Below are 51,159 nucleotides of genomic sequence, written 5' to 3' on the forward strand. Positions count from 1 at the left end.
GGATGTAGCTCCAAAGCAATACATGCCACCATGCTCCTTGCCATGGTGACAGTGTAAGCAAGTAAGTGGTTTCCTTTCTGAGTTGTGTTGGTCACAGTATCTTTCCACAGCAGTAAAACAATAACTAAGACACTATGTAGCCCTGGCTGGCCTGAAACTCAATATGAAGACCAGGCTGACCTTCACCTCAGAGCTCCACTTTCCTCTGCTCTTCAAATGCTGGGATTTAAAGTGTGTTAAAGCCACCACAGCCAGCAGAGGCAGGTGGGAGAAGGCCTGGTCCCTTTCAAGGGACCAGCAAAGAACACACTAACAATTGCATAATTATCTATTATCAGGGGTTTCTAGCTCTCTTTTTGTTTGTTTGTTTATAATTTTTGTTTATTTCATGTATTATTTTTATCCAGGATAAAACCCAGGATATAACTCTGGCTTATTTGAAACTCAATAGATAGACCAAGTTGGCCTCAAACTTGCAGATACTGAACTACGTCTGCGTACTGAATACTAGAATTAAAGGCATTTGCTGCCAAACCCAGGCACCTTGGTTATTTTCAGGGGATGAAATGAGGTTCACTTTCATGGTTTTAGGGAAAAAAATGTCCCTTGAAAAGCTAGAGGATGGCTTCCACAGTGAAGTCACATAGTACTTGTGCAGAGCCCCCAGGTTCAGCTCCCAGCTCCCATGTAAGGCTGCTTATATTTCCTATAACCCCGGCTCCTGGGAATCCAGTGCCTCTGGCTGCGGAGGGCATCTGCATCCATGTGCACACACTAGCACATAATCTAACTGATGATAACAATCCTTCAAATGTTTACATTTTATTTCATGTTTATGAATGAAGGTTCTTCCTCCGTGTATCTCTATGTACCACATGTGTACTTGCTGCCTGCAGAGGCCAGAAGATGGCACTGACCCCCTGGAACTGGAGGTAGATGGCATGAGCTGCCTTGTGGGTGCTGAGAATCGAACCCAGGTCCTCTGGAAGAGAAGTCTGTGTACTTATCTGCTGAGCCATCTCAGCCATATGTGTGTGTATATATGTGTGTGTGTATGTATGTGTATGTATGTATGTGTGTGTGTATATATATATATGTATAGATACATGTGTGTATCTATACATATACATACATATATATATACATATATACATATATATATATATATATATATATATATATGAATAACAGGATCTGTCTTTCTCTCTCTCTCTCTCTCTCTCTCTCTCTGTAGCCCCAGGTATCCTGAAATACTCTGTGTAGACCAGGCTAGCCTCCAATTTACAGAGATATCCCTGTCTTCTCTGTGCCCTGAATGTTGAGATTAAAGGTATAGTTTTGGTTTTGGTTTTGGTTTTTGGTTTTTCAAGACAGGGTTTCTCTGTAGCCCTGGCTATCCTGTAACTCACTCTCTAGACCAGGCTGGCCTCAAACTCAGAAATCTCCCTGCCTCTGCCTCCTGAGTGCTGGGATTAAAGGTGTGCACCACCACTGCCCAGCAAAGGTGTAATTTATGCCCAGCAACAAATCTTTTTTTTTAATGCCCTCCTTAGAGGCTCAAAAGCATCAGCTACTAATTCAGAAGACCTGAATTGGATTCTCAGCACCCACATGGTGGCTCACAGCCATTGATAAACTCCAGCTCAGGAGACCCGATGCCTTCTTCTGACCTGATGAAGCACACATGTGGTACACATATGTACGTGCAGGCAGAACACCTATATACATGAGATTATAATACAAAGGCTCCCCAAAGCCTGCCCACTGGGGTTCCTATTTCACTTTCTCCCTTACTAGCTGTGTGACCTCAGGAAAATTACCCAACCTCTCTCTGCCTCATTTTCCTATCTTTAAAAGTGGAGATAACTCTTGACTCATAGGATGTCTGTAAGGATGAGAGATGGTGTCTTAGTTAGGGTTTCTATTGCTGTGAAGAGACACCAAGACCCTAGCAACTCTTATAAAGGAAAGCATTTAATTGGGCTGGCTTACAGGTTCAGAGGTTCAATCCATTGTCATCATGGCAAGGATCATGGTGGCATGCAGGCAGACATGGTGCTAGAAAGGTAGCTGAGAGTTAAAAGAGAGTAACACTGGCCCTGGCTTGAGCACTGGAAATCTTACAGCCCGTCCCCAGTGACACACTTCCTTCAACAAGGCTACCCCTACTCTAACAAGGCCATGCCTCCTAACTATGCTACTCAGCCTATGGGGAGCCATTTTCATTCAAACCACCACAGAGAGCTATACTTTGATGAGCCCCCCCCCCAACAGTGTATGACAGAGGAGAATTAAATACATTTAATACGGTCACTGCTCTATGCCATCAATCCTATGGTGTGCCTTATTTCCTTATTGTAATGTTCCTTACAATTGTGGCATTGAGATGGCAGCCGAGAATAGCTGTCATTCATTCCTTACCCGTGCAAGCGCAAACTTGACCTGGTAAGTTTCCAAGAGCCTTTTCTCTGCTACGTAGGTTGTCACTTGAATGTCTTTACATTGAGTGAGCAACACATGCTTATAATCCCAGCACTCCGAGGCTGAGGCAGGAGGATCACAAGTGTGGTGTCAGCCTGAGCTCCATAGTGAAACTCTTTCTTGAATGATAAAAATAAATCTTCAAAATGTTATATGATGGACTGAGTTCTGATTAGATCTGAGCTTGTTCCACAGGGCAGAATCCATGCCCGGTGCTGTACACCTATATAGCCCATGGCTGCTGAGATCATAGGCTCTGGTTGGGGATGCAGAGACTTACTCCTACAGCTCTTTTGCTAAATGGACATGGTGTGTTAAACTGCATTCTAAATACTTCTGTTTATAGCTCTAGATCCTTGATCAAAGGCGTTTCTTTATGCAGTGGTCAGTGGATAATACCGAGACTCGCTATTCATCAAAGTGTGGGAAAGAAGTAACTGTGGTGTGCTCGGCCCCAAGTGGATCCTAAGTGGATCATCTGATTGATGTCCTTCCCTCTAAGGCTCAGGTAACATCCAGAGGATGGGAAGGGATTCTGTGGAATAGCATCTCCTGGGCCACTGCACCCGGTAACTCACAGCAGGCGAGATCACCTGCGTGCAGCCTGTACAAGATGGGGCTCATTAACATTCCATCGAGAATGAGGGTGGAGCTCCTGAGGCCCCACCCCTAGGAGCCATGGGTAGTTAATGGTTGCTGGGAAAGAGGAAGTCATTCCTTAGCGGCCCATGTTCAAGTGAACCGATCTGATGCCTGTGCTCATGAACCTTAAATGTAATGGGCCACAAAACTCATTAAACCTGTAGATGAGCTTGGGAAGGAAGAATTGGGCAGGCGAGGAAGGGGAGAAATCAGGACAAATGAACTGTGATTGAATAAACACATCAATTTACACAGTTCAGCATTAGGCAAAGTTACTAAGCACTCCGGGAGATGCAGGAATGGATGAGCAAGAGCCCAGTCTTACTGATCCAAGAGTGAGCACAATTCCCTGTCTTCTTGCCAAGCAATACCGAAATGTTCGGGGCTACAGCCAGAAGAGCCCACCAGGAGACAAAGCTGTGTTGCTTTGTGCGGTTTACTTACTATCAAGGAAAGAACAAAGTCATCGCTGCTCACACGCTCATCAGTCAACACCTGCAACTGCGTTTGCAACATGGTATCTGAGGGTTTAAAGGAGTTCTGAAAGAAACAGCGGTTGTCAGTCTTGAAGAGACCATACCTCAGGCCAGCAAGAGGGCTCAGAGAATAAAGGTGCTTATGGTCTAGCCTGAAGACAAATTTGATTCCTGTGACCCACATGGTGGTAGAGGAGAACCGTGTCCTACAGGTTGTCCTCCAATGTCCATACGCATGCCATAGTAGATGTGCAACTCCCAACACACTAAATAAACATGGTCTAAATTCTTTCAAAGAAAATGGTATGACTCGTCATGGCTCCTGTGGCACAGAATGGTGAAGAAGCTTCTGTGAAGGGGTGGAAGTGGGGGTACTTAGGCAGGAGGACCGGACTCTGAAACCAACCTTGGATACTGTCAAAAACAAGAAGCAGGAGGTGGGGAGGGTATGAAGGAAGAAAAGAGAACATCTCCTCCCAGCCGTTACGCTTGAGCGGGAGGAGATCTCGTGGCCTATCTGCTATGCAGGGTGATTCAGGCTTGAAGACTGGATTTCTGAAGAGAGAGGGATTCTTTCAGTAGCTGAGAACGATGCTGGCTGGTGAGGAAGCATTTTTTGTTCTCTGAATTTAAGAAATTCTAATTGTTGTGTTACAGGAAACTCAACCATCAGATGTCCTTCCCAAGCACACTTTAGGGCTGTGGGGTGCATTCCCACTCATCCAAGACAGCACGCTGCTGCCCAGAGTCCATTGAGCAATGGATCACAGATGCAGAGCTGGCTCCCTAAATCTCCTATGGCTCAATGGATGACTAGGCAGACAAGCCATGGCTTGAGTATCTCCCATTCACAACCCTTTGCGCCCGAGAAAGTTTTCTGCAGCCCCAGGAATGAAGGAGTATGAAATAGCCACACATCCCAAACACTAATAAGAAGCCATAAAGAAATTTACTTTTTAAAAAACATTCTTTGATAGACATATGATGTTACCATCTATTAAAGACGAAAGAAAATTCACACACTGAAAAGGATCTCTCCATTTGTTTTACGAACAGACTTATTAAGTTTTTGGCTAAATATTTGATACTACAAGATGTACATCTTCAATGTTTTCTATATTTAGATTTCATGGTGGTCAATATGAAACACTGGTTCATATAAATATGTACTTCAAAACAAGTAGCTTTAGAGTCAGTCCATAAATTGTCGGAAATTCTATCCTCATCACAGGACAAAATCCATTGAGCAACTTTTTTTTTTTTTTATGGAAGTCAACAACTCCAACAGAGACTTTTATTGTTTTTTAATTCATTAATTTATTTGTGCATGTGTGGTTTTGGAACAGAGTCTCACATAGCCTGGGCTAGCTTTGAACTTGTTCATTAGTCCAGGCTGGTCTTGAACTTTTACTTCAGCTTTCCAAGTGCAGGGATTGCAGATACGAGCCACACTTTCAGGCTGTGCTCAGGGTGCTGGGAATCCGTGCATGTGTGGCAAGCACTTAACCACTGAGCCACCTCCGCAGCCCCCAAATAGCAATATTTTTAAAATCAAACATTCTAACATGATATAATCTACAGGTATTCAAGCATGATACACGCTGAGAACTAACGGTGGGAAAATATTAAGGTCTATTTTCATAATTAAACCAACACATTTCTATAAGCACAAAAAGCTGACTACATACAGTAAAACACACACACACACACACACTGCAAGTCACAACACAACAATGTCAGATCTCACCAAGGAGCTTCAGGCTGGGTTTGCTGGCCTTGGGGAGTGTGTACCCCATGTGCCTACAAAGTGCATGAGCTGTGTCCAGAACCAAGGCTGAGCAGTCAAGTCTCACAATGGAGCACAGCTGACCCCACCAAGAACGCTTGGAATCCATCAGACGTTTGATTTTGATTATTGTTGTGCATTCAGAAACCTTTTACTGTGGCCAAGGTTGGCATGAGCCCCTCATTCAGTTCTGTGACCTACAATTTGCGAAGCTGGAAGGGGAAGGATAAACAAAAGCAAAAGCAAACTCGGGAGCAAGCGACGGCCTCCGGCCTCCGGGAGCATGTGAACCCACAGCCTTGGCTGGGCCTCCGGTAGGGATGCTGCTGCTGCTTCCCTGGCATGAAGGAAGGCTGAGTGCACAGCCGGGGCATGGACCATGCAGTTATGGCTGAGCTCCCCTCCCCGCTGGCTTGGGATCAGACCAGAATATTCTCACCGCTCCTGGAAGTCAGTCTCCGGGCATCATGTTCTAGTCTGTGAAATGAGACCCATGGCTATCATGGTCTGGCTGATCCCCCATCCTTGCTTTTTTGTTTTACTTGTTGTTGTTGTTGTTGTTGTTGTTGTTGCTGTTGCTGCTGCTGCTGCTGTTTTCAGCACCAGGAATGGAACCCAGGATTTACTACCATGTCCTGGGCAAGTGTTCTTCCACAGAACCACACCTCCCGCACCGTGGAAATGTGGATATGTGGCAAAACCACACAAATTGGTGTGTGATTTCCTGGGCTGTACAGAGGCAGCAACACCTATTATGGGTCCACCATGACACCAGGTTGGATAGAGGCGGTGCTGTTTAGGGTCAGAACCAGTGACTGCTGTTCTCATGATCACACGCAGTGTATAGATCAGAAAGGGTGTGTGGCTCACCAAAGGTCACACAGGAACTCGATAGTCAACAGTGGGTTTGGAACCACTGTCACAGTTCAGCTCAATACTGCCTGGGGGTTTTCCAGGCGCCCCTGAGCCAGGTAGGAACTGGCCACATAGAGGGTGGAAGACACTACATACAAGATAGTATGTATCATCAAGATAAAACATGATACATTCCCTGGGTATGGTAGACAGTACTTACAAGATAGTATGTATCATCAAGGCGCAATCATGATACCCTCCACCCTTTCTGGGTGTGCTATGGTTGAAGAAGAAAACAGAGTCACAAGTACCCTTCTCAAGGCAAGAGTCTTCCACCCTCCCTCTGAGTCTTTCTGGAGACAATGGATTGCAGGGGTGGGGGGTGGAAGTGGGGAGGAGGACCCTGAACAGGGAGCACTACCTGAGCCCACGTCCTCAGAGGCTCCTCTGAGCTGGCCTCTGTTGGGGTCATGTATTGTTTCTTCCTTCTCATTCTTGTCTTTCCCCCTAATGGCAAGAGTTGCCAGTCATGTGGGGGTCGGGGTAAGTGTGCATGGACCCGTGTTGTGTATGTGGGGTTTTTTTGTGCATCTTACTACATTCTGAAAACAAATGTATGGGAGGGACATCACTGCCATTGCTGTCCGGGCAAGGAGACCAGGGCTCAGAGCATGCCTGGGGTGTGAGGGTGTGAGGAAAGCACTCCTCGTTAGGTTCTAGACTGAGCTCAGCCACCACTCTTCGGGGGCACCTTGGGTGAGTAGCGGGCCCTCCCTTGGCTTCAGTCACCCCTTAGTGTAAGTATCCTCACCCCATGATCATCAGTTTCTCCCACATTCCTGTTCCTTGGACTGTGGCTGGCCAGGAGAACTAGAAGCCCGCCATCTGGATGCACTGTAGGCCCTCCTGCCTTTGGATCCTCAAAGAAAGAAGAGGTGTAGGGTAGGTCTGTCTTCTGAGCCTCAACAGTCACCAGAGCTGTGACAGCAGTGGCCTTGCAGAACACTGACCAAGCTTAGTGGCACCAAGACTAGAGAGTTACTAGCAGGCACCATGGCCTCCTTGAGCCTGGAGAGCTAGCTGCAACTCCAGAAACATCTTCCTTCTGTGGTAAGGGTGGCTCTGAGCTCGAAGATGGTATCTAGAGTCTGTTGTAGCCTTGGAGACTCTGAGTTTGGGGGAGACCTGTTTGCCTCAAGATGCAAATAGCACTGAGCAATAGCCGACAAAACCTGAGTTCTTCCTGAGAACCAGGAGCCATATTAATGCAAATCTCTGTCCTATGAGATAGTTTTATTATCTCATGTACACAGGCAGAGCAGAAATGTCACATCTCAACGACATAAGTGTGTGCTGCAGAACAGAAACCCTCATGTTCCTCAGTTGACCTTGGTGACTCTATCACGCAGGGCTAGGGTCCCAGGGCCACTGAAGCCACCTTTGGCTCCAGGCAATGGGAGTTCCTCTCTGGCTGAGATTCCTGGGTGAAGGTGAAACATAATGACTTATGGGTGATTAACTGCAAGAAAGCAAGCCCAAGACCTTTTGCCTTGGAAATTTGTCCCAGGCCAGCCAGTTGTTTTCCATCCTCTTCCAGAAGAAAGACCATCCAGTCAGCGGAAAGGCAGCTCGCACATTTCCTCACAGTTTGGAGTGAGGCATTGCCCCTTCCTTGGCCAGCCTTTTAGTCAAAGAGAAGGTCACTGGACACAGCCTCCTCTGCAGGAACTGGTGCTGGTGGTCATTGTGGGGGCTGGGGCAGCCCTGAGGCAGCTCCATGGGGTAACTGAGGAAAAAACGAGGAAAACAGAGACGTCAATCCTTATCTGGAGTTCATTAATGAGGAGAACATTAGTCAGCTGTGAAAGCTAAGATGGGGTGATAGGCCTTCGGGTGGGCAGGAGCAGGGGTGGGGGCAAGGCCGCCATGGGAGAGCACAGGGTTGGCAGGAACGCCTCCTCCACCCCACGTGCCCAGGTCTACGATAGGAAGGCCCTATAAGTGCCCACAGTCTAGCCTCCCCGGAGGCCCAGAGGAAGAGAGAAGAGAAAGAGAGAGGGAGGGAGGAAGAGCCACCCCCGTGGCCCAGACCACTGGCCAGCGCTCAGAAGGCCGAGCAGCATGTGGGAACTCCGGTCCATAGCGTTCTCCCGAGCGGTGCTGGCCGAGTTCCTGGCCACGCTCCTTTTCGTCTTCTTCGGCCTTGGCTCAGCCCTCCAGTGGGCCAGCTCCCCACCCTCTGTGCTCCAGATCGCCGTGGCCTTTGGTCTGGGCATTGGCACCCTGGTTCAGGCTCTAGGCCATGTCAGCGGGGCCCACATCAACCCTGCTGTGACTGTGGCATGCCTGGTGGGTTGCCATGTCTCCTTCCTTCGAGCTGCCTTCTATGTGGCTGCCCAGCTGCTGGGGGCCGTGGCCGGGGCCGCCATCCTCCATGAGATTACCCCTGTAGAAATCCGCGGGGACCTGGCTGTCAATGCTGTGAGTAGCCCAAGTTTCGTCCCTTCTGGGAGGGGCAGACACTGAAAACCCTTGTGAGGGGTGAGGTGGGTGGGACAGACTCTGAGTGGGGGAACAGGCCAGAAACACAGCTACCCAAGGAGAGCAACAGAATCACCCGGAGCACCGGGTGTGGGGCCTTCCACCCAGCACCGCCAAGGAAAAGCAGCCTCAGTTTCTGTTACACTCCATAGGAGGACTAAGCTAGACTCTAGCAGGACACAGCAACCTAGCACAGACAGGCCTTTGGGCCCTCGGGGACTCCAGGGTGCATCGGCAAGGATCTAGAGAGGAAGGGATGAGACATCCCAGCAGCACTGAGCATGGGAGGACTGGATAGGGCCCCTCACAAGGCAACTGCCGACAGCTCTGTGTCTGGGGGCAGGTTCCAAGCAGGGAGCGCAGCTAACCCCCCAGACCCTGATTCAACCACAAAACCCATAATCTCTGCCTCAACCAACTATCTGAAGTGCCATATGGGCTTTGTCTCACCAACCAAGAAACAGACTTGGGAAGGGAGACGGGAGATCAGATGTGCTCATGTGTTAATATTGGAAGTTCCAGAACCTAGCAGAAGCCTGCTGGAAAAGGCACTCGGAGTCTGCCTTCCTGTTATAATGGTGAACAGCACCTGGGACACTTTGAGAGTTGAAGGTGAAGCCCTGGTCCCTCTGCTCTCCACGCTGTGCAGATCTAGAAATCTGGGGACCCCTTCAGCACAGCACGCACTCTGTACCCCAAACCAGGAAAGCAGGCGCCTCTCAGACCTCCTCCTTGTCCTTCATTTCTCCCCTGCCTCAATCCCTTGGCCCTGCACACACACACACCTCCACACGTGGTTTTGCTCATGAGAGGGACGGAGGCCCTCGGGTGAGTGAGCACCCTTTTCAAAAAACAGAAAGCATGGTGAGGCTGGACACCTAGAGCCAAAGAGGAACAAGGGGCCTGCTGAGGGGTGGAATGTTAGCCATGTCTATTAGAAAATAAATGAGCTTGTTTTACTACAGGGAGACACGCAGCTAGTCAAAGAACCCCCTGAAAACATACCGTAGGCTTTCTCTAGCAGTGAGGTGCTGGGCGCACTAAAGCCCTGGAGAACAGCCACCCCTGGCTCCCCCACCATATCCCAGCCTACCCAACCCTCAGCACCAAAGGCCAAAGTTTCTCTGCATTGACCCACCTTAACTGGTAGAGGGACCCCTGCCTGTCTGGAATAAGGCATCAGAGGGCCCATTTGCCCTGAGGCTAGTCAGAGAGCAGTCAGGTGTTCTCTGAGGATGATATCAAGAGTCAGTTTGGACCCCAGGAAGCTGCCACCAATGGATAGCGTCCCTGTGCCAAGCCACATACTATCTTATCCTTGGTAGACCACTGTAAGTTCAGTTCTGAGGTCTCCCCCTCCCTATATGGTTTTAATCCAGCATTCAGTGGATGCAAATCATGGAAGCAATAAACAATATCATCCAGGGACAGCCTGGGGTTGTGTGACACCAGACTCACACCTACACCATCAGTCTCTGAACAGCATTGCCAGCAAGAGTGGGGCTAGAGGCTTGTCCTTGTCACCCTCGGTCTTCCAGGATTGGTTTTATTGTCCACATTTGTGCAGAATGAGACACCGAGACCACAGCAGATAGACTCCTCGCTCTAAGAGGCTTGTAGCAGAGTAGAGGCCGAGGCTCCCCAGAAAGACCTTGAAGCACCATGCAAGGTGCTCAGGACCTAGAGGAGTGTGGGAGTTGAAAGTTGTCATCGATCCACCCCGTGCAGTGCTCAGCCCCAGAGGGCAGGGTGTGGGGCGCAGGATGACAAAACCCGGAGAGAAATGCAGCGCTGGGTGTGGCCAGGTTATGAAATGGCCTCTGAGCTCAGCCCCAAATTCTCTTCTTTTCTGGGGTAGGGGCTAGAAGGACGGTAGATACCCTGTGTGGGGATGGAAGCTCTCTGCCTTCAGCATCCTCAGCCTCCACAGGATATTCAGGGAGCAACCATGGGGACAGAAGCAAGGCCTGAATGCAAGGGGTGGAGGGGAGGCAGAGAGAGCTGAGGGGAACAGACTGTAAGTTCCTTGACCACCGGACCATTGACAACCCCCACCCCACCCCCAGCATCCTGTTGTATCAGTATGACCTAGAGATCACACTAGACTTTCTAGTACCAGGTTTAAAGCTTCCAGCTGCATTAGGAACCTCTTCCCAAAATCTGAAACATAATATCTCTTTCCTCTCACAAACCTCTACATCCTCATCTATCAGGTTCTGGGATCTACCTCCCAGCCTTGGGCTGTCCCTCGTCTATCCGCTGCCTTGGGGCCAGGATTCAGAAGGGGCTGTGGTTATGATTAGGGTGGAGGGGGCGGTATTCTGGCTCTCAGCCTCCTCGAGGTCTCCATGGAGCCAGAAGCAGGTGAGCAGATAGAGGGGGCAGTGGGACCAGCCTCCCTGGACTCAGGCCTCCATCTCTCTCTCCAGCTCCACAACAATGCAACAGCCGGCCAGGCGGTGACTGTGGAGCTCTTCCTGACCATGCAGCTGGTGCTGTGCATCTTTGCCTCCACCGATGAGCGCCGCAGTGACAACCTGGGTAGCCCTGCTCTCTCCATTGGTTTCTCTGTTACCCTGGGCCACCTCCTTGGGGTAAGTCACAGCCACAGGTTTCAGCTACCCTACAAGAACTAAAACATACATGTCCCCGAAAGAAACAGCCACATATCACTGTAGAGATCGACACACACGACTCCCTAGAGAGACTGTTTCACAGAACACCCAAGGAAGACATATAACCTGTGTCCCCTAAAAGCTGTGACCCCCTAAAAGACAGATTCTGGTCTCAAGTGAATGAAAGCCCAGGAATTAACCACCCACAGTCCCCATCTCCTTCTCTTTTTTTTGGGGGGGGGGTGTTGAGACAGGGTTTCTCTGTGTAGCCCTGACTGTCCTGGAACTCACTTTGTAGACCAGGCTGGCCTTGAACTCAGAAATCTGCCTGCCTCTGCCTCCCAAGTACTGGGATTAAAGGCCTGCCCCACCACTGCCCTGCCTTTTTTTTTAAGATGTATGTATGTATGTATGTATTTATTTATTATATATAAGTACACTGTAGTTATCTTCAGACACACCAGAAGATGGCATCAGATCTCATTACAGATGGTTGTGAGCCACCATGTGGTTGCTGAGATTTGAACTCAGGACCTCTGGGAGAGCAGTCAGTGCTCAACCCCCATGTCCCTTTTTTTCTTTTTCTTTTTCTCTTTCTTTCTTTCTTTCTTTTTTCTTTTTTTTTTTTCTTTTTTTTTTTTTTTTGAGTCTGGGTCTTACTAGGTAGTCTCAGCTGTCCTGAAACTCACTGAGTAGACCAGGGTGTCCTTGAACTCACAGAGATCTTGCCTCCCAAGTGCTGGGATGAAAGGTGTGGATTGCTAGTCCCAACCTTCATGGGTTCACTCTAAGCTGTGGCCAAGCTTCCCCAGCTCTGGGAAGGAAGATGCTGTGCCCATCCTCACCCCCTTCTCTCCTCCACCCCTCCCACTACAGATATATTTCACCGGCTGCTCCATGAATCCAGCCCGCTCCCTGGCTCCAGCAGTTGTCACTGGCAAGTTTGATGATCACTGGGTAATGGCCAAATCCCTGCCTTCCCCATTCCTAGAAATCACCCCAGAGAGACACTATGGTCCATATCACACGGGAGGGCTGGGTTCTCCATTTGTCCTGGGGTCCAGGGAAACCTTGGTTCCACTCTACAGAGCTGTGCCAAAGATTCTTCCCCTGTCCCTTCCTATAAATGAAAATAACAGTCAGTATTTTATTGGCTTTCTTGGGAGAAATTAAGCAAGCTTATTTCCATAACACAGTGCCTGGCATTCAGAACCCAGTAAATGATATTCATACTTAACAGTTAGCCGCGTTTGGTGTGTGCTGGGCGGTTTTCTCAGAGCTTTGCAAACCTTAGCCCGTTTAATTACCTCATCTCCCGAAGTGAGCATTCTTGTGGGGGAAAAGATACAGGCTCAGAGGCAGTGACTGTCCAAGTTCACACAAGTGGTGGAATCAGGACTCACAGCCAGGCAGCCGGCTTCAGAACTTGCCCACTAGCTCCACACACTAACAAGTCGCCCTTGGCAGCTCGTGTGACCTTTATTGCATAAGTTTTGACAATATCAGAGGCACAGGAGGGCCAGTTCCTACACTAACCGGGATAGTAGCGTGACCAGGCGGTGCTGCGGGCTTGGCGAGCGGGTGCCAGTGCCTTCTCCCCCCTCCCCCAGGTCTTCTGGATCGGACCCCTGGTGGGCGCCATCATCGGTTCCCTCCTCTACAACTACCTGCTGTTCCCCTCGACCAAGAGCCTGCAGGAGCGCCTGGCGGTGCTCAAGGGCCTGGAGCCGGACACTGACTGGGAGGAACGCGAAGTGCGGCGGCGGCAGTCGGTGGAGCTGCACTCTCCGCAGAGCCTGCCGCGCGGTAGCAAGGCCTGAGCGCCCCGGCAGCGCAGTGCAGCGCAGCCGGCCGACGGCTCGCCCCTCCCTCCCCCTGGCCTGCCGCCGGTTCCCAGTGCAGGGTAGCTAGCTGCTCCAGCGCCTGCGAGCGCGGTGAGCCTCAAGAAGGGGCTCGCCCGGGAACCTGGCAGTACCTCGGCCCCGAAGCCCTGGCCCCAACTACCCTCGAGCTCGCCCCTTGCAGGGAACCAGACATTTGGGGACCGTGGCAGTGGGGAGACGGAGAGCTCTGGAGAGCCCGCTCTGGTGCCTGGGGAGAGGTGCATAGAGACCACCCTGGGGAGGAGGGGTCTGTGGTTAGTGCATCTAATTTTATTAGGGTGTAAAAGTGCTCGTCCATCTCTGCGTGTTTCTTTCCTCACGTGCAGAGACTGCATGTTCCTGAGCGTGACCCCGAGAGTGCCCGTGGTGATACGGGGCGGGGGACTTTCATTCTTGCTTTGGCCTTCCCCTCCTGTACCTGCAATAAACCCACTTCCTCTGCTACAGATGAGTCCTCCCTTGCAGCCAGCCCCAGAAAGGGGGGTAGGGGTGGGAAGCTGGTTTCCAACCTCTTCTAACGACCCCCTGGGAAGACTCCCCAAGATTCACCAGTCCTCAGCCCAAAGACTTGCCAGGGCTCCTTGCTGGAAGAAACGTGTTAACTAGAGAACAAGTCCCCCAGACTTGACCTCTAGGGAAGGAAGGACTGGGTATCCAAGGACTTTTTGCCGGGAGGGAGGGCTCTACAAGGGGGAGAGGAGAGCCAGGACTACGGGTGTGCGTGTGACTCCCATCCCCAGGGAGCCCACACACACCTAAAGATTAGCCTTCCACTTGGGCAACGAAAACAAAAGCCCTCTGTGGGGCCCCAGCTTTTGTCTCAGGAGAGGGGGAGATTTGCAACTAGACACTGCTTGAAAGGAGACACTCGGGTTTCGCAAGGGAGTCCTGGAGCCCGGCACACAGCGCATGCCTACGGCTGGCAGGGTAAGGTGCTCAGGCATGCAACCACAGGCACCGGGCAACACCCCTCCCTCCATCCCTTATTGTCTTTCCTCGCCAGGAATCTCTGCTGCCTTTTTCCTTCCTCCCTGCCCTATGCTCCACCCTCTTCCGGTTCCCACTGCCCACGGACAGTTAATTGCATGTGGACCCTGCAGCCTGCAGAGGAAGGAAGCCACTTGACCAGGCAGAGGCAGGTCTGAATCTAGAACCCAGGCTTCTAAGTTCCCAGGTCAGGGCAACGTTTCTGCAATGAGATTAAGCTGGGATTAAAGATGCTGTGTTCGCTGTGATTCATAATGCCCTTATCACACCGTGTTAGGATCATTTCGTTATTGCTGCCTTCTTGGGCAGGTGAAGGCAGAAGAGGCCAGACCTCTAACCTCCTCTGCTTCTTCTTGTAACTGGTGGCTAAAGCAAAGGGGAGAGAGCCCTGGTAACCCAGGGTCCAGACAGGAGATGGCTTTACTCTTGGTCCCATCCAGGTCTCCCAGCCTTTCCTTATTGCCTTACAGCCTTCTTCCTTCCTTCCTTCCTTCCTTCCTTCCTTCCTTCCTCACCCACACATCCTCTCTCCAGCTACTGCCTAACTAATCTAAAGGTCACAATCTTGAGCCCCTTCTCCATGCCCTGTGTCACCCTCACACTCTCATGGCTTCTGTCTCCATCTGTCCCCATCCTGAGCCTCATGCCCCAACACCCCACTCATGTGACCATGTGTGTATAGGGGAAATCTCTGTAACTGACCTTTCTGTCTCCTTGAATGAATTTCTCACTGGAGGCAAGAAGGTGTGGTGGGGGTACATGCTGTGGAAAGGACCTTCCCGAACTCCAGCAGCTGGTGACAGTGGCTTGACCTCATGGCTGCCAGAAGAGTGGGTATCGGTGACCTCTGGGGCTGCCTCTCAGTCACTGCCCTGAAAGTTCAAAGGCACTTCACCCCCAACACACCCCTCTTGAAGGTCAAGAATGCATCTGAACCACTTCCTGAGCCACATCCTCCCGAGACTGGGGCCAGAGGCCACAGCAAGATTCCGAATAATGGGAGTATAGGGGAATAAGGGCGATTAAGCTTCTCTGCGTCCCAGCAACTTTTATCTGTGCTAACTTTTATCTAATGAAAACCTTTCATCAGAATAATAGCCCCTGTCTTGGTGGCGCACGCTTTAATCCCAGCACTCGGGAGGCAGAGGCAGGCGGATTTCTGAGTTCGAGGCCAGCCTGGTCTACAAAGTGAGTTCCAGGACAGCCAGAGCTATACAGACAAACCCTGTCTCGAAAAAACAAAACAAAACAAAAAACAAAAACAAACAAACAAAAAGAATAATAGCCCCTGCCGTGTAAGCCTTTGCTATTTCCAGATAATTCCCATAGCACCCCAGCCTTGTGAGACAGGCAGAACAAATGCTTCCTTTCCCATTTGATTCTGAAACTGAGGCCCTAAAGTCTGCCCCCAAAGACACACAGCTAACACAAGACAGCAGAGCCAGGACTCAAATCCAGGACATCTTACTTAAAACCTGGTATCTTTCCATGGAGGCAAACTATATGTTCTTCCTGCCATCCCCTGGCAGAAACCAGAACACTCATCAGGGCTGGTCCAGTCCAGTCCAGACCCCAGTCATATAGTGGACAAAGAGCCTTGAAGAGGGTGGTGACTAGGTCAGGAGGAAATGACACAAGGACTCATGGATGGTTCCAGCCCTTGAAGCGCACCCAGCCAAGAAGGTGGAGGTCAGGCACACCCAAACTAGACAGAGACAGGACAGCATGAAGGCAGGGGGACAGGCCTCCAGGTCCCCAAGCTGGGGGATGCAAGGCTCTGGGCTGACAAGAGGAAGAGGCTGAATCTGTCCCAGTAGCATCCTTTCCTACTCTGTGCCCAAGGGCTTCATACCCGCAAAAGTTGCTTCGATATCTGTATCTCCAAGCTGTGGTCCTGTCCATATATCATCCTCTCAGGCAGTGTAAGCTCTCCAAGGCAGGACATCCTCTTACCTACTTTCCCTCTTGGTCTTGTCTAACTCAATGTTCTGCATAGAGTAAACACTTAGTAAGAACTCGTTTGTTCTGCATATAGCAAGCATTCAGTAAATGCTCAATTGTCAATAAATGCTTTCTCCCACAACTCAGAAGTGGTCAGTACAGCCCAGGTGCCAGACACAGTCCCAGGTCCCCAGCATTTCCACCCAGGGAATCCAGAGGTTCCCTAATTAGGAGAGATGGGACAAAGGCCTTTCTCTGAAAGATTCTAGTCCCTCTACCACAAGTGGGAAGCCATCCTCCCCAGCCCAAAAGTTCCCAGGGGGGCTTCCTTTGAGCAGGAAGGCCAGGACCTTGAGTGCACAGGGCAAAGACATTATTGCCATTATTACGTTTATCCTATGTGTTGTGAACATTTCCCTGCATATATGTCTGTGCGCCATGTGAGTGTTTGGTGCCCACAGAAGCCAGAAGAGGACATCCCTCAGACATAGTTACAGACTATTGTGAGCTGCCATGTGGGCACTGGGAATCAAACCCAGGTCTTCTGGAAGAGCAACCAGTGCTTTTAACCACAGAGCCATCTCTCCAGCGCCCAGGTCTAAAGAATAGTACCTATGACAGCAGAGGAAGGGACAGAATCACAGCCCCATTGTTACCCAAAAGTGTCTGATTCCCTTAATCTTTAGTTCAAATTGGATCCTTGGCTTCAAGGACAGAAAAGAACTCCAGGAGAAGCCAGCATGAATCAGAGTTGGAGTCCATTAAGAGAAAGAAAAAACGAGACCCCTGAGTGGGTGGGTATGGACTGCTCCATAAAGAGTCCCAATGACATGTCTAAGTAGTCACCATACATAACATTTTGGTGACTCTCAGAGGGATGCTAAGAAACTGTTTTTCTTCAATAAATGAGATTTCAAGGTGGCTCTGGAGGTGGCACTGGAGAGATAGGATTACAATCTGATAAAATAAAACCAGAAACCACTAGGGCGGTGGGGTTGGGGAATAGAATGCATTGTTTTACTGTAAAGGGTGTTTCTGGTGAGATTCCTAGAAAATTACAGGTTTACAACAGGGCAGGAAGAAGCCTTAAGCAAATGTTAATTGCCTTGGAGTTAGTGACTCTGAGCCAGTGAGCCCCCCCTTCTATAACAGATTATAAAGTGGCTTCAGAGGAGCCTTAGATGGGGTTACAGTGAGATAAGGAACGGGCAACAGATACGACGACTTCACAAGTTGGCTAGGATAGCTTTTCATGGTGAATGGGGTCCTTCCTGAGAGACCTGGGAAACTGAGCGTTTCCGTTGTGAGAGGAGAAAGGCCTTAAGCAGATGTTGCTAAATGTGTTGGCATTTACTGTTCTCGGCTGGCCGGAGCTTCGCCCACACTCTAGGGCAAGGGGTTCCTTTCTCTTCCCATATTCCCCAAAATTTACCAGTAATTCTATCACACCTTGTCCCCAGTAAAAGATCTGGTGACCCTGACTGATGGTCAGAGATATGAAAAGGTCTCAGACACAGCCTTGGAAACAGAATCGGCTACTGCTTGGGGTAACCTTGACAGATGGAGCCTCTTTAGTTACACCAAAACGATTCCTTGTGACCAAGTCTGTGTGGCATGTTGTGGTCTCCATCCCAGCCTGAGCCAGTGACTTCTGACTTCTGGACTCCTCACAAAGTTGCTTGAAATTAAATCACTTTCAAAGTAGAGACAATTCAAATCTATATTTTAATCCATAAAATGTCAAGAACTAGTTCTTTTGTTTGTTTTGTTTGTTTTTGATATAGAGTCTTACTATGTAGCCTTTGGGTGACCTAGAACTCACTATGTAGACCAGTCTGTCCTTGAACTCAGCAATCTGCTTGTCTCTGCATCCTGAAGGTTGGAAATAACAGCTACCATGCCTGACCAAAACTAGCTTTTCTCCCCCACCCCCAGTACTGGGCATTGAACTTAGGGCCCTTCCTATGCTAGGCAAGAACTCTACCACTGAGCTATATTCCCAGCCAGAACAAGTTCTCAGTCCTTTGTTAGCTGGGAAAGAGAAGGCTCAAATTCCCAGGCAGCACATGAGACCAGCCTACTCAAAGAGGACAGATTGTGAGACCTATGGATCCAGGAAGACTGTGCCTGGGCAGAGAAGATGCATTCAAAAAGAGGGAGGGTGGCCGGGGAAAGAAATTGAGTGCAGCCACAGGAAGATGTCTGGCCTGAAGGTCTCTGATCCTGGAGGCACTGCCCTGCTCTGCTGGGGGCATAGCCCTGCGACTCCAGAGAAAAGAACAGTCCACCTGACCAGAGCCGTTGGGGAAGAGTCGCTCAGCAGGAAATGCCAGGCAGAAAGGGAACAATAGTGGGGTTTCTTTGGACCCTGTTTTCTTTGGCCTCTTAGCTGCCACCTGGCCCAAAGTTCCTCCTCCCCGTTCTTGCTTTTCCTTAGGCTCCACCCTCAGCCCCTGCTGGACACGTGTATCTTTTCTCTTCCTCTGTTGCACCCTAGGGCTCAATTACCCTAGGAGGCTTTTAAAACTGACCAAGGCATGAGGTGACTTTCCTGGGCCTTGCTCTATGGCTGGTACGGTGCAACGGTGCAAAGTGCTCAAGCACTAACCATACAGGGTAGAGGGAGTGCAGTTCTTTTTCTGGGATCTTGAGGGTGGGTCCTTGCCCTGCCCCCAAACCCTAGAAAGTCCTCCAATCTCCTTCTACACATGCCAAGCCTGCGGAGGGGGAAGGTGGGGGGTTGGGAGAAGCAATGGAGAGGGTCTGGAAGCCCAAAGAAAAAAAGGACAAGAGGAAGCTGGGAACTAGAAAAATGTGTCAGCCAGTCCAAGAGTGGAAGGACTTGATGGAGTGGGGGTGGGGATGAGAAAAACCAACTGTATGAGTGTGCAACCTAGAAAGTCAGATAGACCCGCAGAAACAAAGACCTGCAGATTGAAAGAGGCTAAAGGCAGGCGAACTAGATAGAGCTAGAAACCGTAATGGACAGATCGTTTAAAAAAAAAAGGAAGAAAACGTAAAAACGAAGAATCAGAGAGACAGGCAGAAAGAGGAGGACTCAGAAGACAAAGGGTGATAGACTGAGGAAAAGAGACAAGGCTAAAAGACTGGTGGGGAGAGGGCGCAGAAACGCAAGAACACATGGAGGGAGAGGGCCAGAGACACAGAGAGAGACAGAGACAAAGAGAGGTGAGGAAGGGGGTACTGAGACTGTCACGTTGGGAGAAAGACCAACAGGGACAAGAAGCAAACAGCCACTCCGGAGGTCTAGAGTGAGTAAAGTGATGGAGTTCTGGGTTGAATACAGAAGAGGCCAAGACCCTTTCCTCTGACCCCAGTCTCAGGGCCACTTCCCTAAGCCCAAACAACCCAAATTGATCACCACCCCAGGGTCCCCAAGGGCTGTCACTGAGAACGCCTCCTAGAGCCCGCTGCCTAGAGACACCGCCACACGCGGCGTCGAGGATTGCCGAGCGAGCGCAGAGCAGGCTGGCACTGTACTCCTGATCCAACGCCCCCGCTCCCGCCGGGCTGGACCGGGGAGAGGCCCACGATCGCCGAACCGCCCCCGCCACGGGCGGATAAGGAGCTAAGAGGCGCTGTCCTCAGAGACTCTCATCACTCTGACCCGTCCGTGGGTGAGACCGGGTCAAGATGCTCCGGTCGCGCGAGCCCAAGGAGGAGAAGAGGGGAAGGCTGCCGGCCGGCCCCGGACGCCGGTAAAGGCCGGCCGGAGAGGGACTTCCAGAGCTCCGTGCGAGAGGAGAGCCGGGACCGCGCTCAGCCGCCAGGAGAGCCCAGCACGCACGTCGACCAGGAGGGCGCGGGAGCAGCGCTGAGCGCAGGATGCGCGCGACCCAGACCGCGGGGCCAGTCTACACTGCCGCGTGGGTCACGTGGCCCGGGCGGGTCCGCCGCTGTGCGGCCGGGGGGCCGGGGGTGCGCGGGGCGGGGGGCTGCGAGCGCGCGCCCGCCAGGCTCGCTCCCTGCGCGCTGCACTGGCCTCTGGGCGCGGGAGCCGCCCCCGGCCCCCCCGCGCTCTGCCCGCCGCGGGGCGCGCGCCCTCTATATAGCGCGCCCCTGCCCGGTCCGCGCCAGGCCGCCTGCCACGGAGTGGGCACCGCACGGCGCGCAGAGCCCCGCAGACAGACGCCCGCCGCTGCCGCCGCTGCCCCGACGGCCGCCCCGCGACGCAGCCGCTGCCACCGGGCCCCCAAGGCCACCATGAAGAAGGAGGTGTGCTCAGTTGCCTTCTTTAAGGCCGTGTTAGCAGAGTTCCTGGCCACCCTCATCTTCGTCTTCTTTGGCCTGGGCTCGGCACTCAAGTGGCCCTCGGCGCTGCCCACCATTCTGCAGATCTCCATAGCCTTTGGCCTGGCCATAGGTACCTTGGCCCAAGCCCTGGGACCTGTGAGTGGTGGCCACATCAATCCAGCCATTACTCTGGCCCTCTTAATAGGCAACCAGATCTCTCTGCTCCGAGCCATCTTCTACGTGGCAGCCCAGCTGGTGGGTGCCATTGCTGGAGCAGGCATCCTGTACTGGTTGGCGCCAGGCAATGCCCGGGGTAACCTGGCCGTCAATGCGGTGAGTGTCCACCAGACTGTGGAGGGATGGGCAGGGACCCTGGGGACATTTCAGACTAGACCCTCCATGCTCCTCCATCTTGAGAATACGTACAAACAAAACACCAGGGCACAACTTAGCCAGTAAGAGCAGGCTGACCAACCTCCTGGCCAACCTCAGTGCTCCCTGGTCCTGGCTTCTCTTCACATTCTCCCTCATCTACCCCTCCCTCTCCTCCTATGCTGCTTTCCCTGGCCTAACTCCCCAGGGCCGCCAAAACATCCCTTCCATCTCTAATCTCACCTATGAGTTCTTTCTTGTGATTCCCCTTGGTGGTGTAGTTTTAAGGGACCCACCAGAGAGCCATGGATAGTGATGGATCGTGGGCTGGAGCAACCGTGATCTCCCTGGGCTTCCAGTTTACTACCCATGACATGGAGGTGATCAGAGCACAGCCAGTGCCCTGGGAATTACACTTAGAAGCCATGATGCGATGCACCCCCAGTACTGGCTCCCCCTTTTGTAACCCCTGCTCCTGCCCCCTGCTGTCTCCCCATCTTTGCAGCCCTAGATTCAGCCCCCTGTCCCATGTGAACTGGGCTCATTAATCAAACACAGAGGAGGATTTTCTCGGCCATTGTCAAGCTGTGAGTCAGACACACTGGAGAGACGGGTTTGAAGTTGGCACCGGCAGCGGGTCAGGCATGGATAGGAGGCCAGGGGCTGTTTGCAGTAGGCAAACTGGGCAGCTGCCCACAGGAGGGAGGGTAAATGCCAGCTCATGGGGGCTGGGGATTGGGCAGAGCCGTTGACACGATGGCACCCAGGAAAACTTGCTGACACCCTACCCTCTGGCTACAGGCCTGAGCTTCAAGCTCGCGCACAGTGAAGTGCAGTTTCTCCAACAAACCGCCTGTCTGGATCATGCAGGGGACTTGGCTTCCAAGAGCTCAGGCTCTAGGTGTCCTTGAAGACCAGAACCTTGCTTGTCTAGCCTGTCACTGAGCCTGAAGGCAACAGGGTCCTAACCCAGCTCTTCCTTGCAGCTCAGCAACAACACAACACCAGGCAAGGCCATGGTGGTGGAGTTAATCTTGACTTTCCAGCTGGCCCTCTGCATCTTCTCCTCCACGGACTCCCGCCGCACCAGCCCGGTGGGCTCCCCAGCCCTATCCATTGGCTTGTCGGTCACACTGGGCCATCTTGTGGGGGTGAGTAGTGCTGGCAAAAACTGGGCGTCATGGAGATGAACAGTGGAACCCCAGAATGCCAGCTCTTCCAGATAGATAAGATCCGATAGTTTAAGATCTGGTCTTGGGTATCTAAGCTGTAGCCTTACGGGACTCTAGGTTTGATGTTGCCCATCCCCCCACCCCCAGCCCTCCATGGACTGAGAAGCTGAGTTAGTGGAAGGGAGGGCGAGCACAGAGACTCAAGCCAGAGCAGAGGCTGAGAGGGCAGAGAATGTACTTAAGAAATGTGGTTTGGTGGGCAGCTGGGCTGCATGGGCAGTCAGCATCCTAGGGACTGAGAAACCTGGATTTGAGGTGTGGCTGGTTCCCGCACTGTGTGACCCTGAGAGAGTCAGAATTCTGTGGGAGTGGAAGGGATGGTGCCCTCCTCACTGTGACCCCCCCCCCCATCTACCCAGATCTACTTCACTGGCTGTTCCATGAACCCAGCCCGATCTTTCGGCCCTGCGGTGGTCATGAATCGGTTCAGCCCCTCTCACTGGGTGAGTGCAGGCCTTCCCCTGGCTCCTGAAAACACAGCAGCAGCGTACTGAACTGAAAGTCCAGAACTGACTGGAGATTCTGGGTGTTGTCGGCCCAGATCTTGGGGGTTGGACAGAGAATGTCTTTAGAAGTACATGGGGGTGGGGGTGGGGTCTGTGTTAATCTGAAGACTTTGTCTGCCCCTCTGTGTATCTGTCCTCTGATGCTGTATTTATCTGTCCCTATGGAGATATTGGGGCTTGTTCTTCTGGGACTGGACCCCTGGACAGTGTCTCCATGTGCTAGCCAAGCTTGAAGCTCCAAAAAGGGTGATAGAGACTTGCTGGGCCCTGCACTTTGGAAGATACATGTTTTGGAGGCTCTGTCCGTCTCCTCAGAAAACTCACTCGCCTCTCTTTGGGGTGGGGTTGGGAATCCTGTCTCTCCTGGGCTCTGCCTGCCTCCTTAGAGGGCCTGTGGTTCATGACCTTGTCAGTAAGGATTGGCTAACAGTAATCAGTCCCCAAGATGAAAGACACCGTTCCTTCTGGAGGCCTGGAGATCTATGCGTCCATTTCCTTTCAGGATCCATGGGGTCTGTGCTTTGGTGGGAAAGATCATGGTCCCTGAGCCCTGAGGCTCATCCTCTGATTTAACCCTGTCTTCACAGGTCTTCTGGGTAGGACCGATCATGGGCGCCGTCCTGGCTGCAATCCTCTACTTCTACTTGCTTTTCCCCTCCTCGCTGAGCTTCCACGACCGTGTGGCTGTGGTCAAAGGCACATATGAGCCGGAGGAGGACTGGGAAGATCATCGAGAGGAGCGGAAGAAGACCATCGAGCTGACGGCACACTGACCAGCACTGGGCAGGGGCCAGTCCCTCAGCCCCTGGACCACTGGAGAAAAGAAAGACGAAGATTTTGGAGCACCTCTCCCCAACACCCTCTCAGCTGGAGAGGCAGCATTGGATCCCATGCTGCACACGGGGATGGGATGGGAGCAGAAGCCCATGATGGGACACTAGGGTGTCGGCCAGGGACAGGGCCTCTTTGGAATTAGGCAGAACGACTGCCACAGCTCAGACCTCAGAGATTGTGAAGGCAGTGCCAAGCTCACAGGCAGTCCAGAACCACCCCAGAAAGGGGCGATAGCCCTGTTTATCTCTCCAACCCAGTATCTCATGTGCCAAAGCCTTCCCCCAGGTAGACAGAGGGGACATTCCCTGAGAGCTCTTCAGGAGAGAGATAGATGGTTCGTCGAGTGCCATCTTATTTATTTCTGGTTAAGATGGGGGAGGGGGCGCTGCTGGTATTCGTGTTGGGCATTTCCCATTAAACCACCAATCTTCATATTGTGCCTTCATCTCCCTCCAAAAGCCTCTTGGGACAGTGGCCAGTCACATCTCCCACTTGCGATGCCACATCCTCACTCATGCTCACTTGAGACTACCAAGAAAACCAGGAGACCTCAGAAAAGGAAGAGAAGCTGAGGCTCAGGGAGGCTGAGAGGACTGGAGAGCTGGCAGGAGGAGAGATCAAATGTAGCGACCGAAGGATACAGAAACAGCACAAGAGACCCGGAGAGGGCCAAGGGCTAGGAATAGGGTCCACGTCGTGTCCCTCCCAACCATCCCTTCAGCTATGTCAAGTCCGCCACTTGAGGAGCACCAGTGTGCCAGGCGGAGTGGAGAAGTGAGCCAGCCACAGCTCCTTGGGATTCCTAAGGGATGACTGGCCAGAGCTTCCCAAGAGTCCCCACCCAAAGCTTCCTTTTCTGGGTCTCCTGATGTTGCCAAGAGGCAGTGTGCAGGGGGTGGGGGTGGGGGGGATGTTCAGACATTCACAACATTACCCAGCTCCTTCCCAGGTCGCTTTTGCCCTTTGGGGGTAGGGAGTGGTCCATCACACCCTCCTCCCCTTCTGTTGCCGCTGACACTCAGGAGGAGTGGGAACCAGATGAGGTAAGGCTGAGGTGCTCGGTGTTGACTGCCTCGCTGTGAGAAACAGGGGAAGGACACAGGACTGCGCAGTTCCCAGAGTCCTGGTTAAGGAGCCCAGAGCGGAAACTAGCCGCTGGCATCCAAGTCTTTTTTGTTTGCTTGTTTTGAAAGACAAGGGTTCTCTGTGTAGTCCTGTCCTGGAACTTGCTCTGTTGACCAGGCTGGCCTTAAACTCAGAGATCTGCCTGCTTCTGCCTCTCAAGTGCTGGGACTAAAGGCTGAGCCACCACTGACCAACCTTGCTGCAACTGGAGTGATGGACCCTTATGTTGGTATTTACCTGCCACATGAGTTGCCTTGAGAAGAAAATGAAGCAGTGACAGAGGGTTAGACACTAATAAGGACAGCACCTCTGAGAGATGGATGAGCAGGTCTGCTCTCCAGACACTGCCTGAGTCCGCTGCTCCTCGGCAAATCCTCTCCCTCGCTCCTCAGCTTTGCCTCAGAAGAGTGGGAGGGAACAAGAGTGGGAAGAAACTGCAGACCCAGGCTGGGAGGCTGAACCACTCAGCCCTCCTTCAAAACATCCCGGGGTGGAAAGGCAGAGGAACGCTAGATCCAAGCCTACCTGCCCCATTGGCTTCTTTGGAAAATCAAGCAACGAGATGGGGGTGGAGAAGGAACTTGCCCTGCTGGCTGCAAGCGCCAGTTCCCGCCAGCAGGGGGCAGACTCGTCCACCAAATCCATACTCGAAGCTTTTTCTGGGCTCTGGCCAGGCAAAGATGGGGCTGTTCAAGATCACAAGGGTGTCTCGGGCTTAGGTTCCCGAGGCCACCAGGGAGCAGCCTCTCACTAGCCCACTCACCTCACTACCCAGGAGAAGGCTCAGAAGAGAACAAAGCCTCACTCCACCTTTCAGACAGCTCTGATTTGCATACCCAACTCTAATGGACCCCCAAGGGGTGTGTGACAGGGTGCACAGGGAGCCTCAGCAGGGTTGGGGCATCTAGCCAGAGGGAGTTACCTACAGGTCTGCAGCTTCCTGCAGGTGACATTTTCCTTGCTGTTGGGTGAGGATACAACTTAGGGCTGGTAGGTTGCAGTGATTGGGCTGTTTGGCCAGCAGGGGGCACTGCGCACCCGCATGTAATGGTTCATGGACAGACAAAGACCCATGCCAGCACACATACTAATCCCGAATGCCTCTGGGGCTCCAAGCCGTGGCACTGGCTGTCAGATGTGCTTAGGGAGGTTATATCTTCCCTATGTGTTCCTCTTCTCTCAGCAAGGGCATGGTCATTCCAGTTGTGTAGAGGCACAGTCCTAGCGGCGCCCCACCCCCACCTCCACCCCCGCCCCAGCCCCTTTGGCCACCACTCACTCTCAAAGAGCCAGGCCACATGTGTTCTCCAGCACACCTGTGTGAAGCCATACCCAGTCACACATGCTCTGCCAGCTCTCTGAGACACTTCTCCGCCTGAAGATGGAGTGTAGGAAGAACTCACATTCTCCATTTGAAGGCTGTCCCTCCTCCGCAATCTATGCCTCCCTCCGAAGCTGCCAGTTTCCATCAGGGCTGGACAGACAAGGCGCTGGGATAGATGGAAGAGGGTGAGAACTAAACGTGGGCAGTGGTGGGCAGAAGGGAACTGGTTAGATGGTTGGGCTGGAGAAAGGATTTGGGGGAGGGTCTGATCTCAGCTCAGCCCCCTCCCTGGTCAATGAGAGCATCTATCCAACCTGACCTTGCAGCCTACCAGTGTTTGGTGAGAGTCAGGGGGGGGTAACTCTGAGCTCCTTGCTTCCCTTTGTTCTCTCTTGCTGGCCTCACCTCCCTAGGGCTGAGAAGGCTTCATCCATCGGAGGGGACATCCAGAAGGAGCAGCAGGCAGCCAGGTGTGGGGCTGGGACAAAAGGCTTCTGAGCTCTAAGCTTGGCACTAGAGTCAGGACCGTCTGGGTCCAGGAAAATGCTGGTTGGGGCTGGAAAAACAGGAACTGGACAATGACTGCGGGCCCTTAGGGGGTAAAAGACCTTGTCCCAGGCTAAGCAGGATCCAAGGAGGCTGTGTCCTATGTGGTCTTGAAAGAAGCCATTTCTGCACTAGGAGCCTTTTGCCTCAGAAACCAGAGCAAGGCTGCAGGGAGCACTTGGCCCTGACCTGCCACAGAGGTCAAGACCCTTCCCCTTCCCGCTCATCTTCACTGCTGTGCCCTGGATGTGAACCTGATAGCGGTTCTGACTAAAGGCACTTACCAGGTGTCTGCAGCTGCTTCTCCCAACACATGGGCACAGAACAATACCTGTTTTACCAGCAAGGGTGCTGAGATCACGGAGGCCAAGCAGTAGGTGAGGGGCGCAGTACACAAGCTCCAGTTTGTCTTACCCAAAGCTTTCCACACAGGAACCATGCTGTTGGAACATGCCCCAAGCCAGGCTAGGGGGCTGTGGTAAACACCTTTCCTTTTACTGGGCTCAACCCAGGAGAAGGCAGAGAAGCAGGCCCCTCGGACGCCCTCATCTGCGGCTCAAGCCTGCTTTCTCTATGTAGCTCTCTGATTCTGCTGGGAAGGAGCACAAGGCTTCACGGGAGAACTGGAAATGCCCCCTCCTGTGTGGAGGAGACTCAGAAGCTCATTTAGAGACATTATGAGTGTTTGGCCCTCTGTAGTAAAGAGGTCAGGGTAGAGATGGGGGGCAGGAGGAAGTAGTGTCTCCTGGCAGGTTGGACATAGACGTTCAGACTTGAACCTGAGGTAATGGGGAGCCCCTGAAGCTTTGGTGGGCAGTGGGGTCACGTGACCAGTGTGGCATTTTGGAAGGATCTATGACATAAGAGAAAGGCCACCTCTGTTTAGCACCATGGGCAGCTGGGTAGGGTATGGGCCACGGTTGAGCTGTCAGATGGGAGAAGGCTTGGCTTTCGGAGTAGGATAAGGGGAACTCAGAGGGAGCAAGGAGTTTGGGCAGAGTGTGGAAGTCTGAAGGATGGGGGAGACAGGCAGAGGGATGGCTCAGGGAGAGAGACACCTGCGCCAAGCCTGACAGACAGACGACCTGGGTTCAACCCCTAGGACCCACACGGTAGAAGGAAAGAACTGACTCCTGAAATGACCTCTGAAATTAGATGTGCACATACTCATAGACACACAATAGGATGAAAATGTAAATAATAGTAATAGTTTTTAAGAATGGGAAAGGGGGCTGGAGAGATGGCTCAGCGGTTAAGAGCACTGACTGCTCTTCCAGAGGTCCTGAGTTCAATTCCCAGCATCCACATGGTGGCTCACAACCATCTGTAATGGAATCTGGTGCCCTCTTCCGGTGTGTGTCTGAAGACAGCGACCGTGTACCCACATACATAAAAATAAATAAAATCTTTTAAAAAATAAAATAAAATAATTTAAAAAAAAAAAAAAGAATGGGAGAGAATGGCCGGATGGTGGCGGCACAATCATTAGTCCCAGCACTCGGGAGGCAGAGGCAGGCGGATCTCTGAGTTCAAGGCCAGCCTGGTCTACAGAGTGAGTTCCAGGACAGCCAGGGCTACACAGAGAAACCCTGTCTCAAAAAAAAAGCCAAACAAACAAAAACAAAAATTGAACCAAAAAGAACAAGCAAATAAACAAAAAAAGGAAGAGAAGGATCTAGGGCCTGGAGAACTGTGGGAAGATTACCCAGCAGAGCTTGGTCTCCTGAGGCGGGGGTAGGCCTGGTGCGTGCCTGTCCCCAGCAGGGTGAGCCTAGGGGTCAAGGGTGTATTTATTGTCCAGCATAAATGAGCCTGGAACTGACTCTAAGCTGAGGTCTCCACCAATCCTGATCATCCAGTGTTACATCAGTAAGGGGCTGTGGGAGGCGGGAATGACAGTCGCAGATGAGACTACAGAGGCCTCCCGTTACAGCTGAGCCTGTGCGGCCTCCAGTCCCACCAGCTGGGCCTGGCAACACAGTCCGGGCAGAGAGGTGTGGACGAGAATGAGAATGGGCAGCGGAGGGGAAGGGGAGGGGCAGTAGGGCACTGGCAAGAGCGTGCTGTGCCCAGTAAGAAACCAAGGGTTCCTCTGAGGAGAGCAAGGGAAATCCAGGACAGAGTGGGAGAGGGAGGGGTCTGACTGTGACTGCGATGGGGAGGGTACAGTAGAGCCCGTGGTCCAGAATTGGAGCTTTCCCTTGAAGATGTCAGAGGGTTCGGTCCTACGAGGGGGCAGGAGGGCAGCCGTAGAAACAGTGGGTGGGAATGAAACCAACCACACAGTCACCTGCTCTCATTACTGGGCCTCTCTCGTAGGCAATCTCTGTGCAGGACACTATATATAGAACAAAATGTGATTCCTCCCCCTGAGGGCTGATCACCTTGTTTGAGAGACATAGTAACACCGTGGTAGGAGTGTGCTGACTTGTACATGGAAAGGCTTGAGGTATGGCGGCGACACGCAGAGATGTCCTTAGGACAGAGCAGGTGGCTCTGGAAGCTGTCCTCCAGGATGGGTTAGGAGGTTCAGGCGAGGAGTACAGAAGGCTCTCCATGAAGGAGGGGTGGGGGTGGAGATGGCAGGATGTTCATCCCAGGATGCCAAGGGACAAAGGAAGAAGGATGAGGGAGGCAGGGGGAGTGGGGTCCCACAGGACCTTGTCATTCTGGCTCAGACCTCCAAAGAGGGTGGCAGAGACTGCAGCAGGACAGCAGCTGGCTGAGCACTGCTTTAAAACAAAACAAAACAAAACAAAACATCATTCAGACCGCAGTGTGGAGGACTGAGGAGGGCAAAGTGAGGGCGGACCAGCTAAAGGCTGCACGGTGAGGAGGAGAGCCCAGCCGGGACCACGCAGGATTCAAAACTAGCAGAGTTCGATGCCTTCCTCTGGAAAGGGGGTCAAGGACACTTCTTGGGTGCCACCAACTGTGCTGTAGAGAAGTGTGGGAGACAGGGAGGGTGGCATTTGGGGACAGACTCTGTTTGAGAAATCTGATGCTACTGGGGGAGAGGCACGGTGACACTTTAGGAATATAAGTAGATAACCCATCTGATGTAATAAATCACGGGGGTGGGGACTCTGAGAACAAGGTCCCGAGGGGAGGCAGAGAGGCAGGAAGTGAGGGGAAAAGCACAGGGGATCCCCACTGGAGGACAGCAGAACTGTTCGGGCCACATGCGGCAGCTATCATGGTTTGAGCATCCGTGTGATGAACCCCAGCTCCTTTCCACACCACCAGGACCACATCCTCAATCACGTCGATTGCCCGTGCCCGAGACCTGGATGCCATGTTTTACGGGGGAATGGTGGAAAGAACTTAATTTCATACCTGGGCTTATGGGGCACAGAATACACCCCACCATTTAAGAAGAAGAGACTAGGCAATTAGCACACAGGCGCCCCTGCAGCAGGCCTTGGATGTGGGTCTCTCCATGATCTTGCTGGTCTCTAAGCTGACATTAGGGATCTGACTTCCACTCCCCAAGTCCCCAGCTCCCAGGCTAGACTTCTTCTTTTGGCAGCCAGTCCCGGGAGGTTCCAGCTCAGTGCTCAGTGTTCCTCCTTACTGGCCTGGCCCCCTCCTGTCAGGTGAGCCCCAAGCTGCAGCAGACACGTGAGCACTCTGAACCTCCCACCCCCAGACACGCACAATGCCATCAGCTGGCTCCCCATGAATCTGAGCAGCTTGCTTCTAAGGCCAGCAGTGTGCTGGGGGCACCTTAGCTGGGCTGGGGAGGCCAGGAGAGCTGGGGAGGGTTCAAGAGACCTGAGGGAACAGAGAGGAGAAGAGGCAGCAGACCTGAAGGCAAGCAGGTGACAAGACATGGAGCCAGGGCTGTGTAGCAAGGCTTACCTTCTGGTTGGCGGGCTTTGGACCGCCATTAGCAAGGCGCTTTTTGCTGAGTTCCTGGCCACGGGGCTGTACGTTTTCTTTGGTGTGGGCTCTGTTCTGCCCTGGCCTGTGGCGCTTCCCTCTGTGCTCCAGATTGCCATCACCTTCAATCTGGCCACAGCCACAGCCGTGCAGATCTCCTGGAAGACCAGTGGGGCCCACGCCAACCCTGCTGTGACCCTGGCCTACCTCGTGGGATCCCATATCTCTCTGCCTCGGGCTATGGCCTATATCGCTGCGCAGCTGGCTGGGGCCACAGCTGGGGCTGCTCTTCTTTACGGGGTAACTCCAGGAGGTGTTCGAGAGACCCTGGGGGTCAACGTGGTAGGTGCAAAGAGGCCCAGTCATGTGGCAGATGATAGGGCACCTGAGGGAGTCAGATAGTCACGGTGGGAGGCCAGACAGGAGGAAACAATGTAGCTGTGCACCCATAGCTATTCTGAGCAGGCCCCCGGGTTCCTCTCTCATTTAAGCATTCACCTAGGCCAGACAGAAACGGCAACATGGTGTGATAAACAGATGGGACCCAGAGACAATATGAAGGGGTGGGGGGAATCAGAAGGACCTGGCAGCTAAGAGCTGTCAGAGCAGAGCCGAGCTGGGCTTGGGAGAGGGAGAGGGAGAGGGAGAGGGAGAGGGAGAGCCCTACCTAACTGGCCTTGTACTTTCTCTCTCTGTGTCCTGCTGATTTCTCTGTTTCCGAGGCCTGCTTCACGCCTCTTATCATCTTTGCTCCATCTGCTTCCACCTCTACCCGCAGCCCCTCCATTCTTCCCTCAAGCTTCTTCCTCACTCCTTAACTTCTGAGGCACCGTTGAACCATGGGCCTCACTCAGTGTGGGAGAGTGGGAGACGTGTCAGGCACTTGCACGGGGAGCAGGCATCCGGATGTAATGCGAGCCAGCTGCACAGACCCCACAGACCTCCTTAGGTTCCTGCAACAGGCCTCAGCTGAGGAGAGTAGGAAGGACTAGGGAGTCTCACTGTCCTGTGCTCAGAGCCCCAAGTCCACTCCAGTGTAATCCTCTCTGCTAAGATCCACAACAGCACATCAACTGGCCAGGCGGTGGCTGTGGAGCTGGTTCTGACGCTGCAGCTGGTGCTCTGTGTCTTTGCTTCCATGGATGGCCGGCAGACCTTGGCATCCCCAGCTGCCATGATTGGGACCTCTGTGGCACTGGGCCACCTCATCGGGGTAAGGGACAAAGGCAGACACCATGCATGTGCACATACGAGAACTCTCCCTGGAGAACCCTAAGGCCCTAAAGGCTACAGGACCCTAAAAGGCCAGGAAATGTTCTCCCTAAGCCTGTCTTGTGGCTGAAGGAATGCCCTCCAGGCTGCCTCAAACCCTCATTCTATGCCCTACCAGATCTACTTCACTGGCTGTTCCATGAACCCAGCTCGCTCCTTCGGCCCTGCCGTCATTGTTGGGAAGTTCGCAGTCCATTGGGTGAGGTCCTCCACTGGTAACCTTGAGGGTGTGTGTGGTGGTGGTGGTGTTAGGCAGAAGGAATAGAGATAGCAGGTTTTGCTATTAGGAAATCCATATAGAGTTGAATAAACCAGCTCCTGCCCTCCCAGGCTATTTAAACCACCCAGGAGTGCAGCTTTCCCTACATTCAAAAAGCCAAGGTGAGTGTCCCGGCTTGCATTGACTTTCAGCTCCAATATCCTGCAGTATCCAGGGACTCACACAAAATGGGCCAGGGCAGAAACTGCAGCCTTGGCCCAGGTTTCCTGTTCCGGCCGTTTCCTTCTTCGCCTTCTCCAGCTGGACCAAATTTCAAACTTGAATAAAGAAAAGACAAACAGAAATAGACCACACAGAAGCACAGACAGAAACAGCAATAGTCAGAGCTAAAACAGGAGAGGTGAGAGGAAGACGCAGGAGTGGGTGAGGAGACTTGAGCCCAGTTTTAGCTTTGGTCGCATCCTCCAAGGCCCTACTCCAGGGAAAGGCAAGGTCCCCTCACCCTTGGGCCCATGCCTTGTAGGCGTTTGGTGAATCTCTGGGGCTGGAGCTGGGGACGCCACTCGGTGCTAGGGAAGCAGGCAGGTTTCTGAAACTACCTTGTGCTCACAGCTATGTTTCTGTCCTCAGATCTTCTGGGTAGGACCGCTCACAGGGGCTGTCCTGGCTTCGCTGATCTACAACTTTATCTTGTTCCCTGACACCAAGACTGTAGCCCAGCGACTGGCCATCCTTGTGGGCACCACAAAGGTGGAGAAAGTAGTAGACCTGGAGCCCCAGAAGAAAGAATCTCAGACAAACTCTGAGGACACAGAAGTGAGCGTGTGACAGCCTCTGGCCCCTTGGGCCTCCAGGGCAGGCCTTGGGTTTGAGGTGGCCCTGGTGTGTGGGTGATCAGGAGATTTAGCCTCCTGTTCTAACACTAGGAACCAATCTTTGTCCCTAACCTAACAGTTATTTCCTTTCCACTTTTCCTCTCTTGACATACATTGTGCAGGCTGACCTTCCATTCAGTATGCCTCCCAACCCCTCCACCCCCATCCGCTTGGCCTGTGAAATAGCTGGGACTTAGGTATACCACTACGACTAGCTTCTGCATTCATAGACAGAACAAATCTGGAGGTAAATCCATCCAGTTAATTTTCCAACTTGCCTTCCCTGTTTTCTTCTTTCTTTCAGTGTTTGACTTCTCTGTGTGAGGAGGCTGTCCGGTCATTTTCATTCATGCTTGGACTTTGCTGATCCCCTCCCTGGCTCCCCTCCCAGTACCTCCTGGCCACTTCCTGCTAGTCCTCACCTCCCAAGGCCCTCCACTTCTGTTGTAATGTTGCTTTCATGTTATGTGTTTTCTGTTGCCCTCTTCCCCCAGCCTCCCCAGTCTCCCCTGTCCAGCCCTCTGCCTAGTCCCCCAGTCTACCCCAGTTCCCCCCACCTAGTCCTCCAGTGTACCCCAGTTCCCCCCAGTCCCCCTCCCTAGTTCTCCAGTCTACCCCAGTCCCCCCAGTCCCCTCTCCCTAGTCCTCCAGTCTACCCCAGTCCCCTCCCCCTAGTTCCCTCAATCTACCCCAGTCCCCTTTCCCTAGTCTCCCCAGACTACCCCAGTACCCCTGGTCCCCTCTCCCTAGTCTCCTAAATCTACCCCAGTGCCCCCAGCCCCCTCTCCCTCGCCCTCTCAGCCCCTCCCACGTGCCTTCTTCCTGCTCCCATGGTCAAGGTTCTAGTTTCCTGACCCTTTTCTGTTTCTTAACGGCAAGATCACAGGGAGGCAGAAACCACACAGCAGGACCCCAGTGGGCATTCTGGGCCTCTGGATCCCTGTCTTGGAGAAAGGGGAATTGGGTCCCAAATATCCATTCTGCTTGGACTCTGATGAGGGAGCTTCAGAACCCCCAAACTTTCCCACTAAGATGGGGGCAATACCAGTTTTAGGGATTGCCTGAGCTTCTTGAAAGAGTTCTTTGTCCTAGGTGTGGTTTGGGGTTTCCTGAGGACAAAGGTCGCTCTTCCAAAAGGTCTCTCTGTCCCCAAATGCTCAGGAAGGCCTCTACCTGGGACAAGGTGACACAGAGGAAGGAAGCCCACATTCCCACCCCACCCCATGGCACACTTGGTCTATACCCTGGGCCAGAAGCCTCTAAAGTCTGATTTTCAACACCTTGGTCCCTGTTAAATAGTGAGGCCATAGAATGGCCCAGAAAGTGGAGACTACAGGCTTAGTGCCTCTAAAAGACCCTGGGAGTTGAGTTGTTTTTGCTACACACTGAAGGTCACTGCACATCTACTCGGCTAATCAAAGGAGGTCGTGGGGTGGTGAGGTATCCTCTCCGGATTTCAGCTTATCCACAGTAGAATGGGCACACTTCTCCCTCCCTCCGGGGTGCTGTGGCAACGATGAGAATGCTTTGGAGAATTAAATGCTGGTAGAACACTCCAATAAATGATGATTGTTGTTGCAGTTACTGTAATTATTGGGTTTGGATACAATTGCTGTTGGTAATGGGAGGGAAGGGGGAGGGGAAGGGGGATGCTTGAGTGTGGGAGGAGGGAAGGGGTGAGAGAGAGAGAGAGAGAGAGAGAGAGAGAGAGAGAGAGAGAGAGCAGAAAACTAGACAGCTACCTTCCACTGGTCAGTTTACCCAGAGCCCTGCCTCCTTCTCTCTGAGGTCTACTGACCTGGGAGCATTGTGGGGGTGGGATTAGGGGAGGGACCCTGGAATGAAGAGATAAGCCAATTCAAGTCAGTTCTCATCTCTATGGCACCCATCACCATGGTACCCTGAGATGCAGCAGCCAAATCCATTAAAAAAAAAAAAAAAAAAAAAAGACAAGTGCTAAAGTCCTTTTCTGCATCTTTCAATGGTCCAGGATGAGGGAGGGAGGGGCTGCCAGAGTCAGTCTTTCAAGGGCAGGTTGATGGACCACAACCTGTGACTACGGCAGTGGCCGGTGGCCGTGGCCCAGCATCTATGTTCTGCATTCTGTGATATCATTGGTGCCAAGGGCTATCCACGTCTCTCCAAACTGAGTCCTCCTATTCATCTTCACCATCTCAAAAAAAGCCCCAGGGTGTCTTGCTTCTTGTGCCCTTTTATAAGCAGGGACAGCTGGCGTGTGTGTGTGTGTGTTTGTGTGTTTGTGTGTCTGTCTATCTGTATGTATGTGTGTATCTGTGTGTGTGTCTGTGTGTTTTTCTGTGTCTGTATGTGTGTGTCTCTCTCTGTGTGTGTCTGTGTGTATGCATCTCTGTGTGTCTTTCTGTGTGTATGTGTGTGTGTCTGTGTGTTCATCTGTGTATGAGTGAACAGAAGACATGATTGACTTGCCAAAGGTCACTTGACTCCATCGCATAGACCCCTAAGGTGTCCCTCGCTCCTCTGATTAGAAATTTCTAAAACAGATCTCCATGGGGTCTCGGACAAGCTGCAGCCATGGAAGGAAGAGGCAGGGGCTAGAGTGTTGTAGCAGGCAGCTCCTTCGGTAGGCTTTTAAGCCTCTTGACAAATTATCTCTGTGGCCCCAAAGCCAAGCACACACTGGGTGCTCAATACAAGTTTGATGAATGAGTGACTGAGGCTGGGCAGCTGCGGAGGGAGAAGAGGCAGGAACTGATCAAGAAGAGGAAAATTCAGATCTTGCAGCTCCAAATGAGCCAAAATGACAGCAGCTGAGAAGTCTTTGCTTCCATGTAGGGCTGGGAAGAGGGCGGCAGCCACGGTTTGAGTCTCTGCCCACCTCTCTGGAGCAGCGTTGGCAATCCTCAATTTGGGTGTGGGAGGCTCGGAGGTCCTGTGCTCACAGACAAGCACTGGGGACCAAGAGTGTTAAAACACACAGGTTTGTTCCTTCAAGGGGAGGGATGCAGCCAGGTGGTGGTGGCAACAGCCTTTAATCCCAGCACTCAGAGGCAGAGGCAGGTGCATCTCTGAGTTAGAAGCCAGCTTGGTCTACAGAGGGAGTTCCAGGACAGCCAGGGCTACACAGAAAAACCTGGAATCAAACAACAAACAAACAAACAAAATACGATGCATAACCTGTTATCTGCCCAGTGTGGAAGTGGCTAGCTACCTGGTGACTGGGTGACCTTTGCATCATCCGTGCAGTGGCTGAGACCACACCGGATCACCCCTAGATCCTTCTCATGAACTTGTTTGAATCCCTCTTTATGGAACATGTCACATGTACTTTACAGCGAATTCCAATGTAGTTGTCTCCTAAGCTTTACTGCGGTGCACACAGGATTGAATTATTATCACCAGGAAAATTTTCACCAAATGGCGCTGTGCCTAGATAATGGCTGCTACTCCTGGTCAGACTCCAAAGTTTGACCCAACACCAGCTGCTTAGCCGCGTTTAACCAAACCACCCCCCTGCCTTCCATAGATACTCTACTGGCCATGGTGGTCACAGAGATCCCCTCAAAGGGACCCAAAAGAGCAAGGGGTGGTTTGAGGGACGTCTGGGGACCATTTTTCACTGATAGTCCTTTAGCACCCTCTGTAGGAACGGATCAGAGGAGGGGAAGGCTTCCGGAGAAATGAGGAACTGGGAATCAGGTTAAAGCCGGAGAGCGTTGGAGGTTGGACAGAGCAAGAAAGCAAAGGTTAGCCTCTCCTTCCCTGGAGACTTTCCTAGGACAGCAGGCCATCTGTTTAGACAAGGGGAGAGCTGGCCTTCGGTGCTCCTGATCTCAGGGGCTCCAGCTGGAGAAGTAGGCTTCACCACCACACTCCCTGAGGCTGGTTGGGGACAAAGGGTCTGGGGAGGACAGAGACCCACCAGGCAGGCTCTCAGTGTGTGTGCCTCCTGTCTCTCATTTGTCAGGGGAAGTTTTTAATTAATGGTGTGTAATCTGATCTGGTCCTTCTTCCTGCTGAGTACTGCTTTCAATCAGTGGGGCCATCTGCAGTGGCAATTCATAATTCTCTCGCGGGGGAGGGGGACTCAGGATGGGTGCCTGGGTGATTAATACAATTAGCCTTTTATGTTGATGATTGTCTTAGCGGGAGCAGATGACACAAGCCACAGAGCCCAGGCATTTACTTCCGATTGGCTGGCGGGAAGCCCCTTGCCGCCCCACCCCCACTCTGCCCCCACTGCCGGTCTTCAGCTGATAGCCTCAGGTATAAAGAGGACAGGCCTCATCTGGGACCATATTGTGCAAGGTGGAAGAGGCCAGAGAGGGGCCAGACTCTTTAATCCCCAGGGCTAAGGGAAATGGGGACCAAACCAGAGATTTACTTTCCAAGAAAATCACTTTGCCTTAAGGGATTCTTCTGCCAAGGCTGAAGAAAAAGATAGGGCTGGCGTCTAGCTCTGCCTGCTGAGTGCTTGCCCAGTATGGGCCAAGCCCTAGGTCTGACCTCCAGCACCACATAAACGTGGTGTGGTGGCATGTGCCTGTAATCCTAGCACTCAGGAAACGGGGACAGGATGGTCAGAAAGTTTGCCTGAGACAGGGTCTTGCTCTGCAGCCTGAGTTGGCCTTGAACTTGAAGAAAAAAATGTCCTCCTGCCTCAGTCTCCCAAAGGACCATAGGCTCTCAAGTTTTCTGGGTCATTTACTCCTCTGGAAAACTCAGCAGTGACCGGACAACCAGGACAGCTTTGTGACACCTGTTGCTACCACATGTGACACAGAGTCGGATCCTACGGCTCCTATGACCACCGTGGGAGACTCCATGTCATCCACGTGAGCACGGCTGCGTCCTGTGTGGTTCCTGGCAAAGCCAGGGCTGTTACTAAAGAAGATAGCAGTGTGTGTGTGTGTGTGTGTGTGTGTTCCTGGAAGTGAAGTGGACTCCAAAGGAAAAGTGACATGTCACACACAAAAAGAAAAATAAATAAGTGACCTTTCCAGAGAAGCAGATCATCTGTGAGATGGTCGCTAGGAGAGCTGGCTTGGAGGAGCGCCAGGACTGAAGGGGGCTGGGAACAATAGTAGCTAAGTGAAAAGGAGGGTGTTGAGGGTTGGAACTTCATACGAATGAAAACAACAGGAATCAAATGTGGTGGTGTATACCTATGGTCCCAGTACTCCAGAGGGTATTCATGAGCCCCAGGCCAGCCTGAGCTCTTACAATCATGTCTCAACCACACACACACACACACACACACACACTCATTTACAAAGAGAGCCATGGGGGTGGCACTGCGCTGGACACGCTGCCCCTGGACTACTTGGCGGCCTGGAGGAACCGGAGATGGGAGGAGAGCTGGCCACAGGATGGATGCCGTCAGCACAGCCCCCACATGTGCCCACCATATGGAACCCCAGGCCTGCATGTGTACTGGCAAAACCCAGGACAGACATCTAGACTCCAGGGGAGGGGAGGCCTAATGGGTGCTCTGAGAACAGAGGAGCCCCACCAAGACCCCAGAGCCTAGCCTTTTGTACCCCACAGGATTCCCTGAGCTGGCTTGCAATCCTAGCTGCTCAGTCTGTGGTAGGCCTGAGCCAGTTTCCAGGATAGCTACACCCAACCTCTGATTCACATCAACTAGGGTTAAAGTCAGCTTGGGGGGGGCCTCAGAAGAAACTCAAGCCACTCAATCCTGGGCTTCTACCCTGCGTCCTTGGGGTGGGGGAAGCAAGGGGTGACTTCTTCCTTCACAGATAGCCACTCCCTCAGCAGCTAATTCCTATTCCTTAAAGTGGCCTTGGTCCACTTTTTTTTTTTTTTTGTATTCACCATTGCTCTCTTCAGACACACCAGAAGAGGGCACCAGATTCCATTACAGATGGTTGTGAGCCACCATGTGGTTGCTGGGAATTGAACTCAGGACCTCTGGAAAAACAGTCAGTGCTCTTAACCACTGAGCCTTCTCTCCAGCCCAGGGAGCCACTTCCAAGACACCACTTCTAGTCTGAGATTCTGATAGGACCCTCTCCCAGAAGCCAAGGACAAGGCTGTTCGTGTTAGCGAACAACTGGCTCAGATGAGCTCAGATGTAGGTGTTCTAGCTGGTGAAACACTGACAAACCCTGGCAGGAAGGTCTGTTACAGTGTAACACCAGCCATAAGCACACACACAGCTGGCAGGGCACAGTCAGCCCACATGAATCCCAGCCACTCTGGAGGCCGAAGCAGGAGGATCCCTTGAGCCTGAGCTGCACGTGCCTCTAGTGGGGTCTAATCTCTTCCATTGTCCTACCATGCAGCCTGACTATATTTTCAGGGGGATTACAGGTTTCAGAAACTTGCCTTTGGCTCCAGCAGTGAAGTCCAGCCTCTTCCTGCTGAGAGTTAGTTGTATTTCTTCATCCAGGAACACTGCCCCTAACTTCACTTTTTTTTTTAATACTTATTTATTTATTATATGTAGGTACACTGTAGCTGTCTTCAGACACTCCAGAAGAGAGGATCAGATTTCGTTAAGGATGGTTGTGAGCCACCATGTGGTTGCTGGGATTTGAACTCAGGACCTTTGGAAGAGCAGTCGGTGCTCTTAACCGCTGAGCCATTTCACCAGCCCCCTCACTTCACTTCTTATTGGTTGTTACATTTACAGTAATTTCTGGGGACCTTTTCCATTTGGGAATGCAATCTTTTGTTCACAATATGTAGACAGTTCTTTGTCTTCTCATTACCCTGATAGTGGTTTTTATAAAATGAAATACATCAAACTGCACAGAGTTGGGTGGTTAATGAAGCAAGTACCAGTGATGAGACAGACAGACAGACAGACAGACAGAAGCAGATGGAGGGCAAGACAGAGACAGACATACAGAGAGAGACAGAGCACCAATATTTGATCCTGGTTTGAGGAATAGCATAGAACGACATCTTTGCCATCTTTAACAAAGTCACAGAGCCATATCCTTGCCATCTCTGACAAAGTCAAATAAATGATAACACGTTGATCAGGGTGCTCGCTAGTGACCTTGAACTCCTGATGGGAGACTCCACTGGGTGATGAGAAAGAATTACCCACAATACTGCCCTCACCTGCTCCCCTCCATAGCTCAGAGCGACGCTAGGGAGTGCAGGGAAAGGGAAAACGAAGCTTGAGGGATTTTTTTTTTTTTTTTTAACCTACAGCTTATGGCCAGCTGCAGCAGTGTCAGTGTCAGCGAGAAAGGCAGGGAGGAAGCTAAGAGCTAATCAGGACAAAGCATCTAAGCCAAGCTGTGGCCACTCTGGGCAGGCATGGTAGGGGGTTAGCATAGGCAAGATCTGCAATCACTTCTCAGGGAGAGATCCTCACAGGGCAGAGCTGCGGAGGCCAGGCACTGTCAGTGAGGGGGTTACAGGATTCTGATGGCATTAATTAATAGACTGCAGCTAGTGGGCAGAAGAAAAAAAAAAGGAGAGAAATAAAACATGGTATTTCAGAGCTCTGATTAGGGCCGATGAAGAAGTAAAGGCTCTTAGGGAGAAGGCCAGAGATGGGCAAAGATGAGACTCCCATCCTAACCCTAGACAATAAGACAGGGCCCGGGCAGGCCAGAGCCCCGCCCAGGGCAGAGATCTGTGATGTCAGAGTCACGAGCCCTGTGCTGAAAGTTCTCCGTCTGGGAACATCTTCCAGGCCCTCAGCGGCTGAATTCTTTTCCTCCTGGATTCCAGCCTTACATCACGACTGTGGAGACTGTCAGCTTCCAGCTCTCCCTCCCCCCGGCTCCCACACACTCTACCCCAGTTCTGCCCTGTCACTGAACACCTTTTTGCTAGATTATGTGAGCACCTGTCACAGAAAGGCCTTTTAAAACAGAATGATATTTTTAGTCTACTCATGGCGGGACGCGTTCCCCTGACTTCAGTGTCTGTCCCGTGCTAGAGGATTCCTTTCCTTCCCATCAGTTTTCCAAGTCACAGCTTTTTCCCTTCCCCTCTCTCGGTCTCACTTTGTGGCAACATGTAGCCCAGGCAGGTCTCAGACTTGTGATAGTCCTCCTGCCTTGGTCACCATGGAGCCGTCCAGATGTACGTCTGTGGGAAAGACCTTCCTGGGGTATTCTGGACTTGACGAGCAGACTGCACAAAGATCATAAGAACACTCCCAACAGTCTGCTCAGGCGCAGTGCCTTGCCGCCTATAGACTGTTCTGCGCCAGTGCCTTACCTCCAAGACTGATCTCCCGTCAACTGTGTTTCTCCCCTTCTTGGTTCTTTGCTCTGGGGATGGTGACTGGGATACATTTCGATCCTGTGTTACAAGCTGGGCGTGTCTGCTCCTTTGTGCTAGGATATTTTGTAGATTCTTGGTGTCTTGGCTTCCCCTGCACTGGTTATGCTCAGACAAGGGATGCCCTGGGGTTTTGCTTGTTAGTTGGTACCAGGGACTGAAACAACCCCTGGATTAAATCCCCGGTCTCCATCCTTAGCTCGCACTAACTCGCTGTGTCTTAGTTACATTTCTATTGCTGTGAAGAGACCGCCAACCAAGACCCAAACAACTCACACAAGAGAGCTTTTAGTTTGTGGGTTCACAGTCTCAGGGGGTCGCTGTCTAGCGACCACCATGGTAGGAAGCATGGCAGCAGACAGGAAGCTGCTGTGCTATAGTGGAAGCTATGAACAGAGCAGACAAAAGGAGGTGACAGCCAGGAGGCAGAGGTAGAGAGCTTGACAGGCTTCTGAAGCCTAGATCCCACCCCCAGTGACACGCCCCCTCCAGCAAGGCCACGACTCCGAATCTTCCCAAACAGTTCCACCCACTGGGGACCAAGGGTTCCAACATACAACCTGACGTGGGCCATTCTGTTTTGAACTACCATATACCAGGACTCTTTTTTTTTTGTTGTTGTTGTTGTTTGTTTTGTTTTTTGTTGTTGTTTTTTTTTTTTTCCAAGACAGGGTCTCTCTGTGTAGCCCTGGCTGTCCTGGAACTCACTCTGTAGACCAGGCTGGTTTCGAATTCAGAAACCCACCTGCCTCTGCCTCCCGAGTGTTGGGATTAAAGGTGTGCGCCACCAATGCCCGGCCACTGGGCCTGTTTTAACATGTCTTTGATCATGGCAAGGTGGTAGGTTACCAATGAACAGAACAGGTTACACTTCCAACCAAAATAACGTGAAATGTAGGAATATATGAGCCAACCAGAAAACAAAACAAAACAAAACAAAACAAAGGGTACATTGTAAAATTCTGTGGATTATAAGGTGCCCTGAGTATCCTAGATGTTAGTCAGGTGTTTTTAAAGCACATCTTACAATCAATAAAATGTTTCTCCTTCAAATCTTAGGTCTTTAAATAGGGGCTTAAATCAGGAAGGCCTCAAGTCTTCCTCGCAGAGCAATGGCAGTCAGCTCCTATCCTTTCCCACTCCCCGTCTGTTACAACGCCAGCTTTTAGGTTATCCAGACTATGCCTTGGGATCACCAGGGCCAGACAAAACACAAGCCGTGCCAAGTTGGAGCCGTATCCTTTTTTTCATAGCAGAATATTTCCCCTTTATTGTCTGTAAACTTTTCTCTGGTGAGCACAGAGCCGGAACACCCAAAGAGACAGAAGGAGCACTGTAAACAGACAAGAAGAAGGGGAGCACCCTCCACCTTTGGAACTCCAAGCAGACAGCCAGACCATTGCCACTGTGGTGGACAGAGTGTGACACTGGGGTGGAATAGCCCAGGGGACAGCAAAAGAAGGGAATCCTCTGCTGCGGGAGAAGCCCAAGCCGTGCGGAGAACCAGGAGAACCAAGGAAGCTCCAGTGTCCTCCCCATCCTCCTTTCCACGCATGGCCCACAGCAGCAGAGCTGTAGACCTACTCAGGGTTGGGTTGGAGCAAGTTCAGCCAGCCACGCTGCTAACTCCTGTCTTGCCCTGCAGGTGGCTGTACAGAGGAGAGGGAAGGGAGATCTTGGTTTCTAAGTCTGGGAAGAAGCCTGAGGACAGAGGAGCAAGGTTTGAGGGAGGTGGGAAAGTAGTCCCCGCCCTTCCCCCATTTTTACGATGGCAGGCACTGGGGAGGGGGTTACAGAGCCGTCGTCTCCTGGGCCCTCAGCACCTCAGCCAAGGCTATGCTGCTCTTCTGTGGCTGGGGAGCTGTCGGGTGCTCCTTCTCAAGACATCCAGTGCGTTCTCGTCAACATGACTGCTCCTTGTCTAAAGTGTCAAGAGAGTGGTAGACCCTTCCACACTCAGCACCTCTGGTTTGGACGCATGCCCAGGCCTTCTCGCACACATGACGTGGGCTTATGCACTGGAGCCACTCTGCCCCTGTCACATGTCTGTCAAGTCTCCATCAAGTCAGTGCTGGAACACGCTGGACCTCTCCGGAGCCAGTGTGCTGCCTGAAGCATAGCAGACAACTGTCTTGGTTGTCCCTGCCCAGCTTTCATCACACGTCTGACCTCCCTCGTCTTCACCCTTTGGCATCGCGCTGGGGCCTCCTCCTGCCTCCTTCACCCTTGGAGAAGCGTTACTAGTCTTTACCTTCACGTATCTGTTTGTACCTGTGTCAGACTCTGAGTTTTCCCAGGAACTGGGGAGTGGAGCCGGTAAGGGGACGGCAACTGCTGTGGGCTAGAGAACTCGGGCGTCTAAATCTACTTCATGGCACGGCTCAGCTCTGGCACTCCCAGGACCGCAGTTCTGAGACAATAATAGCCTAGCTCTCTAACACCATTATCCAGCCACTTCCCACCCCACCAGGTTATCTTTCCTGGAGCCTCCGAGCAGCCTCGTGAGAAGATGCACAGATTAGTCATTTCCTCTAACCCGGTTAAGACGGCTCCCTTAAGCCGCCGGCCGCGGGAGGTTCCCCGTTAAAGCAAAGCAGCTGGAAAGGGCTTAGCCCTTTAATGCCAGCAGCTGTATCTCCAATGTGGCTGCTCTGCTGAGGGGCTGGATGCTATCCAGAAGCATCCGCCCGTTTAGCCCTCGTCAGTGCACATTAGCCCAGGAGGGGAGAGCAGCCAGCTCCCTGGGAGGAAAGGCGGTACTTTATTCAAGCACCCCCCCCATCCCCTACGCCTCACTTTCCAAAGAAGAAAAATCCCAGCCCCTTTGTATCTCTCTAGCTACTGCATTCTGAGCGTATCATCTCGCAGGCAGAATGTCCTCTGTAGGACCTAAGGACAAGGCCACTTGTTAGTTTTGACAACAGAAAGACTTTGGACCATTAACCACATGGACTCCATGGGCTGGAAGTTCATTTTCCCCCTCTCGAAGGTCTAACAACAAATTCTTCTGATCCCAGGCATGCAGACATGTGGACACAACTCCATGGAGAGCACTGGGCCCCGGGGTTGATGAGGGGGAAGGCTGAAGAGCCTCAGAAAGGCCTGGCACAGCTCAGGCTGCTGGAGAGATCACTCCAAGACTTCTTACTCAGAGCCAGATGGTAAACATGAGTCGGAGTGAGAGCTAATGCCACTCAGAGGGAAAGCCAGAGAGCTAATCCCTTGACATGTTCCTCAAAGCTGGCTGATAGCTTGGCTCAGGCTTGTCTGTCTTTGGCTTGGAGCTTCATGGCACAGAGGCTCCGCACGGGTGGCCTCACAGAAAGAGGAACAACCTCGCACGCTCATACCTGTTCTCCTCCTTCCATACAGAAAACTTCCCAGGACCACCAAGTCCTCCACACTGTTGAGCAACATCCCACCCAGCAGGAAGTCTGCCCCAGTTCCCTGCCTGCAGTGTGGCTGTCATCCCCCCCCCCACACACACACACACACACTCTTTCTGCTCTCCAATGCTGAACTGTATTCACACAGAGATCTCAGTGGAGTCTTCACTTACAAAGCTGGGCGTGGTGGCATCCCTTTGACAGTGAGATCTAGCCCCAACTAAGTTCTTTTTTTTTAAGATTTATTTTGTTGAGCGGTGGTGGCGCACGCCTTTAATCCCAGCACTTGGGAGACAGAGGCAGGTGGATTTCTGAGTTCAAGGCCAGCCTGGTCTACAGAGTGAGTTCCAGGACGGCTAGGGCTACACAGAGAAACCCTGTCTCGAAAAAACAAAACAAAAAATAAAGATTTATTTTATGTGTATGAGTACACTGTAGCTGTACAGATAGTTGTGAGCCTTTATGTGGTTGTTGGGGATTGAATTTCTAGGACCTCTGTTTGCTCTGGTCAACACTGCTCGCTCAGTCCCTGCTTGCTCTGGCCCAAAGATTTATTATTATACATAAGTACACTGTAGCAGTCTTCAGACACACCAGAAGAGGGCGTCAGATCTCATTACGCATGGTTGTGAGCCATCATATGGTTGCTGGGATTTGAACTCAGGACTTCCGAAGGGCGGTCAGTGCTCTTAACCACTGAGCCATCTCGCCAGCCCTTCAAATAAGTTCTTATAATGATGAGAACATAAAACTCCGGAATACAAATGATTGCTAACCATTTATAGCTTCGTGTTTGCCCGTTTAACATATATGGGTTTGTTGGCAAGTGTGTCTGAGCACCAAATGGAAACCAAGTGGATCCCCTGGAACAGGAGGTGCAGACAGTTGCAAGCTGCTGTGTAGATGCTGGGAATCGAACCTGGGTCCTCTGGAAGAGCAGCCAGTTTTGTTAATTACTGAGCCATCTTTCCAGTCAGTCCTTTACTTTGCAGTCAACTTTGCTTTGGTTTTGTCTGCAGTTCTCTCACATGCTACTCAAGCACTCTCCCACTGAGTTGTATCCCCAGCTGTTTCTGAGAACTTGAGAATTGAACACACGGTCTCACTAAGTTGCCCAGAACTCACTATCTCAGGTAGGCCTTGAAATGGCCCAACTTCCTAAGATGCTAGAGTCCTAGGCTTGTGCTTCCAAGCTAGCTTTGCTCATTTACTATCTGACCATTTGGGGATGCAAATAATACTGAGACTAAATAAGGGTAAGAGCAACTTCAACTATTAGGTATTAAAGACCATTGCAAGGATTCTGCAATAGCATCCACCATTGCTGACTAAGAGTTGGAATTCCCAAGTTCTAATCCCAGGTAAACTATAGTTTGTGGACATTTGGGTCAAATCATCTCATTGAATTTACCAACTGGGACACACCCACCCGTCCTTCTGGCCTCTGAGGGCACGGTGAGGTCAAGTAATAGCACTTGAATAGACTAAATCACTATGTAAGTGTCCTAGAGGCTTGGAGGGGTGGCTCAGCAGTTGAGAGCACTGGCTGCTGGTGCAGAGGACCAGGGTTCCACTCCTAGCATACACCTAGAGACAACAGGCATCTGCGATCACAGTTGCAGGGGACCCGGCATCTTCTTCATGGGTACTGAAATCATTAATGCATGCACACCCATGCAGGAAAGACACTGAAGACGCAGAGTAAATCAATCTAAAGAAGCACTTTCTACGTCCTGGAGAGTTTCCGGAGAATGTATCCTTAATTTCGGTGATGAGCAGGAATAACTAACTGGCAAAGGCTTCATCAGAAGATTCCATATTTATTTGTGTCTGAGCCAGCCACAGAGATGCTGGCCAGTTGTGTGGGGTATGATAAAAACGGGAGGGCTAGAGACTTGTTTCAACTGGTAGGTGGCTGCCTAGCGTGCATGCACATGAAACCCTGGGTTTGATCCCTACCACCATGCACCGCTGGGGTGGGACATAGCTGTCATCCTAGCATTCTACAGAGGGAAGCAGAACAAGTACAATGTCATCCTCCGATACTTTGTCAGTTTCCAGACTAGCATGGGCTACATGAGCCCCTACTTCACAAATAAAAATAAACCGAACCCATACAAAACAAACCCCCACTTCCAAGCATGAGTCCTCAAGGGGGTCTTCTTTCCCATCCTACGTGATGACAGAGGACAAAACTCTCACTACAAGGTTATTCCTGGTGGCATTGGCCATCTTCCACCTGACTTCTTGAATAGCAACCATCAACAAATATAGTTCTGAGAATTACAGTCTAACGACGAATTACATAAGCTGGGGAGCTCCTGGCCTGGTGCCTTTCTACGTTTACAAAATATACTAGCTACAGGAAGCATATTTAAAAATAAATGACCAGTTCTTAGGTTAAGTGGTCATTCTCCAAACCCTGTGTGCACTAAAAGCACAGTGCCCATAGGCCCAGCTCCACAGGTTTACACAGTCTCTGCGCAATGCCCATAGGCCCAGCTCCACAGGTTTACACAGTCTCTGCCCAGTGCCCATAGGCCCAGCTCCACAGGTTTACATATTCTCTGTGTCCTAATGATAGCTGAGTCTGAGTCATCACCAAGCCCATGTTAAATAACATACACTGGTTAAGATTCTACGGACTTAAACACTGAACCACATGGTCATACTCACTTCTCAAAGCTGGACTTCCACAACAGCTCTTTCTCATTCATGTTAAAAGGCCCTAGGAAAAAATAGGCAGAACAGCACATCCCCAAATGTACATTATATGCGTAGAATAATGTTTGTGGCTATGTACATATACATGGGTACCAGAGCCCACAACACACACACTGTATGTGTAAAATAATGTATGAGGCTATGCAGATATACATGGGTACCACAGCCCACACTCAGCTGTATAAGCAGAATGATATAAGAGGCTATGTGCATATGCATGAATATCACAGCCCACACTGGGCATACAGCATGTGTAGAATGATGTAAGAGTTTATGATCACATAGGCATGAATATAACTGCTGCTCCCATTTGTGGTCTCACTCTGTGCAGTTTCAATTCCCCAGTCAACCATGACCCAGGAATACCAACTGGAAAATCCCACGAATAAACAGCTGCTAAAATTTAAGCCACCACCAAGCCCAGCTACAAATTCATCTTCCCGAAAAAGGAGAAATGGTCAAATACCCAGCAATGAACACAAATTGTTGCTATTGAATCAAGCCAGCTAATGCCTGTCCAGTTAAGTAAATACCACTATGGAGTTGTGTATAAATTGACATTTAAGGTTTAAAGATCCTCATTATTAGCCTTGGAATGGTGGTTCACGTCTACAATCCCAGAACTTGGAACGCTAAGGCAACTAGACAGCCCTAAGGGCTGCCTGGACTATATACCAAGTTCCAGGGATATACTGAGGCACTGCCCCAAAAGTAAATAAAAATATAAATTCTCAGATAAAGAACATCAAAAGTGAATTCTAGGACAGCCTGGGCCAGAGAGAGACACAGTCTAAAACAAGACAGATGAAGAGGCAGCTTGAGAAAGTGCTATAAGCAAGAGACACCAGTCCAGCCACTTCAAAACAGTGGATCCCTTTCATTAAAAAGGCCCTTGATAGCCGGATGTGGTGGCGCATGCCTTTAATCCCAGCACTTGAGAGGCAGAGGCAGGTGGATTTCTGAGTTCAAGGCCAGCCTGGTCTACAAAGTGAGTTCCAGGACAGCCAGGGCTACACAGAGAAACACTGTCTCAAAAACTAAACAAAGCAAAACAAAACAAAACAAAAGGTCCTTCCTTGATGGTTGAGCTACTGTGTGTGAGGGGCTGCTGAAGCTGAAAGCCGGTACATTCCCTTTGCTAACCTTAAAATCACCCCCATAGCTAAGGTCTCTCCGCTTAGCTCAAAACCTGAGCAACCGGCTGCCAGCAAGTGACATGAGGAGGCAGTTTCCTTCTTCATTAACGGGCCATCAATTCCTGCATAGGGTAGTCTTGCCTTCACTAACGTTACACAACTCATTTACTTCTTCTCCATTAGTGACTTCGAGTGTACCTTGGAGAGACGCTACAGATCAGCAAATGTGGAGCCAGGCCAATGGGAAGCTTGCAACGACAGAAGAAAAGAGGTAACATCTAGGACAGAGTTAGAAAAAAAGCCTAGCCGGCATGTGTGAGGGGAGTCTGGGAAATGGGACCCATCTTCTGTCAATTTGCTGAGGCAGATGGGCCCTGCTGTGAGAGTTGCCCCCTCCTGGGAAAAAAGCCAGTAGGTTGCCTCCTCTCTCCACTGCTACATATTAAGCCTGCAACTGTTTGTGTTCAATCTTAGATACATTCTGCTCACCAGCTTCTGAGCTCCAAGTGCAGGTGCCCTCAGTTAATCATCCTGGCTCACTCCAGAGTCACTTCCAGCAGTGAAGGATGTTCCAGGCAGCCAGCCAGCGGCAATTTTTTTCTTTAAATCTGCACCATTCTGATCCCTAAAGACTGGTTTAAAAAGTTTATATATTTTTTTTCTTTCTTTCTTTTTTTTGCCTAAAATGCTTTCTTCAAACAAGAAGATAACAAATCTAGGGCTTCAGTTTAGAAAAACAGACAATGAGAAGAAAGACAAAGTTCTCCAGGTTTACTTCAGGTTCAGCTGGGAGGTGCAAACAAGAGACTGAAAACACTGACTGGAAAGAGATCGCCAGGAAGAGGCTGAAGGACAAGAAAACCAACATCACTTTCATTTTGAAAAAGCTATTTATTTTTTCCACATAATATTCCAGATACATGTTACAGGTAAGGGTTAGTATGGGTCAGAAAACATCCCAGGGAAGGAAGCCATTTTGAACACTGGAAAATGCTAACCAAAAAAGCCAATGTTCACATATATGTGTCTGTTTCACAGAAGGTCACCATCCAAAGTGCGAAGACAGAAGCAGCTTTCTTGCTATATGAACAGAGTCTTCTCAACTGCTAGCTAGCTTTTTAAATGGACAAAGAACAAGGGGTCAGGCATCAGAATGAATTCGGCTTCAGATCAACCTGACTTTGACTGCAAAATCCAGGCAGAGGCTGGCTAGAAACAGCACGCTGTGTGAGATCATAGCCTGTGGCACTTTCTACAACTCAGCTTAACCCAAACAGAAGTGAAGCACCCTCAGATCAGTGGCTTGGCCTATCCCCCTGAGGGCTCCAAGCTTCATGTCAGCCCCTGAAGGAGGAAGAGGACCTGGGTTCTGAGAAGGGGGCCGCCGTGCAGCTCTTTATCCTGTCCTGAAACCTCTTATCCTGAGATAACTAAGACGTTACCTAAGAGGTACAGTTTCTGTCATTGTCTAAGTGACACCACAGGAAAGTCATTTCATGAGCAGTATTTGGCTTTAAGCCAAAGGGGTCTCCTCTCCCCTCCCCCCAAGAGCCCCAACCTATACCCATTTCCCCTTCGGCCCTGGTAAAGATCTCCCATTTTAAAGCTCCCAACAACTAGTAAAGGTGCTAAGTGTCCAGGTGAGAGGGAGCTATGTAGCACTCAAACTCTCATACACATTCAACTTTATTTAAAGTCTGGAAATGCTAAAAGTAGTCATTACAGAGGAGGCTGCAGAGCAGACAGCTGTGTCTCCTGCAGTAAACACCAGGCAGACCCAGCTTTACTTGAGGTACGGAGCAGGGAAAAATTTGCCCTGTTGACCTAAGTTGGTGGCAGACTTGCTCTTGTTCCCAAATCTAGAAATAAATTAGAGAAAATGAATCAGAAAAGTGTTCTACAGGCTGGTGATTGACACCAGAAGAAAGGCAATTACTGTATGCACCTGAGAGCCATCCCTGAGAGCCCACAGAGAGGTGGAAGGAAAGAACTGCAAAAAGGTGTTCTCCAAGTGGGTGCCCTGGTACACACATTATACACGCTCATGAATTCTTTAAAAAACATATTCTATGAAAAATACTGAATAGACAATTATAATGTTACTTGACATAAAGAACCAAACATGGGAACTGTCTAGGGAGCTGTTCTGTAAGGTGTTGCTGACCCAGCAGGACAGGTCACAGGGTCACTGCAGAGACCTTCATGTGACAGAGTACCCACTTCTTGTTCAGTTCTTTTCATTTACTTTTTAGATAAGGCTCTAACTGGCCTTGGACTCATGGCGATTCTCTTGTCTCCCAAATGCTAAAACTGTTGGGACTACAGGCAGATACATCAATATAGCTTCAATAAACTACTGTTCTCGAACCTGAAGACCTGAGTCAATTCTAGGAACTACACAGTAGGAAAGAGTTGATTCCTACAGGTATGCACTGACCTCAGCATTCTGCTTCGACTCAATCACAAGCTCACAGGCACACGCACATGCACAGGAAGAGGGAAAGAGAGAAAATAGAGGCACAGGCACACGCACACACTCACCCCTGCAGTCCTGCATACCTGGGTGTGCTCTTGGAGAGGTTGTACAACCTCTGTGACAGAGAACTTGATAAAGGAGTCTTGACAAGCTGGAATTCAGGAGTGGTCACAGGCCCCAATAAGCTCACTTCAAATAAAAACGAGACATATTTTTAAGTGAATGGGAAAAAAAGTCCTTTTGAAGATGGATGGTTTACACTGACCCGCCTCTGAAGGTCAGACATGCAGCAGTTAACAGTCATTTCTGCCCTTGTTTTGTGACTTGCTCTTGAATCTTCTAAACTATGCAACTACTCAATAAACAGCTGACATCCACTTCTTGGTTCAGACAATTCCCAAACTCCAAACTTCACATATCTAACATCTGAACTTTTTTTTTTGTTTTTTTGTTTTTTTGTTTTTTTTTTTGGTTTTTTGAGACAGGGTTTCTCTGATAGCCCTGGCTGTCCTGGAACTCACTTTGTAGACCAGGCTGG

At 51.2% G+C, this 51,159-nt stretch overlaps 4 protein-coding genes across 7 annotated transcripts in view; 3 read left to right on the top strand and 1 right to left on the bottom strand.

The window, feature by feature from the left end:
* Nucleotides 1-8,213: 8,213 nt before the first annotated feature.
* LOC110310696 (aquaporin-2) lies at nucleotides 8,214-13,723 on the top strand. 2 transcript variants are annotated; one of them, XM_029469422.1, is made up of 4 exons: nucleotides 8,214-8,721; nucleotides 11,211-11,375; nucleotides 12,273-12,333; nucleotides 13,007-13,723. In XM_029469422.1, exons 1-4 carry the CDS (start codon nucleotides 8,362-8,364, stop codon nucleotides 13,132-13,134), a joined length of 714 nt encoding a protein of 237 aa, XP_029325282.1. In that variant the 5' UTR covers nucleotides 8,214-8,361; the 3' UTR covers nucleotides 13,135-13,723. The 2 variants fall into 2 exon arrangements, with proteins under 2 accessions (XP_029325282.1, XP_021039476.1); XM_021183817.2 differs by having other exon boundaries at nucleotides 8,222-8,721; nucleotides 12,273-12,353.
* A 6,224-nt stretch (nucleotides 13,724-19,947) lies between these two features.
* Nucleotides 19,948-23,844, top strand: LOC110310761 (aquaporin-5). The gene is made up of 4 exons (XM_021183870.1): nucleotides 19,948-20,794; nucleotides 21,820-21,984; nucleotides 22,425-22,508; nucleotides 23,159-23,844. The coding sequence occupies exons 1-4, from the start codon at nucleotides 20,054-20,056 to the stop codon at nucleotides 23,342-23,344; spliced, it is 1,176 nt and encodes a 391-aa protein (XP_021039529.1). The 5' UTR covers nucleotides 19,948-20,053; the 3' UTR covers nucleotides 23,345-23,844.
* A 6,285-nt stretch (nucleotides 23,845-30,129) lies between these two features.
* Aqp6 (aquaporin 6) lies at nucleotides 30,130-33,190 on the top strand. Its single transcript, XM_029470016.1, has 5 exons — nucleotides 30,130-30,624; nucleotides 31,337-31,495; nucleotides 31,673-31,753; nucleotides 32,405-32,590; nucleotides 32,772-33,190. The coding sequence occupies exons 1-5, from the start codon at nucleotides 30,232-30,234 to the stop codon at nucleotides 32,844-32,846; spliced, it is 894 nt and encodes a 297-aa protein (XP_029325876.1). The 5' UTR covers nucleotides 30,130-30,231; the 3' UTR covers nucleotides 32,847-33,190.
* A 15,826-nt stretch (nucleotides 33,191-49,016) lies between these two features.
* Racgap1 (Rac GTPase activating protein 1) overlaps nucleotides 49,017-51,159 on the bottom strand; it is a 30,520-nt gene continuing 28,377 nt past the window's right edge. For 2 of the 3 annotated variants that reach the window (XM_021183036.1, XM_021183035.1), the window contains exons 16-17: nucleotides 50,705-50,810; nucleotides 49,017-50,004 (exon numbers count right to left, since the gene is read on the bottom strand). In XM_021183036.1, the coding sequence (XP_021038695.1) occupies nucleotides 49,929-50,004; nucleotides 50,705-50,810 (182 nt within the window). In that variant the 3' untranslated portion in view covers nucleotides 49,017-49,928. The remainder of the gene's footprint in view (nucleotides 50,005-50,704; nucleotides 50,811-51,159) is intronic. The other variant, XM_021183037.2, reaches the window with a different exon arrangement.

Source organism: Mus caroli, chromosome 15 (genome assembly GCF_900094665.2).
Source record: "Mus caroli chromosome 15, CAROLI_EIJ_v1.1, whole genome shotgun sequence".
Taxonomy (NCBI): domain Eukaryota; kingdom Metazoa; phylum Chordata; class Mammalia; order Rodentia; family Muridae; genus Mus; species Mus caroli.

Excerpts from the sequence above, each read along its gene's own strand:
- LOC110310696 (XM_021183817.2), top strand. The coding sequence starts at position 8,362 with ATGTGGGAACTCCGGTCCATAGCGTTCTCCCGAGCGGTGCTGGCCGAG. Across the intron at positions 8,722-11,210 it reads GGGACCTGGCTGTCAATGCT|CTCCACAACAATGCAACAGC; the intron begins GTGAGTAGCCCA and ends CTCTCTCTCCAG. Across the intron at positions 11,376-12,272 it reads CCCTGGGCCACCTCCTTGGG|ATATATTTCACCGGCTGCTC; the intron begins GTAAGTCACAGC and ends CTCCCACTACAG.
- LOC110310761 (XM_021183870.1), top strand. The coding sequence starts at position 20,054 with ATGCGCGCGACCCAGACCGCGGGGCCAGTCTACACTGCCGCGTGGGTC. Across the intron at positions 20,795-21,819 it reads GTAACCTGGCCGTCAATGCG|CTCAGCAACAACACAACACC; the intron begins GTGAGTGTCCAC and ends TCTTCCTTGCAG. Across the intron at positions 22,509-23,158 it reads GGTTCAGCCCCTCTCACTGG|GTCTTCTGGGTAGGACCGAT; the intron begins GTGAGTGCAGGC and ends CTGTCTTCACAG.
- Aqp6 (XM_029470016.1), top strand. The coding sequence starts at position 30,232 with ATGGAGCCAGGGCTGTGTAGCAAGGCTTACCTTCTGGTTGGCGGGCTT. Across the intron at positions 30,625-31,336 it reads AGACCCTGGGGGTCAACGTG|ATCCACAACAGCACATCAAC; the intron begins GTAGGTGCAAAG and ends CTCTCTGCTAAG. Across the intron at positions 31,496-31,672 it reads CACTGGGCCACCTCATCGGG|ATCTACTTCACTGGCTGTTC; the intron begins GTAAGGGACAAA and ends ATGCCCTACCAG.